The 64,817-nt window shown below is 52.4% G+C and overlaps 3 protein-coding genes across 8 annotated transcripts in view; 1 reads left to right on the plus strand and 2 right to left on the minus strand.

The window, feature by feature from the left end:
• MGRN1 (mahogunin ring finger 1) overlaps positions 1 to 3,643 on the minus strand; it is a 57,099-nt gene extending 53,456 nt beyond the window's left edge. For 5 of the 6 annotated variants that reach the window (XM_081820122.1, XM_081820126.1, XM_081820128.1 and 2 more), the window contains exon 1: positions 3,412 to 3,642. In XM_081820122.1, coding sequence (XP_081676248.1) covers positions 3,412 to 3,499 — 88 coding nt within the window. In that variant the 5' untranslated portion in view covers positions 3,500 to 3,642. Of the gene's footprint in view, positions 1 to 3,411 lie in introns of all 6 variants that reach the window. The other variant, XM_081820125.1, reaches the window with a different exon arrangement.
• A 5,738-nt stretch (positions 3,644 to 9,381) lies between these two features.
• UBALD1 (UBA like domain containing 1) lies at positions 9,382 to 14,420 on the plus strand. The gene is made up of 3 exons (XM_081820148.1): positions 9,382 to 9,623; positions 12,923 to 12,985; positions 13,331 to 14,420. The coding sequence occupies exons 1-3, from the start codon at positions 9,504 to 9,506 to the stop codon at positions 13,682 to 13,684; spliced, it is 537 nt and encodes a 178-aa protein (XP_081676274.1). The 5' UTR covers positions 9,382 to 9,503; the 3' UTR covers positions 13,685 to 14,420.
• A 6,362-nt stretch (positions 14,421 to 20,782) lies between these two features.
• On the minus strand, positions 20,783 to 58,156 carry C5H16orf96 (chromosome 5 C16orf96 homolog). Its single transcript, XM_081818884.1, has 16 exons — positions 57,321 to 58,156; positions 46,826 to 46,930; positions 45,170 to 45,250; positions 44,916 to 45,002; positions 43,539 to 44,808; positions 41,470 to 41,555; positions 41,039 to 41,149; positions 36,850 to 36,924; positions 35,797 to 35,961; positions 31,379 to 31,497; positions 30,613 to 30,675; positions 28,088 to 28,180; positions 26,957 to 27,137; positions 26,727 to 26,829; positions 21,713 to 21,793; positions 20,783 to 21,000 (listed from the first exon to the last, which is right to left on the minus strand). Exons 1-16 carry the CDS (start codon positions 57,738 to 57,740, stop codon positions 20,783 to 20,785), a joined length of 3,258 nt encoding a protein of 1,085 aa, XP_081675010.1. The 5' UTR covers positions 57,741 to 58,156.
• Between the last annotated feature and the right edge of the window lie 6,661 nt (positions 58,157 to 64,817).

Genomic DNA, 64,817 nt, shown 5'->3' on the forward strand with positions numbered 1-64,817 from the left:
GCACATGTGCTCATGCTGCAGGCTCTCTCCTCTCTCCCTCTCTCTCTCTCTGTCTCTCTCACACACACACATACAGTATACAAATGGCTAATAAGCACGTGAAAAGGTGTTCCACATCAATCAGGGAAATGCAAATCAAAACCACAATGAGATACTACCTCACACCCACAAGGATAGTTATAATGAAAAAGGCAGACAAAGGAGCACCTGGCTGACTCAGTAAGTACAGCACACGGCTCTTGATCTCAGGGTTGTGAGTTCAAGCCCCATATTGGGCGTAGAGCCTATTAAAAAAAAAAAAAGGGTAGACAATAATAAGTGTTGGCAAGGATGTGGAGCACTGGAACCCTCACACACTGCTGATGGGAATGTAAAATGAAACAGACACTATGCAAACAGTCTGGCAGTTCATCAAAAGGTCAAGCATAGAGTCACCATCTGACCCAGCAATTCCTCTCCTAGGTGTATACTAAAGAGAATTGAAAAGAGCCACACAAACGTTCAGTGTTCATAGCAACATTATTCATTATAGCCAAAAAGTGGAAACAACCCAAATGTTAACTGGTAAATAAATAAAATGTATGGTATCTGTACAATAAGGTACAGACATCTATTACAACATGGATGAATTTCAAAGAAATTGTTCCAAGTACAAGAAGCCAGACACAAGAGAGACTACATGTTGAATGATTCCTTTTATATGAAGTGTCCAGAGAGGGCACATTTTTAAAGACAGAAAGCAGGTCAGAGTAATGGGGTGGGGGTCAGGTGGGGGCACAGACTGACTGCAAATAGGCACAAGGAAACTTTGGAGGGTGCTGGAAATGTCTAAAACCTGACTGTGGTGATGGCTGCATAGTTCTATACATTTACTGAAAGTCAACAAATCATATGTTTACAATGGATGCGTTGTATGGCACACAATTTATATCTCAATAAAGCCACTTAAAAAGTAAAATGAATAAGTAAATACAATGAAAACAAAGCAAATGTTATTAAATTTGAACTAGGAACCTTTGCAGTACATGCTGAAAGTTCCACAAGCAAAAGAAAGATCTTAAAAGTTCTCAACATCAAAAAAAAGGTGTAGAGATGAGGGTGTTAACTCACCCTATATTGTGGTGATCATCTTCCCATGTGTACACATATCAAATCATTAGGGTATACATATTAAACTTGCACAACATTATATGTCAATTACGTCTCACTAAAACTGAAAGGGATTTGACAGTATTACATATGTGTTAAAAAATATTAACATCCAATCATTTTTCTCTCCTTGATATTATCAATAAAATTAACAGAGACCTGAAAAGATAACTTTCTCATCAAGTGTTTGAAGGTCCATGGGGCCATCCCTTAAAAATCATCTGGAACTCCCCTGGGGTCCCCAGTCCACCCCTGGGGAAACATAGGAAAGTACTGCTAAGGTCATTTCTCAGACTGACCCTCCTCCCTGAGCAAGGCAGCCCGAGAGACAAGGAAGGTGAGGGGACAGCTTTCAGACCGGACAGGTCCAGGAGAGCACTGCTGTGGTGCTCTAAGGTAGCCTATGACATTCATCTTGGGTGACAGACCCAATCGATTAGTTGTGGCTGACCAGGGTGTTTATTAATGGATTCTGAAACCAAGTCCAGGCTTGGTGACAAAGAGTGTCCTGAATGATTAGCAAGGTCTACCACACAGAATCTGAAAGTGGTGTTATAAAGGCCTTGTATTTGTGGTTTCGTCTAAACACCCATGTGAAGGGACATCAAGTGTGTCCTAGTCCCAGGTTATACAGGAAATGCCACATAAAACTTTGATATCTCTGCCATGCCACTGCTAGCAGCTATTAGGGTCTGAATTGGCCACCTAATTTCCTTTTTAAGCCATTACAGCAATTAATATTTTATGAAGACTTTCGGTGCCAGGCACTATTCTGAGCACTGTTCAAGGATCAACGCATTGTACAGATGAGGAAACTGTGACCCAGGGGGCAGAGCAACTTGCCTAGAGTCACTCAGCCAAAGACAGGCTGGAAGAACATCAGAGATGGAAGAGAATGAATTCAAACAACTGCTTCAATCAGATCTGGGGATGTCAGCCCACTGGCCTCCAAGTGTCCCCACACCAGGCTGGGCTGCCCTGCACTTGTGCCTGGGACACAAGCAGGCAACAGTGCGTTCTGCCCACTCTGACTGTTCCAAAAACTGTGCTCGTCTCCACCCCTCTATTTTCCCAGACACTCTCCCTCTTGGGCTTCCAAAATCAGGGCAAAGCAGTTCTCAAATTTAAGTGGACATCAGACTCACTTGAGAAATGGGTTTAAATGCAGCTTCCTAGGCCCCAGCAGGTCTGAGGCAGGGCCTGGAAAATACATGTTTAACAAGCTTCCCACTAGTGGCAGTGGGTGGTCCTGGACTACACTGGAAGGAAACCTGGCCTGGTGGGTGTCCCAAGGCCAATTGTGAGGTCTAGGAGACCACCATATCAAATCAGATTCTTCAGAAGCCAGGATCAGGAGACCCAACCTCAAAGTCCCCCTCATGTCCAAATTCTCTGTCCTTTTTCTTCTTTTCTTTCCATGGCAAATGACCCCCATGAGGAGATGGAGAGAGAGGAACCCAAGCTAAAGTTCTGGATCAGGCCACACTCTTTAGGGCCAGCAAAACAGTGGGAACAAGTCGACTGGGAGTCGGATTTGTGGTCCTGCTCCCAGAGGCACTTCCATCCAGTTCTGAGACCTTGGAAAAGTCACTTCCTCGCTGGTGTCTCAGGTCTCCCTGCCACAAAAAAAGAGACCAGAGAACCAGGTAGGTCCCCTCCAACCAGTCTCCTGTTCTCCAGCAAGGACCCCATTGATCATAATCTCCTTGGGCCCAGCGTCACTGCCCCTATCCACCCACCATTCACAGGCACCAGGAGGTCACCAGAGAGCTCAGCTTCTGTCCAGATGGCGTGGCGAGTGTTCAGGACCATTGGCCGGGTCGTCACACTAAGCCACCAAAGAAAACCAAAACTGGCGATGGTGTGATGTCAATCCCTTTGACAATGACCACTTTGTAAGCACAAGCGAAGCGCCGGGCACCGTGCTGACCCCTCGCCAGCGTCGGGGCACGAACCTCACCCCCGCCCTGCGGTTTCCTACTCAGTCTCCCCTGTGTGCGGACGAGGGAGCTGAGGCGTGCGCGGGCGAAATGACTGACCCAAGGTCACCCCGCCGGGACGGGGCAGGCAGCCCGGGGCCCCACCCACGGTCTGAGTGGAGGTCGCGCGGAGCCCCAGGCCGGGAGACGCAGGGAGGGCCAGGGGCCTAGCAGAGCCCACCGCACCCTCTGCGGGGCGCACCGCGCGGGCGCGCCCTGCCCACCCCGCGTTCCGGCCCAGGCCTCGCCCTGCTGCGCGCCCGGGGCCGCGCCTGCCGCTCACCGGACTTCGGCGGGTAGCGATAGGCCGAGTTCGCCTGGATGTCGATGTCCTCCACGCCCGCGATGCGGCGGCTCAGGATGGAGCCCATGGTGCGCGGCAAGCCGAGCCGGGCCGGGGCCGGGACGCGGGCGGCGGCGGCGTCCTCACGCGGACATGGCCCGGACCAGGCCACACGGACACTCGCCCACAGCCGCGGGCTCCTCGGCCTCCAAGGCCCAACCCCCAGCTCGGCCGGGGTCCCGACGCCACGGCGGCCCTCCGCCCCCCGGGCACGAGGCACCTCGGGAAATGCAGTCCCCTCGCCGCCGACGGCGACGGGCTGCGACGCAGGAAGCCCACCAAAGAACTACACTTCCCAAGATGCCCTTCGCCGCGGCCCAGTGAAAACGCTGACCAGGACTCCGGGACAAACCAAATGGACCTGAATCCAGAGGGGAGGAACCATCACCCACACCACAAACTGACTTTTCCTCTGCATTGCAAACACGTCACTAACATCCTAACTCTTTAGTCTCCTGATAATCTGTTCATATATAGATTCTTATAGGAACCCAGCCCCTTCCATTTACCCCCTCTCTAAAATATCTCCCTGAGCCACGATGGTTCTCCCCACTTCCCAGGGTCGATCTCCTGCCCCGTCCAGAAGAGGGCACACCTTTATCTGCCACCCGGCAATAGCTGGGATGGAACCCAAGCCGACCAGGAGTTGGGGTTCACAGGAGAAGCTAAGCGCTTCTTTTAGCCTTTTCCAGAACTCAAGGCTTCTCTTTGGCTCCACGTCCAGAACAATTACTTTGAAGACATAATTTTACAGCCCCACAGACCTCTCCCCATTTTACATATAGAGAAACTGAGGCACAAGGGATGGCTGCATATGAGGTGCTGAAGGCACGTTTAAAAAATTGGTCAGGATTAAAGGCTTGCAGGTTGCAATGTACTTTCCTGGCTTTTGATTCACATAAAATTCTGTAAGTAGGCCAAGTGGAAATTGTTTTCACCTACTCTTCAGTTGAGAAACTGGGGTTCCAAGAAGAAAGTGGCTTCCCAAGGCAAGCCTGCTCTACCAGGAAAGCAGCTGGGGAGGGCGCAGCTGGCAAACGGTCTCAAATGGTAAATGCACCACATTCCACATTAAAACGAGTCCTGCCCCTCAGGAGGCCAGAGTCCAGAACACAACCTTCTATTGTCAGGGAACCTGGGAAGCCAAAATTAATAAGAGGTGAAAGATTTATGTGCTTATGAGTAGAGTCTAGGTCTTGGAGGGGCCTGATTAAATCTCAGCTTTACAATCAAGATCCCCATTTACTGAGCACCTACTATGTGCCAGACATCGTGTTAAGACATAGTCTCTTTTTTTTTTTTTTTTAAGATTTTATTTATTTGACAGAGAGAGACACAGCGAGAGAGGGAACACAAGCAGGGGGAGTGGGAGAGGGAGAAGCAGGCTTCCCGCGGAGCAGGGAGCCCGATGTGGGGCTCGATCCCTGGACCCTGGGACCATGACCTGAGCCGAAGGCAGATGCTTAAGGACTGAGCCACCCAGGCGCCCCCTCTCATTTAATTTTCTGATGTAGCTTTTATTTTCATCCCCAATTCATGAAAAAAGGAAAGTGAAGCTAGAAGAAGTGAAGTACCCCACTTAGGCTGCAGTAGATAAACAGTAATGAAGTTACTGCCATACTCCCCTGCCACCCCAGAGGCAGAAACAACCCGATGTGCTAAGTTTCATGTCCCTTGCCACCAGATGGGCCTGAAGACACCCCCCCCCCCACCGTGTGATCTTTCTTCCCTTATCTTTATTAAGTCACATAACATTTGTGTGTATACACACATACATATACCAACACTGAATTCAATTTACTGGCCTCCCTGCTTGGGGGGGAGGCAAGGAGAGTAGGACAGACCCTGATGTTCTCATTGAAAAACAACCCTAGGAGCGTGTCCTTTCTATAGATCCTGGGCCAGGGCAGTCGTTTCCATGGGCTGGGTGTTTGATTAAACATTCCTCTTAATAGAGCTTTGGACTTGTTCTTTCTGTGCTTATCCATGCCCTGCTGGGAGGCAGGCCCTTTCTGATTTGTTACTAGTTCTACTGTCAACATCTGTGCTGATTCATTTATTTATTCAACAAATATTTACCATGCAGCTACTATGTAACACGCAATGAGCCAGGCTAGGAGCCAGGCAACTGGGATCAAATGGAAGAACCCTAGATGTGGAGCATGCAGGTTAGTGAGGAGACACACTTAAAAGGTTAACAGGTGCATAAATACAAAATGTGGTGAGTGCTATAGGAGAATAGAGGTGCAATGAAATAATAGGGGAGACTTATTGATAGGAGTGTCAGGGAAGGCTTCTCTGGAGAGGTAACATTTAAGCCAGGATTTGAAATACAAATAAGAGCAAACCAGCAGGGGAGCAAACTCTAAGGAGGTAAGCCAGTCCAGGTTCCAAGCCGGGGAAACACTATGTGCAAAGGCCCTGAGACTTCAAGGAGCTGAGCATGATCCAGGGGCTCAAAGGTCAGTGTGGTTAAATTCAAATGGGGGGGAGGGTATAGGAACAGAGGTCAAGAGTGAGGCAGTGGCCAGATCTCAAATCCTCTCAGTCAGCCAGCACTGGGTCTTTTGAAACAGACACTAGACACAGTTAATGCGTGATGAGTCCTTGAGTCCAGACTTCTTCCTGAGCCTCCTTGCCTATTCATTCTTGTGCTCCCAGAATCAGGCACTCAATGATCTATGGAGTATTTGAAAGAATGGAGGTGGAAGGGTGCCTGGCTGCCTCAGCCAGTGGAGCATGAGACTCTTGATCACAGAATTGTGGGTGTGGAGATAACATCCACACATTGGGTGTGGAGATAACATAAAATCTTGGGGAAAAAAAGGAAAAGGAAAAATGGATGGAGGTGGGAAGGAGGAGGCCAGGGCATGCTGGGGAGACTTTGGCAGGGCACCCAACTTCCCAGAACTTCAGGTAAGATGTGGGCACTGCTAGAAATACCTTTTTGTCTCCCTGTCCTATCTGCTGGTCCCAGCTGTCAGGCCCCATCTGAGCTAGCTAAGAAATCCAAAGTCCACTCTCCTGCCAGGCTGATTCTAGCTAAAAACAAGATTGTTTTTTCCTTCCCTGCTGCCCCTGGGAAAACTAGCAGGCTAGGGGTGCCATGGGGGCCAGAGGAGTAACCTTTGCTCCTGCCAGCCTCATCTGCCTCACCCCAGCCAGCCTGCTGGTTTGTAAGTACTCCTTCTGAGCTGGACAAGCCTGGGCAGGTAACTGAGTGTTGCTGGGTAAGGATAGGGAGAAGGGGGAAGGTACTTCCCTGAGCCAGAAAATCCCCTAGTGGGCCCTGCCAGGGCAGTGCCCTCTCTCACTCACCAGAAATACACCCTCATGGCCTACTGGGTGCCTGTTCTCCACTGGCTCTGAACACTGGCAAGAGCATAAGGTGGTTTGGATTCCAGCCTGTTTCTTCATCAGTAAAATGGGGCTTGGGCTCCCTAGAGTGGTCCAGACGCAGGCAAAGAGGTGAGTACTAGAAATTGTACACTGAGTGCTGGGCGCTTGCTGACCACTGCACGGGTATTAATCCCCTCAGCAGGCCTGGGATTGCCCCACACTGCTACCTCGGGTTCTACAAATGAAACAAAGCTCAAGGCTGCAGTAGCTTATCCAACATCAGTTAGTAAGCAGCAGAGTTGACTCATACCCAGGTCTGTCTGGCACCAAAACCCGCTTACCTTCCAGCATGCCTTGATGCTATCCTGGTGTAAGAGGGACAGCAATAACCACTTTCAGAGCCACCTACCTCGTGCTGGGCGCTTTACCCACATCAATTCATGCTTACCGTGCTTTGTTAAGAAGAGGAGCCATTCTTAACAAGACCAGAAATCTCCTGGCACTATCAGGGTTTGCAAAAAATGGTGGAGCCTGAGTGATCCCGTGTAGCAGAAGACACCCAAACCTGACTTCCCATGTGGACAGGTTACTTCTGCCAAAGCCGAGGCGCCCACCTGGAAGAGGACACTGAGTCTGCTACCTGCAGATAGACTAAGCCCAGGGCACTCTAGCCCTCAAAAGCCCCTTAGGGGGTCTTACCGTGCAGGGTTCCCTTCCCTCCCCAAGCATCCGGGTGCCCCTGCCCACCCCCAACCCCCACAATCCTGGGACCCTTCAGGCCCTGTCCACCAGTCTCCCATTATCCTCCCACTCGCCAAAGCCAGAACCTCTGGAAGGGTTAGGACCCAGGTAGGGCTTCTCTCCATCCCTCCAGTGTGGCATAGTTCCCTCCATCCAGTGCATTTCCTCTACTGAGGCGCTGGGTTGGTGGGAGGGCACGCCACTAGAATCAGACACATCCAAAACATCTCCTGATTCCCATTGGACCCCTCCACCACCTCTGGACCCCACACTAAGCCTAAAGCCAACAACGGATCAAATATAGGAAAACCTCCCAATGACCTTTCACCCCAAGCCCCCAGGGCCTATGTCACTTCCCAGAGGGCACTTTTCTACATTTCCACAAGCCTACATCCGTCCCTGAGATTTTTTTTTTTTTAAGATATTTATTTGACAGAGAGAGACACAGCGAGAGAGGGAACACAAGCAGGGGGTGTCGGAGAGGGAGAATCAGGCTCCCCGCTGAGCAGAGAGCCCAGTGCGGGGCTCGATCCCAGGATCCTGGGATCATGACCTGAGCCGAAGGCAGAGCTTAACGACTGAGCCACGCAGGCGTCCCCATCCTTAGGATTTTTGACACACGGTCCCAACACCCCCGCCCCCCCTCCCCAGCCAACTCTTCTGGGGTGTGCTCTCCGCAGTAATGCCGGGTCAAGGCAGGGCAAGAGAAAGGGCTCAAAGAACGGTTGCCCAACGGATGAAACTGGAGCCCAGGCAGCGCGAGGAACCGGGCCAAGGTCCCTCAGAGCAGGGGTGACCGAGGCAGACCTCTCCCCGCCTCCCCCCTCCCCGCCCCCAGGATCCCGTTCCGAGCCCGCCCTGGCCCCGCACGCCCGACCCGCGTCGTCACCCGGAAGCGGCGCGTGCGGAGCTGTAAACACAACCCGCAACTCCCTCGCTCCCGTGCTCCCCAGTCCCGCCCCCGCCCGCCACGTGACGCGCCCCCGCCGGCTCCGACCCAGCGCCCGCCCCCGCTGCAGCCTCATTGGGCGGCCAGCTTTGTTTACCTTATATGGCCAGGTCCTAACACTCTGCGGCCGCCCATTGGCGGTGGCGCGGCCTCACTCACTTGACGTCATTTGGGACAGAACGATGCAAATAAACCGGGGCATTCTGGGAATAGGAGTTCGGGGCCGCCCCGGAACTGGCTCCGCCAGGTCCTGGCGCCCGCATCCGAAGGCTGAGATTTCCGGCAGAACGTACGAGATTTTGCGTGGGAAAGTGGGAGCCCCGCGGGGAGGGGACCCCGAGGCACCAGAGCTTGCCCGCCTCGCCGGCTTGTTCGGGCGCCATGCCACCCCCAAACGTTCCTCGGGTCTACTGTGTGCCTGGCCGAGCACCAGGCCGGGAAGGGACCCGCATCACGAGTGGGCGATGTGAGCTTGTGCTCGGGGCGCTGGGGAGACCGGAAGGCTTCCTGGAGGCGGTGACTCTGCAGAACCCTAAGGGGTACATTCATTCATTCAGTGAAGGAGTATTTATTGGCGCCTACTGTGTGCCAGGCATTCGGGGCTGTGCGTCCCAGTGCTTACGATTTATGCCAAAATTTCCAGGGGCCCCCTTTCCAAGTGTGCGCCCATTCAACAGAGAGATACCAGGCACACCGGGCAAAGACGCCAGCGGCCTCCGCCTTCTGGACCCCCACGAGCCTCGGTGAGGGCCTGCAAACGCGCCCGCCCGCTTCCGCACGCAGCAGGGGCAGCGTCCGGACACACCTCCCTGCGCCCCCCAGCCGGCCGCGGCGCGGGACTACATCTCCCAGCATGCCCCCGCGGCCCCGAGCCAGGCGAGGCTCGGTGAGTCAGAGCCGCACAGTAAATATTTGTATTAGCCGGAGCCGGCTCGCTAATGGTGGACGCGTGAGGCGGAGGAGCGCGGCGGCGGGAGGCAGCGGGCAGCGCGGCGGCGGCGCCATGTCCGTGAACATGGACGAGCTCAAGCACCAGGTCATGATCAACCAGTTCGTGCTGACGGCGGGCTGTGCGGCCGACCAGGCGAAGCAGCTGCTGCAGGCGGCCCACTGGCAGTTCGAGGTGCGCGGCCGGGCCGGGGTCGGGGTCCGGGTCCCTCCCGCCAACCGCGCGTGTGCGGGACGGTGTGTACACGTGCCGGTGCGCGCTGCGCCCGGGCCGGGCCGGGGACGCGCACTCGGCCAGGTGTCCCGACGGCCGCGCGCCCCGGCGGCCGGGCCTTAGCGCGCACACGCGGCGTGCGGGTTCGGCCGGGTGTCGCGGCCGCGTCTACGCGGCCCCCGGAAACGCCGCCCGCGCGGGGTGGGGGGAAGGGGCGGCCCGCCCCCGCCGGCACCCCGAATCCCCGCCCCCCCTGCGTCCCCGGGCAGTCGGGATGCAGGGACCCCCCCTCTTTTGTTCGGGTAACGGCAGGGCGGGGCGGCGCCGCGGCCCGGACGGACAGTTGGCAGGCGGCCGGAAGGAGGACGCCCCGGGCCGGGACCGCGCGCCGCCCCCATCTCGGGAGCCGTGGGGTGGGGCGGGGAGCCCCGGGGCCAGCGAGAGCCGCCCCGCGCGAGTGGGTCTGAGGGTGTGCGTGCCCGGTGAGCAGCTCGGTGGCGCCTGTGTCCACGTACATGTGCATTTGTATTTACGCACGCGCCACGCTACGTGTGGGCATGTTGGCGTGTGTGTAAACACGCAGTCTACCCGGCGCGCGGGTGCGGGCTGTGTGTGTTCCGTGTACACACACGTCGCCGTTTTTGCAGATGGTGCCCACGCGTGTACCCACACGAGTGTACCGGTGCTGTGTTGGACCCCACACTACACCTGGGGGTGTGCATCTGTGCACCCCGCTCCAGAGGCGTGCCCAGGTGGCCGCCTCCGTGCTGGCCGGAGAATCTACCTGCACAGTGCACGGCGTGGTTTACGTGGCTCAGTAGCTTCCAGTCAGCTGGGCAGGCCTCCCTGACCCATAGGGCACTAGTGCCCACGGCTTGTGCTGCCAAGAGGCCACTTGGCTTTGCCTAGCTCAACTGCCCCAGAAATAACCCAGGGTAGTATCTAGGAAAGAGGCCAGTGTCCTTGAGCTCCACCCCTCACAGGTGTAAGGTCACAGCCCAGCCAGTGTCTGTGCCCAGCCAAGGCCCAGGGGCCTGGTTTCCTGATGGGGAGCCATCCCAGGAAAGGTGTTTGGGCCTGCTGAGGGGACAGTGAGCCAGGGGATTCCAGGGCGCAGTTTCCTGAGAATGGGATGGGGATCAGAATTCCAGCCCAAAGGTTTGGACAGCCTGGGGGAGCAGTGGCCTGTCCAGCCAGGGGGATCTTTGCTCACCAACATCTACCAGAGCTTTTAGGAGGGACCGCTGATCCTTTGTGGTTCTCACACCCCAAGATGGGAGGCTGCTCGCTCTGGGCAAGTCCCTTCCCTCCTCTGGCCTCAGTTTTCTCTGCACCTCCAGTGTGGGGGTTGACCTCTAAGAAGTGAATGGCCACTCCCTCCAACCCCCACCCCCCCACCCCCTGCAGGGCCTGCAGCCCCACCCTGCAGGAAGCTCCCTAATCAGCCTGTTTGTCTCAAAGGCTAGATGTGGCAAAACTTGTAAAACCACATTCATGGCAGTTTGCTTGAGTCCCACATCTGCATACATGGTTCCCTCCCTGCCTGGGGCTGGGTAGGCAGGTGTCTGGTGGGAAGCCTTTGCATGTCTGGACTCTCAGCCCAGCACAGAGCCCGGCACCTGCTGGACTGTCTCTCAGCCCGGGTTGGTGTCACTCCATCATGCGAATTAAAATGTAGCTTTGAGGATTGAAATGCTGGGGAAAACTCTGTCCCCAGGAGGGGCAGGAGCGGCCTGCAGACTTGGTAGCTCTGGTGAGCCCCTGGGGTAGGAGCCATATGCTCTGGGCTCCCTGAATCTGTTTCACAAGTGTAAAATGGAGGATATGGATACTAGGGAGGTTCACTTAAGGTGAAAATGGGATGTGAACCCCCAAACCGTAGGTCCTTGCATGAAAGTGAGTGAGCGGTTCCTCAGGGCTACCCTTCCCCCACTGTAACCTCCCCAGCAGGCTCACCGGCTGAGGGTTGACCCAGCCAAAGGCCGTGTTTTTGGGTCTTACCTTTGTGATTCAGGTGTTAATGAGGTCAGGCGGCTGCAGGGGGAAGGGGACCTGTGTGTTTTAAGTGGTGGTGCTTTAAGGCAGCAGAATGTTCTCACTGGAATTCTCACTCAGGTGGCCTTTGGATCTGCTGTTGGGAAGGAATGGTTTGGGTGTGTCGCCTGGGGCTCCCAGGTGGGAGGGAGTCCTGAGGAGGTACTTAACCCCAGCCCGTTCCCACACCCTGTTTGGGGACACTGGGGTAGGAAATCTCCAGCAGGAAATTCCCAGAAAAATTCATCTGAATCTAAAAAAAAAGCAAACCCCCAGGGCAAGCCCTGGGAGCCAGCTTGGTCTGGCTGTGCTGGGGGCGGGCAGGGGATTGGGCTGGGTTTGGGGGGCAGGGAACCTAAAGGGGTGGCGAAGGAGGGCAGCTGGGCCTGGGACTTGGCACATACTCCCTCACCCAGCACTTTTGCAAGAGTAGCTGGCTCCCTTATTTTCCTCAGCACCCCTCCTGCAGGCCCCTGGCCAGGACAGACCAAATGCAGCACCTCCCTCGGGCTCCTGGAGCCCCCCTCTTGCCAGTCCCCGAGGGCCTCCACATGAGTTTGTCTGGCACAGACCTGCTCTCTGCCTCCTTTCCCACCACCCTGGGTGCAGACCCCCTTCTGCCATCCTCCTGCTCTGCACCTTAAGAACATTCCAAGGGAGGCTTGGGCGAGTGGGGCAGCGAGTGCAAAACCCAGACCATCCTACGTAATTCTGGCTCTCCCAGGTGGAATGTGGATCTCAGGTTATTGCAGCAGGGGAGGGGAATCAGGAAACCACCCAGCCCAGTCTCCTTGTGGTGCAGATGGAGAAACTGAGGCCCAGATCATGGCAGGCTCCTGTGGCCAGCCAAGGAGAGGGGCAGGCGGGTCATAGACTTAACATCTGGGAGTCTTTGCTATCCCCTGGCTCACAGATGAGGAAATTGAGGCTCAGATGAGGGAGTTGCCACCCATGGAGTTGGTGACAGTCAGGCTAGAATCTCAGTCTTTCCCTGTGAGACCGGGAGAGGGTGCTGCCTGCTCTGCTCCCGAGGTCACAGTGACCACATTAGGTGTGTGCGGAGCTGGAGGCCGGCCTGCCCGGGAGTCTGTAGCGCCTCCTTGGGGGGTGATAGGCACGCTCCTTCCACTCACTTCTGCTCCGTAGCCAGGCCCAGGGCCGCACCAAGCCCGAGATTCTGGAAACAAGGGCCTGAGGGTAATTAAATCTGGGCCTTCTTTCCACAGACGGCTCTTAGCGCCTTTTTCCAGGAGACCAATATCCCCTACAGCCACCACCACCACCAGATGGTAAGTGTCCTGCGGCCCCAGGGGTGGCGAGAGGGGGTGCTCCTGGTCCAGGGCAGGGCAGCCTCGTTCCCCCGGGGAAGCTGCAGTGGCTCTCGCCGCCGCGGAGGGTCCTCCTTGGAGACTGCCCGGGGGGGGGGGGGTGGGCCGGCCCGTCTCGGCTGTGCCTTCCCTCTGTGAGCCCCGAGCTAGCGGACTGTCTCGCGGAGCCAGGACGCAGCCAGCGCAGAGGCCCAGAAGCTCTGCACAGTGGCTGAGTGTGTGTCCCCTCCTCGGAGGCAGCCGGGAGGCCAGGGGCCCTCCCACAAAGGGGTGCTCACCCCACCCTCTCTTGTTTTCCCCCCACAGATGTGCACTCCTGCCAACACCCCCGCCACGCCCCCCAACTTCCCTGATGCCCTCACCATGTTTTCCCGTCTCAAGGCTTCCGAGAGCTTTCACGGTGGTGGCAGTGGTAGCCCAATGGCCGCCACGGCCACATCCCCCCCGCCGCACTTCCCCCACGCCGCCACCGGCAGCTTCGCGGCCCCGAGCTGGCCGACTGCCGCCTCGCCCCCGGGGGGGCCACAGCACCACCAGCTGCAGCAGCCGCCCCTGTGGACTCCGGCACCTCCCTCCCCAGCGTCAGACTGGCCACCCTTGGCCCCCCAGCAGGCCACTTCAGAACCAAGGGCCCACCCTGCCATGGAGGCCGAGAGATAAGGGAGGCCCCTCCCCCCTCCCGGAGGCCAGGACCCTGTGGGGCGGGGGAGAGGATGTCTCTGTGGGCCCCCTTCACCCTCCTCTGTCTGCACCCCCCGTTCCCCGGAGCCCTGGAGGGGAGAGACTGGACCTTGGTGCCAGCACACAGGCTGCCCACACACAGACATGGATGCGCAGGCACGGGGCACCCACCTTGCATGGATTTGGTTCAGAGTTGTCTTGGTGCTGGTGGACAGAACTTCAGAGAACAAGCAGCCTTCCCCAGAGGACTTGCTCGCCCTGGCCCAGCCCAGGGGGCTGCGGAGAATCGCCACAGCAACGGAGACTTGGCTGGCTCCTGTCTTGGAGCTCCTTGGGGGCCAGCAGGCCTAGATCCCCACCCTTGGGAATGCAGAGCCTTCTCCGCATGTGTGTGTGTAGCTGTGTCTGTATTTATATGTATGTCGCTCTCCAAGAAGCAACCTAGTTTATGGGGCAGCTGGACTTTGCATGTTAGAGTGAGCCCCCAAGCCCCTTGCCCGCCACCCCTCTCCCCAGGGCCCTGCCTCTCTCCCGCCCCCTTGTCAGCCAGCCTTGCTGTTCCCTGCAGAGAAAAGAATTGTGGGAAACTCCAGGACTCTTCCCACCCATTCCTCAGCGCCTGCCTGCTGGGGCTGCCTGCATGCCTCCCCCAGAGCCCCGGGGTACCTCACACCCTTTCAATTCCCCCTTTTAACAGAAGAAAGAGTTCAAACCACCACCAGGCTCTGTGGTCTTGCCTCACATCCTGAGCTTTGCTGCCGGCTGGCTCCATGTGGAGAGGCAGGGCACCCCCAGTCCCGCCTGGCTCCACACGGTTCCTGTCTGCTGCTGTCTTTCAACCACAACATGGCTCTGGAACCTTTCTGCCCATCCAAGGCTCTTCCCATGAAGTTAGTTTCTGGCCTGTGTTCCCAGAATCCCTGCCTCCTGCCCATCCTTCCCCACTGTCAGGCTGGACTGATCCTGACCTCCAGGGCTAACAACTGCCTTCCCGTCTGCTTGAGTCTCACACAGGACCTTTCTTTGTCTTAGGGTCCCAATGGCTGGCTACAGGCTGGACTCTGCAGGCCCAACCTCCAGTAGACATGCTGAGTAGGGCAGGGCCCTCCCCCTGGGGAGGTGCACATAGCCAACCTCTGTGCAGAGCCAGTGGGGGCTTGTGACAGGAACAGGACGAGCCCAGGGCAGAGTCCAACCTGCAGCTCAAACCTTTGGTCACTAAGGAGACTGGCAACCTAGGAGCGATAGGATCCTGGGCTCCTCTGGAGCTGGGCTGGGGCAGACACCTGCTCTCACCCCAAGGGAGAAGCCAGGGGTGCCCCACTCTGCGCACCCCCACCCCCCCCACCGGCAGCTGCCCTTGCTGGGAAAGGGGCTTCCTGGGGCAGCCTCAGCCTTGTACCTCTTGTGAGGGGCTGGGTTTTGGGGAAGGAGGGAGGCCAAGGTCTCTGCCCAACCTTCAGTACAGGCGGACCTCACTCTCTAACTTAGGATCACCTGTCCGGCGCCCACCCGGCACCTTGGTCTTCTGCGGATGACACCTGGGTTGGAGAGTTTCTTCTATTTCAGGAAGTCTCCTGCTTGACTGACATCTCTACGCTCCCCGCTGGCGGTCCTGCCCTTGCTTCCAGGGATGGGGCTGGGTCTTCTGATGAGGATGTTCCTGTGTTGGGTGTTCTCCGAGCCACTACCTGGCTTCAGCTTTGTCTCCGCCCTACTGGACCCTGGACAGGCTCAGGGGACGACTCTGCTCTCTGGCTGTTACTGAAGACTGACCGCTGGGCCCCGCTCCAGCTGTTGTTTCTGTCCTGCAATCGTGTCCTCACCTTGAACCGCCCCCCCTCCCCACTTCCAGCAGCCTTCCTGGCCTTCCTCCAGGAGAACGAAGGACAGCTCTGTGAGGAGTTCTTGTGGAGAGGGGAGGGAGGGAGGGGCGGGGTAGGGTGAGGGTGAGGGTGAGGGTGTCTTGAGCCTCCTGAATCTTCACCACAGCCTTCTGGTGGGAGAAAATGCGCAGATAACTGCCACACAGCCCCCTCGAGCGGCAGGAGAGCTGCAGAGGCAAGTATGTGTTTGTGGGTTCTCCGCTCTGTAGGGGTGCGTGTGCCTGGGTTGTCCCAGTGAGCAGATGACTGGGTGGTGTGTGTGTGAGAGACGAGGAGACCGTGCACCATCGAGAATTTGCACTCCTGGAGGCAGAGGCTCAACCCCGGGCAGGCCAGCGGGGGGCCTGTAAATAAGCCAGTCTTGCTACTCAGAGTTTTGTTAGATGGAGGACCTCAAGCTCCGCGTTGAGAGGTGTCCCTACACAACATCTCTACTGAGTGCTGATCTGTTGGAGGTGAGGTGCACTTCTGTGTCTGGGGGTCGCCATGGGCTGGCCTGGAGGCCTCAGGTGGTCACATCAGGCTGGAAAGGACCTGAGGTTCCTGTAGGTCCTGGGTTTCCAGCCTGGGCACTGTGGATATTTGGAGCTGGATTACTGTCTGCCATGAGGTGTCATGTGCTCTGGGATACTGGCCAGCATCCTGGCCCCCACCCACTACATGCCAGTAGCATCCCCCAGTTGTGACAACCGGAAGTATCTGTAGACATGGCAAAATGTCCCCTAAACCCAGGTTCCCATAGTTGGCTGCAGAGCAGCGCCTCCGGGGAGCTCCGTAAAAAGACAAACCACAGACTCCTAGATCCCATGGCATCAGAGTCCCAGGGGAGAAGCCCTGACCGTATTATTTTAAACGTTCCACAGGATACTGGTTGATCAACTTCAGAATAAAAAACCATTTAATCATATACCTTGAAAGGGTGAACTTTAGAGAACGCCAACTGTATGTCAGAACTGTTACTCAACTCCCAGGTGTTTGTGAGGCAGGAGCCGGGCACTCGTGCCTCCCAGTGACCGGGAGCCACCAGACTCATGACCCCAAACTTGTAGGGCATAAGGGTCCCCTGGGTGCTTGAGGCAACTGCTCTGGAGGAGGGCCCAGGAATCTGATTTTTCATCAGTGCCCTAAGCAAGGAGGGGGCAGAGAGCAGGGCCAGAGCTGGGGCTGGGGACTCCCCTAACTTCCCAGCAAATGCAGAGGCCCTGTCAGGTGTGCTGGGAGCTCCTGGTCTGAGATGCTCAGACCAGGGGAAAGGCTGCAAAAGCAGGCCAGACAAACTTGAGGGGGAGGCAGAGCTGGGAAAAGAGAACCTGGAACCTTCCTCAACTTCCCTGAGGCTGGAAGCTCAGACGCAAGGCTGAAGGAGTTAGTAACCATCTATTACACATTAGGGTGTAAAATGGCTGGAAAGCAAAGGTGCTGGTGCATGAACGGAAGGGAAGAGACAGCCATCCTCAGCTGTCCTTGATCTCAGCGCCTCCTGGGAGCTACCCCAGCAGCACACACGGGAAACTGGCCTTGTTACTTCAAAGTGCAGCCTCTTCTGGGCATGGTCACCCCCTACCTGCCTGCCGGACTTGAGCTCAAATGACCGTTTCCAAAGTTCTGCTCTAAACACCATTTGAATCCGTGACATTGCTTGAAAGGACAATTTGAGCTCATTTCTGAAGACTGGACGTGGCAGCGTGTGGGATGAAGGTCTGGCTTCCCCAGGTGACAGGCAGTGGGTGTGTCTTTCCAGTCTGCTGTTAAAACACCGGAGCGTACTAACTTAGGGGTTTGCCAACGCCTAGTGCCCTGACATATGCTGCTGGGCTTGCATTATGTTCCATGTCTTTCTGAATGGTCTACCAACACTTTAAAATGAGAGTTTGCACGAAAAGCCTCACTTCTGGCTCACCTTGGACATTTGTAACAGCTGGCCCAGGTCCCTGCAAGGCCGCAGCTGGCTGAAGCGGACCGTCACAGTGGGGACACAGCCAGCCTGCCCCTAGTCAGCCAGGCCACTCCACTGGCCACAGACGTGTGTGTCCAGTTCCTGTCTCCAAGTCGGTCAGAATCTGGAGGGACCTTGTTTTTCACCAGGAAGAGCTTCACAAGTGAAAGGCCTGCTCCGTGGGTTGGAGGGGGGCAGCTGGTGCATGAATGTAGACTCTCAAACGCTTTCTGCGGGCAGGCAGGGCTCCCCTTCAGACAGCTTTCAAAAGAGAAGGGCTTGTTCTCCAAGATTCTCTTGGATGAAGTGGACACTCCCAGGGCCGCTAAGGATCTCCAGGGTCTTTCGAGGGCTCTCTGAGAACACATAGTGGCCGGCAGCAGAAAACCACGCTGTCCCCAAGGCCGGCCCCCAAACCCAGCAGTGGGCGGGGCCACCATGGCTCTGGAAGTCTCTGAGGGGCTTTTATAGCAGGACTCATCTGAGGACAGATGCGAGCTTTGAGTCTGGTTACTTCCCAGGGTCAGTGTTGGGGAGGCTGCCTGGGCTGGACAAAAGGAGGTCTTTTGAAGCAAGGCTATTTCCAATTCCAGCATTTGGAAGGGTCTCTGGTTGCTTAGCCACAGCTTCTGTTTGGGCAATTTATGTGTTTCAGATGCGCCTCAGAATAACTCCACTCTTACCCATTCCCAGGATGGCCAAGGCCGTGTCACCGGCACAGCCCGAGGTGCTGGGAGCCTGCTGGCCGACCTCTGCTCTTCCCAAGGCCATTTCTCCTGGGGAACAAGAGCTGCACATGCTAGTGGGGTGGTTTCCTGTGGATCCTGCTGAAGCCATGAGCCAGGCAGATCTGGGACGGTTGGTCACCTTACCCCCTGTCCAGCCTGACACTGCTGCTGTGTCACAGGCCAGGAGCCATGTCCCCCTGGCAAAGGAGGAGGTTGGACCCAGGACCTTCTGAAATTCCCACTCTGCGGACCCCATCCTGGTTCTGTCTGCTCCCCAAGCACATTTCCCTGCAGGGAGAGGGTGGGCTACCTTCCTGAGGCACCTGCCTGGGGGTCGGTGCAGCACCTCCCTCCCAGCTTCCTGCAGACCCCACCCTCTGGGGCTGGAATCTGGAGGGGCAAGGATTCTGCCTGCAACTCCCATCTGGGACCAGGCCAAAGGCCAGCTTGTTCCCCCACAACTTCTATGGGGAACAGGACTGTTGTCTTCTGACACTGCTCCTGGCTGGCTGCTGGTGGTTTTCCCCACCTTCCTAAACTCTGAGGAGCCTGTCCTAATGCAAATGGTTACACAGTCACCTACCTGGGCCTCACTCCTCAATGCCTGGGCTGCAGGAACCAACTCGATTGGTTGGATTCCCTTTGTAAAACTGAAAAATGGCTGGGAAGGCAGCTTTGAGGGGTGACTGGGGATGGATAGGAGGGTCTGAAAATTGAGCCTGGATGTGTGTGGGTGCCCAAGGGTCAGGGCTGCAGGGGACAAGCCTGACATGGGATTCTTCGCCTGAGCCCGGGCCACACCTCCCTTTCCTGCCGTGGGAGGCGGTGGAAGGAAGTTGGGGCCCTCATACCCATGTACAGCACCCAAGGAGGACAGCTACTGGCCAGGGGCTGGAGAGCTGAGGCCTCCCTGAGCAAACCTGGGCAGCTCACACCACCACCCCTGTCCTCAGAACACAGGGCTAAGGCACCTCGGGACACTTTGCCATGGTGGAAAATGTAGCAGAGGCAAGAATGTCTGCTGTTGATTCTCTACTGGGACTCAGCCATGGTGGTTCTGGCTGGTGGCTCTGGGAGGCTGACCCTGGGGTGGGGGCCTGAGTAGGGACCAGCAGGTCCACTCACCCACGTGGGGCAGACAAGGCCACCCTCTAAAGAGGGCACCAGGCCAGTCACCCTCATCCACAGTCAAAAAGTGAAAGATTTTATTCTGGGGAGAAGTTGCCAAAAATACTCATCTGTGATATGGGGGTGGGTGTGGGGTCCAGGACTGCACCAGCCAGCGCTCCCTAAGGCATCTTGAACAGGTAAGTTGCCTGGGTTAGGAAAAGCTTGGCCTCATTTAGACACAGTCCTTGGAGAAAGAAAAGAGCAGTCAGGGTCTGGGAGTGGTCACCAATGAGGAACTGGGGAAAGCGCCAGGGGACCATTAGGAAGGGGGTAGGCACGCAGTGTTCCTGAACTCTGATGGCCGCCAGGCTGGGCATCTTCCTCCATGCCAGCTCCCTGGCTCCCCCTTGGCGGACCCCTGGGCAACTCACCCCCCTCCAACTCCCTCACCCACCTGGCAGTCCCAGGGGCCTCTAGTGGATGTTACGGGGGGCGGGGGCGGGTAGAATCATGTCCCAAAACCAAGCAGAGGGAAATTTTTTAGACTTTGTGTAATGTGTAGACATGTCAGAAGTTCAAAAAGCATAGAGGACACAACCAGACAGAGCCGGGGAATGGAGAGGAAGAGGGAGAGAAGTTGACAGGGAGAAGGAGGAACAAGCTGCCTAAGGGGAAGAAATCAAGCATGCATGCCTGGTGGCAGCTGCCCACTAAATGGCCATATCAGGACATTATGACCTCCTGGTCAGCTCTTTATTCCACCAAGTGCACAGGCAGTTAGCACGGGAACCAGAAGGACATCAAACAGGCGTGCGGGATTCCAGCCCTTGGTGGGAGAGAGCAGTCCCGGAATATTCCAGGGCCGCTGCTCCAAGTTCCTCATGGATTGGCCAAAAAAGTAAATATAAACAATCAGGTTTTAAAAATATCCAATTCATAACCGTAATTACTGGTGGGAATAATCAACATGAAAAAAAAAAAAAAAAAGGATGCACACAGTAAAATTTGGTTCCCGTGAGAAAATTGGTCTTGTTAGAAACAATGGCCCCCAAAGAAAACGTCCGTGGGCAGTAGCTGTAACTGGAACTGATTCTGATAGAGTCATTTCAGCAAAATAAAAAGGAAAGTGATTGTTTTTAAAAGCATGTTAGCTGTTGTATTGAAAACTGGTCAAGGAATTATATTGGCTTAGTGAAAAATTCAATCTATAAAGCTATGTGCTCCAGGAAGTGTAGGATAAGAAGGATTGTGTTGTATTTATATGCATGAGTTAAACTAGCCCCTGGGTCAAAATGATTCCCTTATGGAGGCCCCTCCCCCACGTCCAGGGCCCCTGCACCCTCCTCAGGCCAGGCTCAGGGCCCAGTCTCTGTGGGCAGGGGGAGAGGACAGGCGGTAGGGGCGCGGGACGCAGGGCTCACGGATTGGTGGGCTCCTCGGAGGGCTGCATGCTGGCTCGGGACTCGAGGCGCAGAGCCCTTGAGTGCCGGGCGGGCCCTAGGACCTGCTGGGGGTCCCGCCCGGATGGCGTCAGTGGGGGGAGCAGTGGCAGGGGCGGCAGCGATGGAGGCCGAGCTGGTGTCGTAGGCGGGGGGCCTGAGGCAGCCGAGCGCACGCTGGCGTGGGGGTGCAGGGCTGGGAGGGGCAGGAAAGTCGGTGATGTGTCCCAGGAACATGCCCGGGGAGGGGGTAGGGGGGGAGGCTGGCCGGATGGGATCATACCCACTAAGGAGCCGAGAAGCTACCAGACTGGAAGTGGTTTCCCACGGCTCACCCAGTCCCAGGCACCCTAAACTCCCCGGGGGTGGGTGACCCCAGACAAATGACACCAGAAACGGACGCTGAACCCGACATGGACCTGGAGTCCAGGATCGGAGCGGGGGCGGGGGTTGCTGTGCCCCAGCTCCACAGTCAGCCTGGAGAGCAGGGCTAAGGACACAAGGGAGAAAGTGCTCCCGCAGATGCCTGGTGCATGGTGAGAGGACTCCGAGGAGTACCCCCAGCCTGGCTCATGGGGCCCCAGGCAGAATGAATGGGCTCCTGATCCCATCCCTGCAGCTAGCTAGACACCTGCGGACAGACATCGGGCCTCGACCCCTGGGACTGGCACCCGGGCCAGGAAGCCCCACTGAAGGGTAAACTAGGAGCCCAGGATAGCTGGAGGCCCTGGCCAGGGAGCGGGTGCTGGGTGGGGGCCACTCAAGGGGCCTTCTTGAGCCCTGACATAGAGCAGGTGAGAGACGCATGAGGTGGGGCAGGTCTCAGAGCCCCAGGCTGGGACTGGGAGGCACCAGAGACACTGCCAGAATCCCAGCTGGGCCAGGGAGTGAGGAGGGCAGGTACTCACGGGGGTAGATGGAACCATAAAAGTTACTCGGGCGTTCACGATCATACAGGTTTCGAGTTGGGGGGTGCGGAATCTTCACAGCTTCGCCAAAAAGAAAGGGGACGAGACAGGACCGGGTGAGAGCTCTTGCAGAGTCCCGCCCCCTCCCAGAGGCCCCGCCCCGTCCCGCAAAGACCCCTTCACTGTTTCCCCAGACCCGCCCCTCCACACACCTGCCGCCCAGCCCTTGCGGAAGACTCCTCCCACCTTTCCGAGTCTAGGGTTTCTCAAGGCATAGATATTCCCATTGAGGCCAGACCGCCACTGTGCCCCCGCCCCCACCTTTCCGTCCCTCATTGTGTGTGTGAATTTTTTTTTTTTGAAGTAAAAGTCACATACCACAAAATTAACCATTTATTTATTTAAAGATTTTATTTATTTGACGGAGAGAGAGAGCGCGCGCACAAGCAGGGGGTGCAGCAGAGGGAAAAGGAGAAGCAGGCTCCCCGCTGAGCAGGGAGCCTGATGCGGGGCTCCATCCCAAGACCCCGGGATCATGACCCCAGCCAAAGGCAGACTGAACCACCCAGGTGCCCCACCATTTAAAAAAAATTTTTTTTAAATTTTTTAAAGATTTTATTTATTTGAGAGAGAGAGAGAATGAGAGAGAGAGCATGAGAGGGGGGAGGGTCAGAGGAAGAAGCAGACTCCCCGCTGAGCAGGGAGCCCGATGCGGGGACTCGATTCCGGGACTCCAGGATCACGACCTGAGCCAAAGGCAGTCGCTTAACCAACTGAGCCACCCAGGTGCCCTCCATCCTTCACTTTTGAACCCAAGGCATCCCCTTCTCCATGTCCAGCCCAGAATCTCCATGACCGGCCACCCAGACCAAAGGCTGCACAAGAAGAGGTGGGACCGTGGGGGTGGGGCAGAGGCCGTGAGAGTGAAGATGCGGGTGAGAGCCCAGGCCTGCCCTTCAAGACGAGTTACAGGGGCACCGAGCTCCTTCCCATGAAGGACACCGGATTGTTCCTTCTGCCCGGACACTATGTCCTTCCCTGGGTGTCCTGACAATTCCCACTTCGAATGTCCTTTCTTTAAAGAGTCTTTTAGCTCAAGTGGTCATCCTCTCCCTCACTCCCATGTTTCATCCTACTCACTTAATTATTTATTTAGTTTATATCTTATGGTCCCTCATGGGGTAAAAACTCTAAGGGGGCAATAACTTTATTTTGTCCACATCGGGTCTCCCCAGTGGTATCTAAAGTACACCTGGAGCCAATAAGGGCTTGGGAATGACCAGCTGAGTGACCAGGGCCTTTCGGCAGCAGGGTCAGCTATACAAATTCCCTTTTAAGGAAGAACTCGCTGTTCAGCCGCAGGAGCAAAAGGAGTCAAGTCTCACCTGTTGGCACCTCAGGGGCTATTAGCAGCTCCAGCCAATGGCGGGAGCGCAGGGGTGTTTGTTCAGCTCCCCACGGGGCTGGCCTGGACCTCATCAGATCTGCTTACTATCTGAGGGTCTCTGCTTGCTCCCTCCCTTTCCTCACCCCTGTCTTTGTAACCCTCCCACCCCAAACCTCTTGCATTCCTAACTCTGTCTCAAGGTCTACATCAACTGCTCCTTGAGTATGAACTAAGAACTAGCTCCAGTGTGCTTCCTGGGTTCTGCGAAGAGCAAATGCCCAGTTGAGGCGTACTCCCTGGCCCCCGCTCTGATCACCAGTTGGCACCTGGATCCCTCCACAGGTCTGAGGCAGGACCGGCCAACCAGATGACCAGTGAGACTGTCTCACTGCTTCCCTGCCAGGTGAGGGATGTGGGCCCAGGGCACAGGTTCAAAATCGAGGCCCAGTGAGGCTTGGAAACCCAGCTCTGACCCAACAGATGCCCTGGACTCGACAGGTCAGAACCCGAACTCGACACCTGACCCGGACACCTGCTCCTCCCAGGCCCTCCTCTGCGGCTTGCCCACCTCTGCAGAAGCCAGAACCGAGGAGCTGGGAGGCTCTCAATGGGAGGGGACCCTAAGCTCTGGCAGATGAGAAAGGTTCCCCAGGCCTTCAAGGCAGGCACACAGCACAGGCAGAGGCCCAGAGGCGGGAGACAGCTGGGCTCACTGACAGACGGGAAAACAGTTTTGAAATGCTGGAGGGAGGGGCAGACAGGGGACAAGCACCCCCTTCTCCCCCACCCCCCTGCCAGATTGGCCAAGGAGCCTGAACTCGGAGGGCAGTGCCCCTGAGATGTCCCCGTCCTAAACCCTAAAACCTAGGACCCTGAATTATCCAGATGGCCCAATGTAATCGCAAGGCTCTGAAGAGAGAGGCCAGAGGGTCCGAGTCAGAGAAGGGGAGGTGAGGACGGAAGTGAGGTCGGAGCGAGGCCCCTGGCAGGTGGAAACGGGGAGGAAACAGAGTCTCCCCTAGAGCCTCAGAAGGAACCGGCCCTGCCAACAGCTTAGTTTTAGCTCTGTAAGACTCATTTCGGACATCTGACCTCCAGAACGAAGATAATAAATTTGGGTTAAGCCCCTTGGTTTGCGGGAATTAGTTACAGCAGCCATAGGAAACTCATAGGGATGGACTCTGAGCTAGGGAGGGTCCCGGTCGCAGTGTCCATTTTAGGCAGTCCACCCAGAGCTGGTGAGGAGGGCTGAGGCCTGCGCCCGCCCCTGCCACATCCTTCTCCGTCCTACCCAAGTCCTGCCTGAACTTAGCCTTCCTTCCAGGGCACTTCTCTGAAAGTCCAGCCTGCTGACCACCTGTCTCGGCGCGTCCATCCCCCTGCTGTGGGGGCACGGCTCACTAGGGACCAGCCGTTCCCCTGCCCTGGCCTGAGCTCCTGACTCAGTGCAAGCATCCGGAGGGCACAGGCTGCCCAGCTGCCCCTCAGTGTCTCCTGTGGGCCTGGCAAAGGGCTGAGTAAACAGCAGGACATGCTGGATGCTGATGTGAACAGACGAACGCATGGGGGCCAGGTTGGACCTGGGGTGGGGCTCATGCGGGCTCATTTAGGTCTAGCTTTCGAGCTTGTTTTGGATTAGAATGTTCTTTCGAGTAAATAAATGAGCGATAAGAACAATCTGGTCAAAAGATCTGGCCACAGGCAGGTTTCTGATTGATTTCTAAGCTTTGTTGTCCCCAAGCAGGACCAAGCAGTTGAGGTGTTGTGATTCAGGCCTGCTTTGCTGCATGGGTCTCAAGAATGAATGAGTCGTGGGGAGAGAAGCCCCATCCCTCTGGGTGACAGCCCAGGGGAGGTGGGTGGAGAGGGGCCCTGTCTGGTGCCTGAGCAGGAAGAAGGGCCCCTCCACCAAGGGTGCACTTCCAGCCAGCAACCCTCAGCTGCCCTTGTGCAATGCCTCAACTGTTTGTTGCCGGAAGAAGGAGGCAGCGCCAGCCTGGCAATAAGTTGGGGCTCATTAAATATTAGCCACCATTGTTATTACCCTGCCTGGTGACCCCTGAGGCTTAACCTAACAGCAGCTGCTGCCGGGGGCTGAGCCTTGTCTGGGACGAGCCATGAACGCCACATGGGCCAGATCCATGCTGGGGGAATGCATGGTTCGGATGGTGTCCTGCCCTCCTGGGTTGATGGGTGGTCCCCAAAAAGATACATCCCCCAGAACCTATAAATATAACCCTATTTGGAGAAAGGGCCTTCACAGATGTAATTAAGGATCTTGGGCTCATCCCTAGTTAAGGAGGACAAGTGTCCTTATAGGAGACAGAAGAGAAGACACAGGGGGAAGGCCATGGGAAGACGGAGGCGGAGACTGGAGGGACACAGCCACCAGCCAAGGAACGCGTGGAGCCGCCACAAGCGGGAAAAAGCAGGAAGGAACCTCCCCTAGAGCCCTGGGAGTGAGCACAGCCCTGGGACACCTTGATTTTGGACTTCTAGTCTCCTGAACCGTGAGAAATTCTGCTGTCTCAAGCTCCCCAGTTTGTGGCCATTTGTTGCAGCCGCCCCAGGACACTAATGTGGGCTCTTCTTTCTTTGTCCAGCACCCCCAATGGAACAGTCCCCTTTCCCTACGCGTCTGGTATTTCGTCCTCCAGTCAATAGGACAATGTGGGGTGAAGAAGAATACCATGGGCAGAATTTAACCCTCCAGCCACCTTGGGGCTCCAGGGTCACCCTCACCCCCTGCCATGGGGCAGTGTATGGCTCCCACCCAGGGCAAAACTGAGAATTCCTCTTCCCAGAAGGAGAAAACCCCGAAGGGTGTGCACAGAATGTACCCCTTCTGGTACTGCCGGCCCACTGCTGGAGCCAAGGACTGGGGTTCCCAGTAGGAGCCATCTGGAGCGGGAGCCTTGATGCTGCAGCAATCAGAATAACTGATTCCATGTGTCCCCTACTAACCCAACCCTCACCTACCTGGGACACTAAGACACAAGCCTCCAGGGCCTGTCCACATCTCTTCATCATTCCCAACCCCTTCCCAATCTCCACCACAGGTTGACTCACTTTCCTGAGTTCCAACTGTGCCTGGCTTCCAGCCACCACAGGATCTTTGCACCTGCTATGCCCTCCACCTGGACTGCTCTCTTTCCACCTGGCCTCTTTAGCCAGCTAACCCCTATTCCCTCATCAGAGGCCTCTTCTTGGACTGATGTCCCTCTCACAACTCTCCCATCCCCAGCCCAGCATCCCTCTTTCGTGAGGCCACTGGCACCCATCCCTAGGCCAGCATGCTTTGTCTCCAAGCCCCTCCCCTCAGGTCAGCTATTCATTGCTATTCCAAACAATGGGGCCTCATCTTCAGGTTATTTGCTCACAGTCTGGTTCTCCCACTGGTGTGGAAACCCTGGGGTGATAGCCCATCTTTCTTTGCTCCCCACCACCTCCCCAGTGCCTGGTGCAGTGCCTGGCATACAGTAGAACCCCATTTCTGCAAGTGACTGTTTGAGGACCCCCCAGTCCAGGAAGGGGCCAGCTCTGAGCCCTGCCTGCACCTCCTCATCCTCCCCAGCAAAGCCAGGACATTTAGGACACGGACTCCCAGGAAGTCCTGACACCTCTCACCTGTCATCTCCTTCTCAACGCTGGTCAAAGGCCGTGCCCCATCCTGGTTGGTCATTCGGCCCTTGTACAGGATCCCGTCCACTCCCAGAATGTCCACCTCAGCCTGTTAGATGGCCCGGACCCCAAGTCAGGGAGTGTCCTCCCCTGCATCTCTGGTACATGCAGAGGATCAGCAGACAGAGCACGGCCTCCCCGGGGTCACCCACCCCCAGGGTGTATGCCATACTCACGGTGTCATAGTCCAACACCTCGGGGTCCCCGTAGGGGTAGAGCGTTGACAAGTCATAGGAGTTGAACTTGAGGTTGGCAAAATTGCCAGGGCCATCGCCCCAGTCCTTCTGGGACCCCAGCGAATCCAGACTACTGTGCTGGTCTCCAAGGTCCCGGAGCTGCTGTAGCCGCCGGTGTTCCCTGGGGTAAGCAGGTAGGACAGCAGGCGCTGGGAGAACCCTCTGCCCCAAAGCAGCATCAGGATGGGCCCAAGGGCCCGCCCAGTGGCAAGACAAGACTGGAATTTCTTCCAGCTTGAGTTTGGGGGGTACTTTGGGCTAGCAGGTGGATACGAACAGGTGCAGTCGGGGCAGAAGGGAAAACCAAGTCTTATGCTCCCCCAGACCCAGCCACCCCTGGGGGCCCTGGTCTGGCCCGACAACAGAAGGCTTTTAACCTGTGATCTCAAGGAGTCAGGCATAGGAAGGTGGGGGTGCAGGCCCAGGCCCCCATGGCTCTCCCCTTTATGTGGCTGTGATTGTTGGTCAGCCTTCATTTCCCCACTTGGCCAGAAGTATCTCAGGCCAGGGTGCAGGAAGCACCCACAGAGCGTGGGAAGTCAGGAGGTTGAGGGTGGGGCCGGGACCCAGGGAGCCTGCCAGGTGTGCTGGGAAACTGCAGGTCAAGGCACCAACTCTGCCACTTACTAGTTGTGACCTTGGGCAGGTGGCTGAAGTTCTCTGAACCTCATTTCCTTCAACTACAAAATGTGGTGAAGATAGAATACACCTCAAAGGGAAGGCTTAAGGATTTGCCGAGGTCGGCTAGGACAAAGCACTCAGTGCAGTGAGCTGAGACCAGGGCCCTCGCTTACTTCCTCCAGCTGGAGGCGGGCACGTCCATCCTAGCTCACAGGAGTGGTGAGATTTAAATGAGAATCCTTCCCCAACGGTCTCCGCCCATAATAGATGTCCAATAAATATGCCCATTCCCTTCTGCCAGTGTCCTCTCCCAGGCCATCTGCTGCCCCAGCCACCTCCCCAAACGGCTCCCTTGCAGATGGCTGGCAATGCCCTGGGACTGGACTTGGCGTCTCTGCAGGGCTGAGGGCTCCTGAGGGCTTCTGCGGGGCACGCCCCCAGCCCACTCACCTCAACTGTTGCTGCTGCAGGTACTCATAGGTGTTGGCGCTGGCTGGCCGCAGCCTCGAAAGCAGGTGGGCTTTGCGGATGGTGATGAGTGGCCTGTTGGAGGACAAGAGTTCAGGGGGAGGTGCAAGTGGCCAGCAGACAGCCCCAGCCTCCCTCCTCCTCCAGGAAGTCCACCCTTAAACCCATTCCTGTCTTTGGAGACGTCCACAGCACAGCCCGCTGCGTTCAGGGCCCTAAAGAGCCCCAGTGATCTTTGACAGTCACAAAGAACAACTGTTCTGATTATAAAACTAAAAGCCAGAACAGGTGAATCCTAGAAACAGAACACAGATCGGAGGTTGCCAGGGGCTGGGGGAGCGGATGGGGAGTGGCCCCAAATGGGGCTGGGGTTTCCTTCTGGATAGTTGGTGAAAATGCTCTGGTGCCAGAAGGAGTGGTGGTTGCACAATATTGTTGAGGCACTAAATGCCCCTGACCTGCCCAATTTTAAATGGTTGATTTGTGTTGTGTATTTTACCTCCACAAAATATATATATATATACCAGCTCTCTGAGCAGAGGGAACTATTGTACACGTTGATCTCAGAGGTGGTTATAAAGGTGTATACACGTGTACAAATTCATCAGGTTGCACCGTAAACATTTACATACTTTACCATTTTAACCACAATAAAATGTTAAAGTAATATATACTGTCAGCATTTTAAAAAGGACAGAGCACAAATAAACACAAAAAGCTCTATAACCATGTGACAAATATTTTGATATGGGTCCTTCCAGTAATTTTCTGTGTTTATGTATTTTTTTTTAAAGATTTTATCTATTTGACAGAGAGAGAGAGACAGAGAGAGAGGGAACACAAGCAGGGGGAGTGGGAGAGGGAGAAGCAGGCTTCCTGCTGAGCAGGATGGGGCTTGATCCCAGGACCCTGAGATCATGACCTGAGCCGAAGGCAGACGCTTAACGACTGAGCCACCCAGGTGCCCCTGTATTTTTTTTTTTTTTTTAACAAAAATAGGATCATGGGCAACCCCTTTGGGCCCCCTCCCTCCTTGGGAGCTTTATACTATCACTGCTATCACTCAATAAAACTTGCTAAAAAACAAAACAAAACAAAAATAGGATCACACACAAACTACTTGATTTTCTCATTTAAGTTATTATGAACCTTTTTCCAGGCCACTAAATAATTCTTCCACGACTGTGCCATCCAATATGGCAACTACTGGACACCGGCGGCTATTTAAATTTATGGTTAAATTTAAATAAATTTAAATAAAATGCAAAATTCCATTTTCAGCCGCATTAGCCCTATGTGGCTGTTGGCTACTGCGTTGGACGGTGTAGCTGCAACCATTTCCACATCTCAGAAGGTTCCATTATACCTCCTTCTACAACATGACTTATATCAGCTGATGTAAATGTACATAACTCATTCACCGCTTCACATTGTTTCCTTTCCTACTTTTTAAAATATTATAAATAACGCTGCAACTAGGGATCTGTGGGTTTAACCAAAAAATCTGGATATAGGCTCAAAGCCCCTCCATGAGCATGGACTGATCATGTAGGGTGGTGAGCTTCGTGGGTCACGGGGGCCAGGCTAGCGTGGGCACTGCAAGATTCGGGCTCTTAAACCCTATGAGAGTGTTTTTTGGTGGTTCTTCAAAGAGTTAATCGTCAAGGGACCACATGACCCAGCACTCCCACCACCTCCAGGTTTATACCCAAAATACGGAAAGCGGGTGTTCCAGCCAATCTATGTACATGCATGTTCACAGCAGCACTAATCGCAAGAGCTAAAAGATGAATCAATCCAAATGTTCATCAGCGTGTAAGTGGATAAACAAAATGTGGGCGGCTTATATAATGTGATACAATTCAGCCATAAAAAATGGAATGAGGCACTGACACCTGCCAGTGTGGATGAACCTTAAGAACATGATGCTCAGTGAAAGAAGCCAGAACCAGGTCACAGGTCGTATGACTTCATTCATAGGGAGTGTCCAGAATAGGCAAATCCACAGAGATGGAAAGTTAGTGGTTGTCGGGGGTGGGGGAGACTGCTAATGAGTCTGGGGTTTCCTTTTAGGGAGATGAAAATGCTTTGGAATTAGAGGTGATGGTTGCAGATCATCGTGAATGTGCACCCAATGACACTGAACTGTTCACTTTAAAATGGTGTGTGTGTGTGAATTTCACCTAAATAAATAAAAAGTATTAGACTCTAAAAATACATGCAAGGAAGTCCCACAAAGTTCAGCTTTTCCCCAGTTTCCTTCTATCCTTTTGCTTTTGGAGTTGATCTTGAGCATGGGACACAGCAGGCGCCAGGCAGGGCTGGTGAAGGAGGGGATGCCAAGTGCCCCTGCCCGGGACCGGGAGCAAATGAAATCAAGTGTACGGAATAATGTATACGGACGGACGGACAGATAAATGATGGACTTAGAACCTCCCCAGGCGGGTAGGTGGGGGGAATCCAAACAGACCGGGTGGGCGTGGGCGCCCCCTGGCGGCGGTACTCACGGGCCCGTCATCAGCTCCACTGGCCGGTCGCAGGAGATGCATTTCACCCGCTCAAACAGTTTCCTGGAAGACAGCCAGCCGTCAGCTGGTGCACCGTGGGGGAAGGTCTGTCTGTTCCTCAGGGTCAGGACCTCCCTCCACACCCTACTCCCCCGCTGACCTGGCCCAGCTCAGCTCAAGTCGGCTCTGCTGGCCCCTGCTGATCCCTATCCTGTGGCTGCCTGGGGCACAGGTAGGGGATAGTGTGTGTAGTTAATGTTCCTGCCCCCAACACAATGGAGGTCTTTAAAACCAGGGGCCTCTGGAAAGCTACCCTACACAGGGGATATTTGGAAGGATGAGGGGTCATCTGAGGACAGGAGACCTCCTTCCGCACCCCAACATTGAGTCCCTCTGCCTGGGGCTCTATCTGGATGGGGTGGGGGACATGGCAAGAGGGCTCCAGTCCCAGATCCCCAGGCTCTCTGTGAGGCCTTGCATGGCCCCTACCCTCTGTGAGCCTTGGTTTCATTTGTGGCAAGAGGGCTTTGGAGCAGATGGGTTCCTGGAGCCCCTCGACAGCCAAGGCCAGAGCCCCTCGGTGCCCTCAGCTCCATCCCACCTTCACCCTCCTCCCCGAAGCCAGGAAGTCCCACCCCTTTCCCCTGGGTCCACAGGTCTGGAACCCTTCTTCCCAGAATCCGCTGGGATTCCCCTCTGGTTTCCTCTCTGGAGAGAGGGTCTCCCCAGCCTCTGGGAGCTGCACCCCTACCCAGGAGGGGCTCACTTCCTAAAGCCAGCAGCACTGTCAGGGTCAAATCGGAGGCCTTCAATCAGGAGCTTCCTGAGTACTTTCCAGATCTCATCCATGTCTTTCTTCAGACCATTCAAATCACTGTGGACCAGCTGCAAACAGCCGAAGGGAAAAGAGCATTTAGTCAACTAATTCACCCCCCCGCCCCCCCACCCCCCTACCCCCACACTGCTTCACTCCAGAAAAGGAGTTGCAGCAAAGTTACACAGAGTGTAACAAGATTAAACCGAAACAGTGAGGGGGTCAAGGAAAAGGAAAATGACAAAAAGGAACCTTAGGTTAAGGTTCATCTCCTAATGGATGCTGTTATAAGTGGCGAAGTGAGCTCCAAACCCCCAGGTGTAGGCAACCCACTAATCCAGTTTTTGTCTATGGATTTGCCTGTTCTGGACATTTCATATAAATGGAATCACACAATCCATGGCCTTCGGTGTCTGGTTTCTCTCACTCAGCATCATGTCTGCAAGGGTCACCCAGGTGGCAGCATGAATCTGAGCTTCATTTCTTCTTATGGTTTGAATAATATTCCACCACAGTTTGTGGATGGATAGACCACAATTTGTTTATCCATCCATCTGTTGATGGACATTTGGGTTGCTTCCACTTTTTGGCTATTATGAGTAATGCTGCTATGAACATTTGTGTACAAGTTTTTGTGTGGACCCATTTTCATTTCTCTTGGGTACACACCTGGGCCTGGAAGTGCTGAGTTGTATGGTGACCCTATGTTTATCTTTTTTTTTTTTTTTTTAAAAGATTTTATTTATTTATCTGAGAGAGAATGAGAGAGAGCACATGAGAGGGAGGAGGGTCAGAGGGAGAAGCAGACTCCCTGCCGAGCAGGGAGCCCGACGCGGGACTCGATCCCGGGACTCCAGGATCATGACCTGAGCCGAAGGCAGTTGCTTAACCAACTGAGCCACCCAGGCGCCCAGACCCTATGTTTATCTTTTTGAGAAACTGCCAGACTGGTTTTCACAGTGGGACTCGTGAATTTTTAAATCTAGCATGTGACTCTTGATCTTGGGGTCATGAGTGCAAACCCCATGTTGGGCGTAGTTTACATGTTCCTTTTTTTTTTTTTTTAAGATTTTATTTATTTATTTGACAGAGAGAAACACAGAGAGAGCAGGAACACAAGCAGGGGGAATGGGAGAGGGAGAAGCAGGCCTCCCGCAGAGCAGGGAGCCCAACACGGGGCTCGATCCCAGGACCCCAGGATCATGACCTGAGCCAAAGGCAGATGCGTAACGACTGAGCCACCCAGGCGCCCCTGTTGGGTGTAGTTTAAAGTGTTCCTTCCAGTGCCCACAGTTTGGTCTCTAAACACCACTCCCCACTAACAGGAACCGAGACTCTGTAGAGAAATGACTGAATCAGGTCTGAGGAAGGGAATGTTGAAGATGAGCCTGGAACATTTTGTCCTTTAAGGAACCAAGGCCGCTTTCTGAGACAGAGGGTCAAGTCAAAGGGCTCAGAAGCCAGCTCACAGGCCAAAGATGAGAACACGTAAGTGACAAAAGTAATAGTAACTTAACTGATTGAGCGAATTGAATACATTAAAACCCATGATTCACAGTGACATTCACAAAAAGAAATTTAAAAAAAAAAAAAAAAAACCCCAGAAACCTCCATTTGCCACCATATATTGGAGGTATCTTTAGCAGTGATATCATTCCTGAACACCGGTAATTAAGGAAATAGCTCATCATTGTTCTTGTCTTTCCTGCAAGAACCATATTTCAGGGTAATTGGCTCAAGCTGATGAGGGAGAGCTCTTCTTTATGGATTTCCAGCTAGTAAATGGAGAAGCAGTGCTAAGATTAGAGAACTCACCATTTTGCAACCATGAAATAACCAGTTCAGGAAACAATTCTCAATTTATGAGGAAGCCACTAGAAGAATGGCCAATGAGGCAATAGACATTTCCAGGGTGCCAAAGGGTCACCCCCAAATCACTTGCTGCTTATAAGGCGGGAATGTACCTTTACAGTGATGACATCAGCCTAGCATCGCTGGGCTCTGATGAATCTGCTTCACCACTGAAGGGACCACCGGCCAGCATGACCTACCTGCCGACCCAAGGTGACAAAGTGCACAGCACCCCAAGAAGACTCTTTCCCCCAGCTTTCTATTTTGAAAACTTTTAAATCTACAGAAAAGTTGCAAGAATAGTCCAAAGGACACTTGGACATCCATTTAATCAACTTTTAACATTTTACCACATTTTCTTTATCTGTACATATGTGTATCCGTTCATTTTCTGAATCATTTCAGAGTGAATTGCAGACATGATATATCACCCCTACCTATAAAAAGTTAAACAGAGGATTACCATATGACCCAGCAATTCCACTCCTGGCTATCTACCCAAAAGAACTAACAACAGGCATTCAAACAAAAATGTGTACATGTATGTTCACAGCACCATTATTCATAATAGTCATAGGTGGAAACAACCCAAGTGTCCATCAACAGATGAATGAATAAACAGAATGTGGTCTCTCTTGTCGATGGAATTAGTATTCAGCTGTAAAAAAGAATGGAGATCTGATCCATAAATGAACCTTGAAAATATGATGCTAAGTGCCAGAAGCCAATCACAAAAGGTCACAGTTTGTATGATTCCATTTATATGAAATGTCTAGAATAGGCAAACCCACAGAGACAGAAAGAAGGCCAGTGGTTCCCAGGGGCTGGGGGGGTGCTGCCTAAATGGGTATGGGCTTCTTTTTGGGGAGATGATAGTGTCTTACCACCGGACAGAGGTAGTGCTTACACAACACTGTAAATGTACAAAATGCCACCGATTTAGTCTTTTTAAAATGGTTAACGGTTAACCAGCTGGGTGTGGAGCCTGCTTGAGATTCTCTCTCCCTCCCCCACCTCCCCATGTGTTCTCTTTCTCTAAAACAGAAAGACCATGATACCTCACTCATAAATACCGTAGTACTCATGAGGACATTTTCTTTTTCTTTTTTTTTTTTTTTAAGCTTTATTTATTTATTTTTGAGATGGGGAGGGGCAGAGGGAGAGAGAGAATCTCAAGCTGACCCTGCGCTGAGCATGGAGCCCGACGTGGGGCTCGATCTCACGACCCTGAGATCACAACCTGAGCTGAAACCAAGAGTCAGAGCCTCCACCAACTGTGCTTCCCCACGCCCCCCCACCGTGAGGACATTTTCTTACGTGACCGCAACGCCCTCAGGACACTGAACACACGAACAGGAATTCCTGACTTTGCACCAATTCCCAGCCCATGTGTAGAGTTGGCGCAACTGAACCAGGACCACAAGCCAGGTCTCCTCATGAGCTGCGTTTGGTTGTTTTGTCTCTGGAGACACTTGTAATCTAGAACAGTGTCTGTCTCCACTCTTTTCCCCACCCCATCATTGAATTATTGAAGAAAAGTAGGTCAGTTTTCTGTAGATGACTGGACTCACTCAGGCTGCGATTCCGCACTGATCTGTGTGACTTTTATGAGGAACGTGTGTCCCTGAGAGAAACACGTCCGTATCTGTTTTGCTTGTCGTTACATCCACTGTAGGTGCCTACTGTGCAGTTGATGAACGAACAAATCCTCGTTTTGTGGAGGAGGAAGCTGAGGCTCAGGGAGGTCATACCACTTGGGGCCCATGGCCACTCAGGGGGAGCTGGGACTTGCACCCAGGGCTGCTGGACTCTGAACCCAAACTTCAGGAGCTGCACAGCACTGTAATTGTTGGTTTGACTGTTGCTGTCTCTCTACTGGACAGTCCTGATCAAGGCAGGGGCTGGGACTCATTATCAACATTTCTCCAGAGTCTGGCTTATCACAGGTGGTCAGTAAATGACAGAAGAAGAAATAAATGATCAGCAGATCTCCCCCGCCCCCCACCGCCACCCTGCCATGCCCCTTTGCTGGGCCAGGCAGGAGAGTTATGGTAGTCAGCCTCCAAGGTGCTCCTGGCCCACACCTCTTGGTCCTCACACCCTCTCACACGGAGTAGGGCTCACTTGTGGAACCATAGGATGCTTCGGAAATGATGCAGTGTGGCTGTCCTAGAAGACAATACACAGCTCCCGTAGGGCTCTCCTGGGTCACTCGCTCTGGGGAAGTAGGCTACCATGTTGTGATGCCACTCAGGCAGACTTGAGGAGAAGTCTGAGTGGCAAGGAAGTACAGTGTCTTGCTGACAGCCACAGGAGGGTGCCATCTTGGAAATGGCACTTTAGTGGTCTGAAGCCCTGGATGGCCTCTTGACTGCAGCCTCACGGGAGAATCTGAGTCCCTCAGCTAAGCTGCTCCCCAATTCCTGGCCCTCAGCAACTCTGAGCACTTGTCGTTTCAAGGTGTCACATTTCAGGGCTACTTGTTACGCAGCAGGTGACGGCTGCTATGGGGTACTCACCTTGGTGCTCAGGTCCTTGCTCAGCTGCTCCAGAGCTTTCTTCCAGTCATCCTCATGGGTCACGACCCTGAAGAGCATGCCCTGAATCATCTCGTTCAGCTCTGTCACCACTGTCTCCAGGTCGGCCCGGCTCGCCTTGCTTGCCAGGGTGCTCCTGTCGGCTTTCTAGAGACACAGGGGACTCAGGGAGCCAGGGATGCTGGGGTGGGAGCAGGAGGAAGTTGGGGGATCCAACCACTCTGGTCTGTGTTTTTTAGTCCGGGACCCTGAATGCCCGGCCTTGGTTTAAATTCAACCTTGGGGTCTAACTGGCTCAAACATGACTGTCATGTCTAAGCCAAGGTCTTCCTGTGGATGGAGAAGCTGGTGCATGATTTTTAAGTTCACATAATAAATTGTCATTAATCCTGAGTCACTGAAAATAGGAGTTGACAGGACAACTTTGGGGAAGGTTCCCTAGCCTTTCTATATGAGAAAGATGGAAGGAAACTGTGGGAGGTTCTCTGCCTGGTTTTTGTCTTGGCTGGATGACTCCATTCCCCTGGGTGGGAGAGCTGGGCTCAGGATGCACAGGCGGGAGGAGAGAGGAAACTGCTCACTCATCTCTTTCTTTCTTTCTTTCCTTTTTTTTTTTTTTAAAGATTTTATTTGTTTATTTGAGAGAGCGAGAATGAGAGAGAGTACATGAGAGGGGGGAGGGTCAGAGGGAGAAGCAGGCTCCTCGCTGAGCAGGGAGCCCGATGCGGGACTCGATCCCGGGACTCCAGGATCATGACCTGAGCCGAAGGCAGTCGCTTAACCAACTGAGCCACCCAGGCGCCCCACCCCTTTTTTTTTTAAGATTTTCTTTGAGAGAGAGAGAAAGAGAGAGAGAGAGACTGTGCATGAGTGCAAGCATGAGCTCAAACATGAGGGGGGAAGGGGCAGAGGGAGAAGCAGACTCCCTACTGAGCAGGGAGCCTGATGCGGGGCTCGATCCCAGAACCCTGGGATCATGACCTGAGCTGAAGGCAGATGTTTAACCGACTGAGCCACCCAGGCGCCCCCACTCACCTCTTTCAACTCCTGCTCCATCACACTTTTGTCCACCTTGTGCATTTCAAGGTTTTTAATTTGAGTATGGACAATCTAAGAACAGAAGAAAATGGCATGTTCCCCATCCCTGGATACCTTGGAAATAACGTCTTCCTCCCATGTCCACACCTGCCACGCTGCTGGAAAGGGACAATGGGGCCAGGTGGCTAGCAGGTAGGGTGGGCACGTCCAAAGGTGTGGATTCCAGATGCCCAGACCAGAAGGGAAGGAACGTGAGCCTTGGGACAAGATGTCCCCTCAGAGGTGGCATCGTAGGAACTTGGTGGCACGGGGGGAGAGGAGCAGACTTGAGGAAGGAAAATGTAAACGAGTGCTAACACTTTGGTTCCCTGGAAGTTTGAGGCAAGTTCAGCTCTTATCTGTAATGGGGTCCCGGTGAGAACTGGAGTCTATTTATCCACCAAGCACTTACATGGCGCACATGCTGTGCCCCAGTGTTGGGGGGAAACTCTCATATCCTACCCCCTCACTCCACGAAGAACCAGCTCCATCCGTTAACTCTGCCCGCTCTCCACTTTCCAGACCCTCCCTGTGACAGCAGCAGCGGCTAACCTGCTTGGGAAGAGCCTCAGAGCCTCACACCTTCTGAGCCATGTCCCCAGAGCCTTGTCCGCAGCCACATTTTCTCCAAAGCTGGAAATAGGCTTCTGCTGCTTCCTTCATGTCTGGTTTCCCTCTCACCGTTAGAAACAGAGCCCCCAAACTTTGAGCTGGCACCTGGCAGCCGGAATCATGAATTCATTTCACACCCTCCTTTATAGCTCAGTATGACCACTGGGGTGTAAATGGAAGTGGGCAGGAAGTAGGTAGGAAAAATAAGAAATATTTAATGAAGTATGTCCTCTCCACTGCCAGCTTGAAGGCAGAGTTAATGACTGGAGCGCCAGTAGCCATCTTGTTCCTTGAGGTGAGCTTGGGAATGGAAGTCATACACCATGGAGTTCTATACCAGCTCTGGACCAACCACCTCTGAGTTTCTTGACTGTGAATGGGAAATACACTTACACCTGGTTTAAGTCAGTTATTTGTGGGCGGGGGGAGAGATTAGGTTATCTGAAGTTGAACCTAATTCTAATAAATGCCAAGTTCCATTACATCCACCTTGCCTGAAGATGGGTCCCCAAGGTCTAGAATGGGAAGTGGAGGTGTGGAAGGAAGGCCCTGTTTGGGCCTCAAGTCAGGTTGCTTCCTCCAACCCCACATCAGCAGAGAGCCCTGACCTTTTGGAGTCATCAGGCCCAATATTAATACTTACATCTCCACTTGGCTCTTTCTAGTTAAAATCTAGAAATAAAGAGGAGTGATTAGGCTTAGATCTTCTAACTTCTACTGTTAGGGTCACCGGTGTACTGGGTTGATTAACATCTTCCCCAAAATCCATGCCTTCCCAGAACCTGTGAACGTGGCCTTATTTGGAAATAGGGTCTTTGCAGATGTATTAGTTAAGATGAGGTCATACTGGAATCCATCGACTGATGTCCTTATAAGGAGATGAAGACAGACACACAGAGGGAATAGGGAAACAAGAGATTGGACGGATGTGGCCACAAGCCAAGGAATGCCTGGAGCCACCAGAAATTGGAAGAGGCAAGAATCCTCCCCCAGAGCCTTCCGTCAGAGCAAGGTCCTGCCAACACTTGGATTTTGGGCTTTTAGCCTCCAGAACGTGATGGAACAGGTGCCTAGTGTTTTCGATCATTTCTTACGGTAGCCCCAGGAAGCAAATACACCCAGTCAGTTGGGAGAACCGGGATTCAAACCCAGGCCTATCTAACCCACAGCCAGGGCTCTGAACCCTAACACCAGGCTGCCTCCCGGCCGGGTGAACCTAACTGGCTTCTTTGCCTGGATCGGTTTCCTGCTCTTTCAGGGGGCACTAATCCCATGCCTCTCCCACAGCCTGGAGAGACAAGAAGTGGCATCTTCTGGCTAATTCTGGCAGAGTCAGCACTCCGTACCCACTGGCCACCTTATCCGTGTCCTCCCGCACCAAGCCCAAACTCTGAATATCACCGTTTGTTCCAGGAATGGTTTTGAAATGTAGCCTCTGGCTTATGGAAGACACTTGTCCCCTTGCAAAATGCAAATCACGTTTTCCGTAAGGTCCATAAGAAAGAGTTTGGCCCCCACTTATTTTCTGGCTGGGTTCTCGGTGGGAAACTCTCAGAGAAGCACGCCAAGGGGACGGAAACATTTCCGTCTTGACTGGATGGTGGGGGCATGGCTACACAAACAGGCGGACGTGGACTGAGCTCTTAGACTTAAGACTCGGGCATTTTGGGGCACCTGGGTGGCTCAGTTGGTTAAGCGACTGCCTTCGGCTCAGGTCATGATCCTGGAGTCCCAGAATCGAGTCCCGCATCGGGCTCCCTGCTCGGCAGGGAGTCTGCTTCTCCCTCTGACCCTCCTCCCTCTCATGCTCTCTGTCTCTCATTCTCTCTCTAAAATAAATAAATAAAATCTTTAAAAAAAAATAAAAAAGACTCGGGCATTTTACTGTGTATAAATTACACTCCAGTTAAAAATAAACAAATGCACCACTGACCCCTCCCCCCGAAGGGCCTGGAGGGTGTCTGTCTTGCTGACTGCAGCATCACCAGCCACTAGCAGGGTGCCTGGTGCAAAGTGGATGCTGGTAGCAGGGGCTGAATGACTCAGTGAATGAATAAGAGGATTTCTTGTGCCACCTGCTGTGTTCCTGATGTTTCTCGCAGACATCCAGGGAGAGCGTCACATCTCCAGATGTTGCAAGAGAACCACGGCGGATGGGTCTGCCCTCCCTCGTTTCCTCGGGAAGGGCTCCACAGGGCTGCTGATTTCTTATCGCCTGTATTCATTTAGGAAATATTTAACGAAACATGGGTTGTATATGGAACCCTGCTCCAGGTCCTTCCAGGGTTAACTTTTATAAGCAACGGATTCCTGTTGGCACAGGGGCAGGCAGCACAAAGGCTGACTTGTTCTGTTTGGCACTGTTTGGTCAGGCCTTGTCCTCTGCAGTTTCCCTCGACAAGCGACAGCTACTCGGAGGCAGACAGTGAGCGACTCCTTCCCCCGGCATAGGGCGGGCCAGAGCGCCGGGCACACATGCAGCTGCCCTAGCGCTGGCTCCTGTCTCCATCGGGGGAGGCACCCTGCAGGGCACGGCAGCCCAGCCTCTCCACAGGGCAGGTGACAGGGAGGGCCTGGAGCTGGCCAGAGACAAGGGAGTTCCCAATCTCGGCATTCACAAAAGTCTGCGCCGGCAAGCCTGCGGCCCCTCTGGCCACACACAGCACCCTCACCCTCGCTCAGGCTACGACTGGTTCCCCTTTCAGAAGTTCTTTCCGCACCAAAGGCGCCCTGTGTGTGTCGTAGCCTGATTCCTCTGTGTCATGGTCTTGGGAGGGGGAGATAAGCCTTCGCCTTGCGCCTCCTACATCCTCGTGCATCCCACCAATAGCCCCCTGACTTGGAATCGGAAGCCCCCATGGAAACCATCTCCAGTGGTTTTGTCTCTTATACTCTGAGGGAAGGTCACCTCCTCCTGCTAGGAATGACTCTGAGTCCTCCTCCAAAGGTCGGGGACACCTCTGAGACAAGGCACGGACTGGACAGGTCCTGAGGACCATCAGGTCAGGGTCATCAGGCCAGCTGAGTCAGACCCTCCAGGCCCATGGGAGTGGGTGTTGGGCCGAGTGAGCCCCAGCTAGGCGCTCTGTGTCTACACAATTGTGGGGTCAGCAAATCTGCCGTTCCAGAAAGACACCCCCCACCTCGCCCCATGCCCCAGTGCTGAGAATTCACCAACAATCTGGCTTAGGGGAAACGTTAGGAACCTAACAGTTGATGCAAGAAATCCTCTTATTCATTCACTGATTCCTTCAGCACATTTTGAGCATTTGCTATGCGCCAGGCACCCTTCTGGGGTGGCTGACCCAGCGGTCTGTAACACAGACATTGCTCAGGCCCTCGTTTCTACGTTTGGGGGTGCAAGTGGGGGTGGTGGGATTTGTCTGTTTCCACTGAGGTATAATTCACACAAAGTAAAATGCCAGTGCAGCGGCCCTGGTTTCCCCACCATTGCTGTATCCGTGAGACCTTCAGGGAGGGTCCGAATGTCCAAGCGAGGAGCCCTCCCTGCAGCTGCCCACCCAAGCCCCCAGACCTTCAAGTCATCCAAGCGAATCTGCAGCTTCTCCACTGCCCTGTCCAGCACGATGTGGTGATTCTTTATCTTCTCTATCTGGTGACCCCAAACTCTCTTGAGTTCCTCCTCCTAAAAGGGGGAGACACGGACACAAAGGCCTCTGCTTCTAAGGTCACCATGGCTGGAGAAGGGGCATGAAGAGCATACCAGGCCAGCGCGTCTCCAGCCTGCCACCTCGGTGGCCCCCAAAGACCCTTGCCACTGGAACCACACAGGCACAACCCACTGGGACCCCTGCACCTGCCAGGTCTGCCTCCTCGGCCCCACTGACTCCCCCAGGCTGCCTTTCAGCTATGGGACAGACAAACGCTGTCCTGGGTCAGGGACTCTGCCATCAGCCCGCCTCAAGCCGCCCGTCCCCTGAAGCTCTTTCTGCCTGGGGCACTCGCCTTTATCCTGGATCTCTGGAGGCTCCCGATCTTTTCCTGCAGTACGTCCACTGTCGTCCCAAGCTTGGAGGAGGCTCCCATATTAGCTGAAAGCAAAGGAGGGGGTGGCTGTCTGGGGCAGGGATGGGGAAAGAGGCTTCATCTAGAGCTCCACCTGCTTCTGAAAGGAGTCGTTGGAAGTAGTACTGTCCAAAGCAAGAGAATGTGAGCCTGGGGGCCTCTGAGGTCATTTAAAATTTTCTAGGAGCCACATTCTTTAAACAAATCAAAAAAGGAGGGGGCCCTGGGTGCCTCTGTCAGTTAAGTGTCCGTCTCTTGATATGGTTTAGGTCATGATCTCAGGGTTGTGAATTTGAGCCCCCCGTCTTGAGCCCCCCATCAGGCTCCATGCTCAGCGAGGAGTCTGCTGGAGACTCTCTCTCTCCCTCTCCCTCTGCCCCTACCCCCACTTGTGCTCTCTCTCTAAAATAAATAAATCTTTGAAAATAAAAAAAAGGAACAGGTAAAATTAATTTTGATATTTTATTTAACCCAATATATTCAAAATAGTATCATTTCAATATGGGATAAAAAGAAGTGAGATATCTTATGTTCATGTTTTCATATTGTTTTTAATATCTGATGTGCGCTTCACACTTAGAGCACATTTGTGCTGGACCTCGCCCCATGTCACATGCCCGATAGCCACGTGTGCCTCCTGGTTATCATATTAGACAGCACAGGCCTAGGGAGGCCTCTCTGGAATTTACTCCCCTCTCAGTAAAGACCCTGAGTTGGGGCACCTGGCTGGCTCAGTTGGTAGAGCATATGACTCTTGATCTTGGGGTCGTGAGTTTGAGCCCTGTGTTGGGAACAGAGGTAACTCCAAAAAAAAAAAAAAAAAGGTCCTGAGCAAAACTACAAAGCACCTTATTTATGAGAGTATATGAAGTGCATTATCTCACCACAAGATAGAAAGGGGGATTTAACAAAGAAGGAGGGGATAAAAAAAAGTACCCTATATCAAGTTCCCGACAAGAGGTTAAAAACTAACATACAGGACACACCTAGGAAGGGAGGAGAAATCTGAGCCAAGATAGGTTTACAAACTATCTTGAGTTTTCTTAACAAAAATGGCAGCTGGTCAGAAGTAGAATTTGGGCTATTATGGCTTTACCTTTTAAATTTAAATCTATTACTATCGTATTCTCAGCTGCACACCCGTATTCACTGAGAGCAGCCTAGTTTATTTAGCTGGCTGAAGTTCCACGTCTTCTTTCCAAGATTTGTAGAACAGCACTGCCAATTAAGGGTAATGCCACCTATAGACTTGAAGTAATTCAACTACTGAGCTTGGCAGGGAGCAAAAAAAAAAAAAAAGCAAGATAACGATTCAAACAACGTAGGGCAATGGGCCTCACAGTGGGTCCCCTCGGCCAGCAGCAGAATCAGCTGCTGGAATGAGTGAGACATGCAAATTCTTGGGCTCTGCCCAGACCAACCACATCAGAAGCTCCAGGGGTGGGGCGCAGCCCCCTGGGGATGCTGAGGGGAGCACAAGGTTGAAAACTACTCAACTAGGCTATTCTGCCCTCCACTCCCCTCAGCGAGCATTTTGCCCGTCAAAGGCATAAAATCGGAGCATAAATCTATCGTTTCAGCTGCCACCCAGAAAGCTTCTGTGGTCTTTATGGATACGTATGTTTGTCCGGCAGTAGCTCCTAACCCCACACGGACCACATCATCTGGGGTCTGTTCAGTGGGTCATTCTGGTGGGATCCAGACTTATTGAAACATTGTACAGTAGGGCTGTGTTGTATGGACTGTGGAAGGGGAGTTTTCCAGAGTCATTGTGACATGCGATTTTCCTTCTTCAGGGCCAGCGTTAGACCCTAACCACCCCTCTCCCCTATGAGAAGACCTCATGGTACATTCGTGGTGAAAGAACAGACTAGTAAGAGGCAGATGCTGAAGCCAAAGGAATGAACGGCTAATGGTTAATACAGCTTTTGTTGGGGGAGCTCAATGAAGGAGACGAGGGACTTCTCGAAGGCTGCAGGGAGGGAGGGCCTGAACCAGGCCAGGCCTACCTAGGTAATTCAAGCGCTGTTGAAGGGTGGATGACAGCTGGGCAAACTCTTCTTTCAGGGAGTCGTGTCTAATGGGCATCTGGGCTATGCGGCCCATGGAGTACCTGACGGCCGTCTTCTTGTCTTCAGGGGTCACAGCCTTTTGGGCGGCCAGCATGACCTGGGACAGGGTCCTTTCAGGAGAGAGGCTGGTAGCAGGGTACAGCGGAGAGAGGTCCTCACCCAACACCTTCAAGTCCTCCACCTCTGTGTCCTCAGTGAAAGCCGAGGCCCCGCGGGAAGAGCCCGCACCCAGGCTGTCTGCGAATGCCCCTAAGGGCCCGGATGCAGCCACGGACGTTGCTATGGTGGCCAACTTGGTGGCAGGGGCGTCCCTGACAGCCTTGGCGACAACCTCGGCTCTCTGGGCCGCTGAGGTGGCAGCTGTTGTGTAGGAGGCCGCGGCGGCGGCCGCGATGGCCGCAGTGGTCTTCAGGCGCTGAAGGGCAGACTGGGGAGTCTTAGCGGGTGCTTCTTTGGGGACCCCAGCCCTGGGGGCCCCAGCCCCGGGGGCCCTGTCCTGAGGGGCTGGCACGTCCTGGGATACATAGTCTTCCTCAATTTCTGAGACAGCTGGGAGCAGGTGCACCTCTGCCTGGCCAGACTGTGACTGCAGCGGACGGGGCCACGCTGAGCTAAACTCCCTGGCTGGCGGTGGGGACCTGAAGTCCTGGGACTGTGCAGTCTCCAAGAAGCCTGAGCCCCAGAAGGGCCACGTGCTAGCCCTGGACAAGCCTCTGGGGGAAGGCCAGCGTTCTCTCGGCATAGGCTGAAGCCCTGGGGCAGGTGCACGCCCGGGGGCAGGGCCAGGTCCAAGGGCAGGCCAAGGTCCAGGGCCAGGCCCAGGTATGAATGGAGGCCAAGGTGGTAGTGTGAACCCTGGTGTCAGACTGGGCCCCGGCACAGGCCCCGGAGCAGGCATGGCCTCGGGCTGTGGCCCCGGTGTGGGCATAGACCCGGGCTCAAGCCCCGGAGCCTGCCCTGGCCCCTGGGCCCCAGTGAGTAGAACAGCTTGGTCATATTCCTCCTCCTGTAGCTGCCTGGGGGTCTCATAATGCCAGATAGTCTCCAGTAACCTGGGGCTCTGGATAGCCTCTGAGATCTGGACATGACCAACAGCTTCACGGTACTCGGTGGTCTGAGGAAGACCAGTATCTGGGAGCTGCTCCACCAACTGCCACAGGTCCGAATCCTCAATCTGTGTTGGACCAGCTCCTCTTGCAGAAGTTCCCTGCAGAAAAGGGGCGAGGCTGCCCAGGGCTGCTCCAGGCCAGCTCAGCGGTCACCCTGCCTTCCCCGACCCTCCACTGCTGCCCCTCCTTTTCCTCCTTCACTCACGGGGTTGAACATGGCCTCATGGAGGCTGCTCCAGAGCACCACGTCCTCAGCTTTGGGGATGGTGAGGATTTTGCTCTGGAGAGTAACCTGGGGGGCAGGAGAGGAGGTTGAGAATGAGGGGTGATGCCTCCGGGTGGCTCCTTTGTCCACACTTGCCTTTCTAGATTGTGTTCTCTTCCTTACTCTTCCCTGCCCGCAGCACCCCCGCCTGGAGGTCAGGGGAGTGGGAAGGGAAGGGAAGCGGAGGCTCTTACCACTTCCCGCTGCAGTGCACTCATCATCCTGCTCTGTCCTTTCAGATCTTCGAACAAAGTATCCATTCTTTCTGGCTGCATCTGTCAAATAAGCCGAGTCCATGGGCCAGGGGTGCAGGTTCTGGTCCTGGCCCTGCTTGCCCCACAGCTCAAAGACAAGGACTCAGCTCTAAGTGACTGAGTTGGAGAAGGAAGAACAGATTCCAAAGCAAGTGTTTGGGAAAGGGGTGGAAGAGGGTTTCCTGGGAAAATAAGTTTGGAAAATGCTGGGCTTAAAAAGTATTCAATGGGCTTCTACAGTGCAGGACTTCTCAGAGCCTTTAGTGGGCAAAAAAAAAGTACATTAAGAATCTCCAAGAGGGGGGGCGCCTGGGTGGCTCAGTCGTTAAGCGTCTGCCTTCGGCTCAGGTCATGATCCCCGGGTCCTGGGATCGAGCCCCGCATCGGGCTCCCTGCTCGGCGGGAAGCCTGCTTCTCCCTCTCCCACTCCCCCTGCTTGTGTTCCTGCTCTCGCTATCTCTCTCTGTCAAAAAAAAAAAAAAAAAAAAAGAATCTCCAAGAGGGGGCGCCTGGGTGGCTCAGTCGGTTGAGCGACTGCCTTCGGCTCAGGTCATGATCCCAGGGTCCTGGGATCGAGTCCCACATAGGGCTCCCTGCTCTGCGGGGAGCCTGCTTCTCCCTCTCCCACTCCCCCTGCTTGTGTTCCCTCTCTCGCTGTGTCTTTCTCTGTCAAATAAATAAATAAAATCTTTAAAAAAAAAAAGAATCTCCAAGAGGTAGGCTGAGGAGGCACTGTTTTCTCCAACAGATTTGTTGAAGGAATCTTTTCAGTGTTTTTTTTTTTTTTTTCTTTGTAGTGTTTTGTGATGCCCTTTCTTAGACGGGAGCTACCCAGACCAAGTTCTCACAGTTGCCATGACAATCAAATGTGTACACTGACCTGTGAATTGGGGATAATACACCAAACCATGCTATCCGGGGACAAGTTGTAAAACCTCAGCCACAATACCAGCCTGCCGGTGTGGAGGCCTGGCCTCTGAGCCCAGCTCTGACTCACCAGCTGTGACCTCAGGCTTCAGGGATTCTGTGTCCTTACACATCATGGTAAGGAGTGAGTATGTACCTGGGTTGATGTCCTTGTGACTCTCAAGGGCGAGAGCCTGTATGCCTGTGCTAGGTTTGTTCCACATTTCAGTGTGGACAGAGCTTTACAGAATAGGAAAAGGTGTTCTCTTTCTGCTAAGTTGTTGGTATGCAAGCCTGGAGTCTTAGGGAGTACCTGCCTGAGAATGAAGCCAACCCACAGAAAAACATCACTGACAGAGAGATGTTGATGGAGTGTGAGCACTTAGATCTGGTTGTACCTGAAGGCAACTGTGGACTTTTTAGTAAATGAGACATTAAATTCTCTTCTTTTGCCTAAGCCATGATGAAGTAGGTTTCTGTTACCTACAAATGATGTCATAACCCAGAAGTGTGGGAGCCATGGAGAGTTTAGTGGGATGGGCCAAGTGGCTGGGCAATGTCTAACCCCTTCTCCTGCTCTCATAGCTGTGTTCTTTGACTAAGAATAGGCTCCTTAGATGTACCCTGTCACCCCAACCACTTGAGGTCCAAGCAGCATGGCCAGCCTAGAAGATGCTGGAGAGGGTCTACCTTGTCAACTATGTCCTTCAGTCTGTCCACATCCTTTCTGAGAGTTTCAATGGTGTTCCTGAGTGCATAAATGTCAGTAAGCAAATCCTGCAGAGTCTTCATGGACTAAAGGGGAAGAAGAGGGGAAAATGTAAAGTTTGGTGTGGTTGGGGGAAAAGGTATATAAAATGCAGAAACTCTCTGTTGTTGGCCATGATCCAAGAAGTCCTCTTAGCTCTACCAAGGCCTGGGCTGGAACATGCTCAGAGGCCAGCAAATGACACCAAAGTCAATGCTGAGATCTCAGGTGGCCTGGGTGGGAAGGAGACAACTCTTCATTTGAATGCATTCATTAACCAGGAGTCTCATTATAAAACATGTCAGGACTTTCAGTGGGAGTAACTGGAACATCAGCAAGGCAGTTATGATCAGAGTTACATTTTTATTTATTTACTTATATATTTTTTAAAGATTTTATTTATTTATTAGAGAGAGAGAGAGCACGAGAGGAGCAAGGATCAGAAGGAGAGGGAGAAGCAGACTCCCTGCGGAGCAGAAAACCTGACATGGGGCTTGATCCTGGGACTCTGGGATCGTGACCCGAGCCAAAGGCAGACGTTTAACTGACTGAGCCACCCAGGCACCCCCAGAGTTACATTTTTATTTATTTTTATTTTTATTTTTTTTTAAAGATTTTATTTATTTATATGAGAGAGAGAGAGAATGAGAGACAGAGAGCATGAGAGGGAGGAGGGTCAGAGGGAGAAGCAGACTCCCTGCCAAACAGGGAGCCCGATGCGGGACTCGATCCTGGGACTCCAGGATCATGACCTGAGCCGAAGGCAGTCGCTTAACCAACTGAGCCACCCAGGCGCCCCAGAGTTACATTTTTAAAGGGTCCCTCTGGCTGCATGTGTAGATTGGCCCTGGGAGGGGGAGGGTGGAGGCCAGAGGACCAGTGAGGAAACCTCCAGACAAGAGCTAATGAGCTGATGGCTCATAGCTCAGCTCCACCACTGACTGGGATTGTAATTACATCTTCCTAGGTTTTAGATTCTGTAATCATAAAATGAGTATAAAAAATGTAATGATGAGGGACGCCTGGGTGGCTCAGTCGGTTAAGCACCTGCTTTCGACTTGGGTCATGATCCCAGAGTGTTGGGATCGAATCCCACATTGGGCTCCTTGCTCAGCAGGAAGCCTGTTTCTCCCTGTGCCTGCTGCTTCCCCCTGCTTGTGCTCTCTCTCTCAAATAAATAAATAAAATCTTTTAAAAATGTGATGATGAAAAAAAAATATGATGATGTATATGAAGGGTCCAGTGCATAGGTAGGCATTCAACTAACAAAAACAACAAACGGCAAAATGGCAAAAGTCCTTCTTATCAGTAATTACATTACATGTAAATGGATTAAACTTTCAGTTAAAAGGCAGACATTGGCAAAATGGATAAGAAAACATGATCCAACCTCATGCTGTCTACAAGAGACACAATGTATAGTCTAAGATACAAATAGGTGAAAAACAAAAAGATAGTAAAAGATATACCATGCAAGCAGTAATCAGAAGGGAACTGGAGGGGTGCCTGGGTGGCTCAGTGGGTTAAGCGTCTGCCTCTGGCTCAGGTCATGATCTTGGGGTCCTGGGGCAGGCCCCATGTGGGGCTCCCTGCTCAGCGAGGAGTCTGCTTCTCTCTCTCTCCCACTGCCCCTGCTTATGCTCTCTCTCTCAGTCACACTCTCTCTCTCAAATAAATAAAATTAAAAAAAAAAAGTGAACTGGAATGGCTATACTACTAATATTGGATAAAATAGACTCTAAGACAAAAATTGTTGCTAGAGACACAGGGGACCATTTATAATGATAAGATGGTCAATCCCTCAGGAAGATATAATAATTATAAACATAATGCACCTAACAATGTAGCCCCAAAATATATGAAGCAAAAATGGACATAACTGAAAGAAGAAATAGGCAATTCAAAAGAATAGTTGGAGACTTCAATACCCCATTTTCAATAATGAATAAAACAACTAGATAGAATATCAGCAAGAAAATAGATTTGCACATTTTTTTTTTTTTAGATTTTATTTATTTGAGAGAAAGAGAGAGCATGAGCAGGGGGAGGGGCAGAGGGAGAAGCAGAAGCAGACTCCCTGCTGATCAGGGAGCCCAATCTAGGGCCCAATCCCAGGACCCCAAGATCATGACCAGAGCCAAAGTCAGATACTTAACCAGCTGAGCCACCCAGGCACCCCTAGATTTGCACAACATTATAAACCAACTAGACATAACAGACACCTACAGAACACTCCATTCAACAATGTCAGAATACACATTCTTATCAAGCACACACAGAACATTCTATAGGACAGACGGTATGCTAGTCATTAAAACAAGTCCCAATATGTTTTAAAAGGACTGAAATCACACAAAATGTGTACTCTGACCACAATGGATTTAAAGAAAAAATCAGGGCTCCTGGGTGGCTCAGTCGTTAGGCGTCTGCCTTTGGCTCAGGTCATGGTCCCAGGGTCCTGGGATCGAGTCCCATGTCAGGCTCCCTGCTCGGCAGGAAGCCTGCTTCGCCCTCTCCCACTACCCCTGCTTGTGTTCCTGCTCTTGCTATCTCTCTCTCTGTCAAATAAATAAATAAAATCTTAAAAAAATAAAGAAAAAATCAATAACAGAGGAAACTATTGGAAACTGACAAAGAAATTGAAATTAAACAACACTCTCCTGAATAACCAATGGGTCAAAGAAGAGATCACCAAGGAGATTTAAAAAAAAACAACAAACTACTTTGAGATGAATTAAAATGAAAACATAACACACCAGAACTTATAGGATGCAGCTAAAGCTAACCTTAAGATACTGGGAAAAAGCAGAGCAAACTAAACCTGAAGCAAGCAGAAAAACTAGAGCAATAAAGAGTAAAATGGAAACTAATGAAATAGAGAACAGAAAAATAAGACAGGAAATCAATGAAGCTACAAGCTGGTTCTTTGAAAACATCAACCAAGTTAGCAGATCTTTAGTGAGACTGACCAAGAAATAAAGAGAAGAATCAGAAATACAGGAGGGAACATTACTATTGACCCTACAGAAATAAAAGGACTTATGAAGGAATGCTATGAACAACAGTAGGCCAACAAATTAGTTAAGCTGGATGAAATGGACAAATTCCTAGAAAGACATAAACTACCAAAACTGATTCAAGAAGAAATAGAAAATCTGAATAGACCTAAGACAAGTGAAGACATTGAAATAGTAATAATAATAATAATAATAATAAAATACCACAAAGAGAGGCCCAGGCACAGATGGCTTCACCAATGACTTCTATCAGACATTTATTTATTTTAATTTTAATTTTATTTTTAGAAAGATTTTATTTATTTGCCAGAGAGAGAGAGAGCACATGAGAGAGAGAGAGAGAGAGAGAGAGAGAGAGAATAAGCAGAGGGAGAAGCAGGCTCCCTGCTGAGCAAGGAGTCTGATGCAGGACTCGATCCCAGGACTCTGGGATCATGACCTGAGCCGAAGGCAGACACTTAACCGACTGAGCCACCCAGCCATCCCTACAATTTTATTTTATTTTTTTTAAGATTTTATTTATTTATTTGACAGAGACAGTGAGAGAGGGAACACAAGCAGGGGGAGTGGGAGAGGGGGAACCAGGCTTCCCGTGGAGCAGCGAGCCTGATGCAGGGCTTGATCCCAGGACCCTGGGATCATGACCTGAGCCGAAGGCAGATGCTTAACGACTGAGCCACGCAGGCGCCCCTAAAATTTTATTTTTAAGTAATCTCCACATCCAATGTGGGACTCGAACTTACAACCCCAAGATCAAGAGTCACCTGTTCTACCAACTGAGCCAGCCAGGTGCCCCTTCTATCAAAAATTTAAAGGAGAATTAATACTAATTCTTCACAGGCTTTTCCAAAAAATAGAAGAATTCCAAACTTATTCTATGAGGCCAGTATTACCCTGATACCAAAATCAGACAAAGACATCACAAGAAAACTAGAATATAGATGTAAAAATCCTCAAAATATCAGCAAACTAAATCCAGCAACAAATAGGACAACCCAGTTAAAATGGGCAAAAATCTGAATAGGCATTTCTCCAAAGATAATATTCAAATGGCCAATGAGCACATGAGAAGATGCTCAACATTATGTCATCAGGGAAACACAAATCAAAACCACAATGAGATACCACTTCATACCCATGAGGATGGTTAGAATCAAAAGCCAGAGGGCGCCTGGGTGGCTCAGTTGGTTAAGCAACTGCCTTCGGCTCAGGTCATGATCCTGGAGTCCTGGGATCGAGTCCCACATCGGGCTCCCTGCTCAGTGGGGAGTCTGCTTCTCCCTCTGATCCTCCCCCTCTCATGCTGTCTGTCTCCCATTCTCTCTCTCAGATAAATAAATAAAATCTTAAAAAAAAAAAAAAGAATCAAAAGCCAGAAAATAATGTGTTGGTGAGGATGTGGAGAAATTGGAACCTTCCACACATGGCTGGTGGGTATGCAAAATGGTGTGGCCATTTTAGGAAACAGTGTGGCAGTTCCTCAGAAGACTGAACATAGAGTTACCAAATGACCCAGCAAGTCTACTCCTAGGTATATATCCAGGAGAAATGAAAACAAGGGTCCACAAACTTGTATATGAATATTTATAGCAGCATTATTCATAATAGCCAAAAGTGGGAATGATCCAAATGTCAATCAACTGGCAGATGGATAAGCAAAACATGATATATTCATAATATGGAGTATTATTCAGCCATAAAAAGGAATGAAGTACTGATTGCAGAAAGATGAACCTCAGAAATATGATGCTAAGTAAAATAATCCAAACAGGGATGCCTGGGTGGCTCAGTTGGTTGAGCATCTGCCTTCGGCTCAGGTCATGATCCTGGGGTCCTAGGATGGAGCCCGGCGTTGGGGTCCCTGCTCAGTGGGGAGTCTGCTTCTCCCTCTCCTTCTCCCTCTGCCCTCCCCCATCCTGCTCGTGCTCGAGCTCTCTCAAAACATCCTAACACAAAAGACAACATATTGCAGGACTCCATTTATATGAAGCATCTAGAATAAACAAATCTATAGAGACAGAAAGCAGGTTAGTGGTTGCTTAGGGCTGGGGGTGAGTTGGAGTGGGGACTGAGGAAATAGAGTGGTGATAAAGGGTATGGGGTTTCTTTTGGGGGTGGTGAAAATATTCTAAAATTGACTGTGGTGATGGTTATACAATTCTGTGAATAGATTAGAAACACTGAATTGTCCACTCCTTCAATGTATGAATTGTACGGTATGTGAACTATATTCCAGTAAAGCTGATTGATCAATCAATCAATCAATAAATAGCACCCTGTGCTATGTATTTCTTGGGTTGGAAGACTGATTTCCCAAATTGATCTACAGACTAAGCTTAATCCCTATGAAGATGCCAGTGTGCTCTTTTTCATAGAAATTGACAGCTTGATCCTAAAATCCATATGTTAATGCAAGGGACTCAGAATAGCCAAACAATCTTGAAAAAGAAGAACAAAGCTGGAAGACTCACACTTCCTGATTTCAAAACTTTCTGCAAAGCTAGGTAATTGAGACAGTGCGGTAGTGCCATAAGGAAAGATACATAGATCAATGGAAGGAAATTGGGAGTCCAGAAAGAAACACTCACGTCGGGGCTCCTGGGTAGCTCAGTCGTTAAGTGACTGCCTTCGGCTCAGGTCATGATCCCAGGGTCCTGGGATGGAGCCCAGCATCGGGCTCCCTGCTCCGCGGGAAGCCTGCTTCTCCCTCTCCCACTCCCCCTGCTTGTGTGACCTCTCTCACTGTCTCTCTCTGTCAAATAAATAAATAAAATCTTAAAAAAAAAAAAAAAGAAAGAAAGAAAGAACCACTCACGTCTACAGTCAGTTGGTTTTCAGTAAGAGTGCCAAAACAAATCAATAGGGAAAGAACTGTCTTCAACAAATGGTACTGAACAGCTGGAAATCCACATGAATGCAGCTGGACTCCTACCTCACACCATATACAAAAACTAAGTGAAAGTGGCTCCTAGACCTAGATGTAAGAGATAAACCATAAACCATTTACTCCTGTGTTGTAGAAGAAAACATAGGAGTAAATCTTCGTGACCTTGGTCAGGCAGTGGTTTCTTAGATATGCCACCAAAAGCATAAGCGACACCGCACCAAAAAAGGTGACAAAATAAAGAGAGGCATACGCTGTACTTCAGCAAAATTTAAAACTTTGCATATCAAAGGACACTGTCAATAGAGTGAAAAGACAATTCAGAATGATAGAAAACATTTACAAGGGACGCCTGGGTGGCTCAGTCGTTAAGCGTCTGCCTTCGGCTCAGGTCCTGATCCCAGGATCCTGGGATTGAGCCCCGCATCGGGCTCCAGCCTGCTTCTCCCTCTGTCTGCCGCTCTCCCTGCTGTGCTCTCTCTCTCTCCCTCTCTGACAAATAAATAAATAAAATCTTAAAAAATTTACAAATCACACACATGGCATCATATATCCAGAATACATAAGTAACTTTTTTTTAACATTTATTTATTTTAGAGAGAGAGAAAGTGTGCACACGTGCGTGTCTGAGCAGGGGGAAGGCAGAGGGAGAGAGAGAATCCTCAAGCAGACTCCCCGCTGAGCATGGAGCCCCACTCGGGACTCAATCCCAGGACCTGAGCTCATGACCTGAGCCAAAACCAAGAGCCAGCCATTCAACCGACTGAGCCACCCAGGCGCCCATATATAAAGAACTCTTAAAACTCAACAATAGAATGACAACCCAATTACAACTAGGAAAATAATCTGAACAGATATTTCTCCAAAGAAAAGACACAAATGGCTGGTAGGCACACGAAAAGATGCTCAACACAGTTAATCACCAGGGAAATGCAAATCAAAACCATAATAAGGTACACTTCATACCCACGAGGGTGGCTAGAATCAAAGAGGTAGAAACTAAGAAGCGTTGGTGAGGAGGCAGAGAAATTGGAGCCCTCACCCACCGCTAGTGGGAAAGCAAAATGGTGCAGCTACTTTGGGAAACAGCCTGGCAGTTCCTCAAACCTGAAACACAGAGTGATCATGTGATCCAGCAATTCCACCATGAGGTATATGCCCAAGAAAAATGAAAACATACGTCCACAGGAAAATGTGTACCCCACTGTTCACAGGGGCCACTACTCCTAACAGCCTACTGTTTGTGGGGGAAACAGCCAAATGTTCACCAACTGATAAACAAAAGTAATCTATCCATTCTGTGGAATAGCATTTGGCAATGATAAGAGTCAAGTACTGATACATGGGACAGCATGGATAAACCTTGAAGACATCATGGTAAGTGCAAAAGTGGGGCTCAAGGAGGAGCAGGAAGAAGAATGATAGCTAATGGTTAAGGGTTTTTTGGGACGCTGTTGAAAATGTCCTAAAATTGATTTTAATAGTTGCAGAACTCTGTGAATATACTAAAATCCCTGAGCTGTACACTTTTTTTTTTGAACTGTACACTTTTTAAATTTTTTTAAATAGGCTCCATGCCCAATGTGGGGCTTGAACTTATGACCCTGAGATCAAGAGTCACCCACTCTACAGACTAAGTCAGCCAGGCGTCCCTGAACCATACTCTTTAAATGGATGAATATTCTGGTATACACACAAATATATGTATGAATATATTTCAACAAAGCTGTAAAAAAATAGCATCCTTGTTTTAGAAAAAATTGGGGTAAGTCCAACACAATCTATTGGATGGCTATTTGGGAGTTGTTAATTTTGTCAGGAGTGGGGGCGCTGGGTGGCTCAGTTGGTTAAGTGTCTGCCTTGGGCTCAGTTCATGATCCCAGCATCCTGGGATTGAGCCCCTCCTCGGGCTCCCTGCTCAGCGGGGAGCCTACTTCTCCCTCTCCCTCTGCCACTCCCCCTGCTTATGCTCTTTTGCTCGCTCTCTCTCAAATAAATAAAATCAATCAATCAAACTCTGGTTCTGGGCAGGGCCTGCGAGCCTGCAATTCTGGGAGAGCTCCGCAGGTGGGGCCGGTGCTCCAGCAGGCTCGGGAAGCCTTGGGTCGGAGCCTCCTGAGGGGTCTTCGGGGACAAGTACATACTGCGAGCAAGGGGAGCCCAGTTTTCCTCGCTCAGCAGTTCTCAACAGGGGCGAGTTGGCCCCCAACAAGCATTTGGCCAAGTCTGCAGACAGTTTTGGTTGTCACCACCAGGGGTCGCTCCTGGCACCCGGACGGTGGAGGCCAGGGATGCTGCCCAACATCCCCCAGTGCACGACACAGTCGTCACCGCAGAGAATTATCGGTGAGGGTGAGGGACGCTGCAATCTCAGCGTCTAGTAAGGACTTGTGGCAGTGCCCGAGCTCCAGATCTGGCAGTGTGCTAACCATGCCTGTGGAGCCCCGCCAACCTTTCAAGAGCCCCCTTGTTGTCAGCCCTCGTTTTCTGGGCACCATTCACCCCGTCTGGGGTGGGTGCTAGGGCTGGCAGGCTAGTCTTTCCCCACTTTGGGCCCTCACACCTTTACAAACACCTGTTTGATCAATCAGGTGTTTGTAAAGGACGCCAGCCCTAGAGGAAGGGGGTCAGCGGCAGGTGAGGTGACCTGGACATCGACATGACATTTGGTCTGCCAGCCTGACCTGCTGGTTGGTGCAGACACTTAGCTAAGCAGCTTGCACCATCCCAGAGCCAGCTACCATGGCAACCCCCTCGAAGAGGAGGGGCTGGGAGGCAGTCATTGTGGTAACTCCCCACAACCTCAGCCAGGCCTGGAGTTGGGGGGGCACATTCTCTAATCCTAGGTGTGCAAACAGTCCTCTGAGGGCTGCACACCCATGTCCGAGCCTGTCTGCCAGCCTCCTTCACAAGCCGGCTGGGTCACTCTGGGTACTGTGCATTCCAGAAGTCTCCACGCATCAAGGCAGGCGGGGGCGGCGGGGGGGAAGGCTGCTCGGACACTGTGTCCACGTTTCTAGCCTCCAAGGCCTCCATAACCTGAACTGGGCCACCCACGCAGCATTCTTTATCTCTAGCAACAATTCCCGTCTTCAAGTCTGTCTTGTCTGACATGAGCTGCGTGGCCACTCTAGCTCTCTGCTGATTGCGGCGTGCATGGCGTATCTTTTTTTCTATCCTTTTACTTTCAACCGATTGGTCTTTGAATCTAGAATGTCTCTTGTCGAGGGTATAGTGAGATCATGCCTTTTTTCTTTTAATCCAATCTGCCAATATCTGCTGTGTGTGTGGTAACACGAAGAATTCAGTGGCATTCGGTACATTCACAAGGTTGGCAACTGCCACCACTATCTAGTTTCCGAACATTTTCAATACTCTGAGGAGAAACCCTGTACCCATCAGCAGTCACTCCCGCTGCCCCCACCTCCTAGCCCCTGGCAAATGCCAACCTACTTTCTTTCGCTACGGATTTGCCTGTTCTCGGTGTTTCATAGAAACAGAAGCATGCGGTATGTAGTCCTGTGTGTCTGGCTTCTTCACTGAGCACCTGATTTAACATTGGTCCATGTTGCCTCACCTCTCAGCCCACCTTGGCCAGACCGCACCCTCTCCCTGTCCCTCAGGGCTCTGGTGCCTGACTTTGCTGAGGTCCCAGTCATCCCAGTTTCCCTGCTCAGTTCAAGTCTCTGGATAATACTAACAGTGGCCACTGATTGGATGCCCAGAATACCTGGAGCTCTGTGCTGAGCACTTCCCACGCATTATCTTGTTTAGTATTATCTTTAGGCAATCCTGGGAGGGGGAAACCATGATCATCGCCCGACCATTCCAGTGGGTAAGTGACAGCATGCTCAGCACTCTACATTCCTATGCCTTTCACCGACCCTCTTGGCCCAGGTTTGCACCACCTCCCCATTTTCTGACAGTGTGTGACCCTGAGTGGGTTAACCTTTCAGTGCTTCAATTCCTCACCTGTAAGCTGGGGATCGTAATCACACCTGTCTCACAGAGGTGCTATGAAGATCAAAGGAGCTAACAGATATAAGCCTCTGGCTCACTTGGAGCATGGTGAGCGCTCCTTCTAGCGGTTTCCCTGGGGAGGGAGCCAAACAGAGCCTCGAGGGTGAAGGGGACAGTGAGGAGATGAGGGAACCAGGGAATGGCAGACTTTGGTCTGTGTTTCCAAACTCTCTTCATCACTGCAAAAGGAGACCTCATAACCACTAGGCTATCCTTCCCTACCCCTCTCCTCCTCCCCCAGCCCCTGGCAACCACCAGTCTGCTTTCTGTCTCTATGGATTTGCCTGTTTCATACAAATGGAATCATACCATATGTGGCCTTTTGTGTCTGGCTTCTTTCCTCAACACTTGACAAAGGATACAAGCTTGGAGCTTTGGCTCTGCCTTACTCCAAAGCCCCATTCCTGCCCCTGTGTTTGGGGAGAGCCCATCACAAGGGGCATAAGGGAATAGAGGGTAAGATGCCTGGGAGGAGAGCAAGGAGGGCAGGAAGCTTCGGGAGGCCAGGTGGTTTACCTTTGCCGTGGCTTCTTCGTTGCCCTCCACCATCTTCCGGAGCTTTATCAGGTGCCACAGGTCCTGGGCGGGCTGGCCCCTGCCCTGGCTGCCCTCCAGCAGCTGGGAAGTGGAGGGCAGGTCCTGCAGCACGGCCAGCTGGCTCTCCATCTTGTCGATGCGGCTCACCACGTGGTCAAAGACATTGCTGAGCCTCTTCATGGGGCTGAGGACGGGCTGGGCGTCTGCTTCCCGGGGCATGAACACAACTGGTGAGGTCTGGAGAAAGTCCTCGTCTCCTGAGAGGACCTTCTTGAGCTCAGCCATGTGGATGTGCTCCAGGATGCCCTGAAGCAGGAGGTGCAGGGCCTTGAAGTTCACCACCCCGCACTGCGGGATGGCGATGTTGACCAGCTCGGAGAACGTGAGTGAGAAACTCATCCCGCAGGTAGGCTCGGTGTGGCTGGGCTTCTGGGCGTCCTCGGGGACAAGTGGTGGCTTTCAGGGAACCCACAAGCTGTGTGGACAGATCCGCAGAGGTCCAGGGAAGCAGCAGGTCATGGGAGAAAATGGCCTCTGTCCGGGCCGGAGTTCAGATGAGAGCTTCTGGTTGCTAGGACACCAGAGAACGTGGGCGAGTGGGCGTGCTTCTGAGACCCCGGAGTGGGGCAGGGTGGGTGCTCAATTAGAAGGTGCTGGGTGTTTGAACAGATGGACGGTCAGCCTTTCAGTTCAAGCCCTTCAGTTATGGAAGACCGATGACCCCTTCCAAGAAGCATGCAGCGAAGGTGATGGGGAAGTAGCTCGCTTCTTGGAAGCCTCTAGAATCAGGACAGGAGAGAGTTCTTGGAGTTAGGAAAGCCTGGGTTTTGAGAAAAGAGGATGCAGAGAAAAGAGACCAGCTTCGTGCTTCAAATGCCCTGCAGGTGTTCGGGTTTCTGGCGGGGGTGGGGCTGGTGGTAAAAAGGGTAAGAGGCAGCTGGCTTCCCACAGGTCTGAACCCTGCATGGCCCTGCCCACCCAGGGGCACCAATGAGGACGCCCGTGCCAAACCCTGCTCTGCTTCCCCCTAGGGCCAGGGCTCGCTAACACGTCAGTGCCCCGAGGACGTATCTGTGAGCCAGCTGCCACAGGACCTGGAAACCACATGGGGCCCTATGTGGTCAGGCCCCACTTGTGTCAATTCTTGGACAAGAAAACGGCAGCCTGCTCGTCCTGGTCTCCGACGGAAGTCTGCAGCGAAGGTCCTTGGCTTAACCCCTGGAGCCCCGACTCCTGGCCCACCCCACCGTTCTGGGCATGATACACACTGCTTATATACAGTGCGTGGCAGGAGTCCTGCTCGGGGGTGTCGTTGGCTAAGGGGCAATCTCCCCCAGCTTCCCCATAGAAAGTGGAGCACCTGTCCACTCTGGGTTTATGGAGATGGGTGCATGACTCTTTATCAACAGCTGTGTGACCTTGGCAAATGACTTAACCTCTCTGAGTCTCAGCTTCCCTGCTGGCTAAATTGGAAATAAGACCTTCCATGTGAGGTTGCCTCCGGGAGGGCAGTGCGTGTGTGTGCGTGTGCGTGTGTGTACATAGAAATAATACATGTGAAGGGCCAGGCCACTATGACTCAAAATAATTCCTTTCCCCCAGAACTGACCTGATATCCCACTCCTGCCAATGATCGTGGCCATCAGAGAAAGAGCCCAGGAGGCTCGTTATGAATTCAATGGAAGTGTATTTTCAGGGATGTTGTTTGCTAATTACATGTTCTTTTTTTTTTTTTTTTTAAGATTTTATTTATTTACTTGACAGAGAGAGACAGTGAGAGAGGGAACACAAGCAGGGGGAGTGGGAGAAGGAGAAGCAGGCTTCCCGCTGAGCAGGAAGCCCAATGCTAGGCTCGATCCCAGGATCCTGGGATCATGACCTGAGCCGAAGACAGATGCCCAACAATTGAGCCACCCAGGCGCCCCTAATTACATGTTCTTGACCTCACATCAGCAAATGCTTCTGCTGAGGCCATTACTAGTCTATCCACAAAAGCTAGTTCTTCAGGAACAGTGGGCACTCATGTCGGACTCTCCATGCTACCGTGGCCAGTAATCTCCAGACACACCAGCCTGCTTTGAAAGAATTGCTTAATTACATTAAAGGAATTTGTCCACCTCAAGAGGCAATAATAATAATAATAATAATAATAATAAATAAAATGACAACAACAACAACAAGAAAACACACAAAGACCCACTCCTCCCCAGTTCAGTCTGGGTCCCACTTGGATACTCCTTTTTTTGTTGTTGTTTTTGGTAACAGCTTTATTGAGATATAATTCCCATACCATACAATCCACCCATTTAAAGTATACAATCCAGTAACTTGTAGTATGTCACAGAGTTTTGCAGCCCTCACTGCAATCAACGTCAGCCCATCACCCTAACCAGAAACGCGGTGCCCATTAGCACGCACTCCCCACCCTCCAGTGCCTGGCATTCATTAACCTACATTCTGTCTGCAGATTTGCCTATTCTGGACATTTGTATAAATGAAATCATATCATGTGTGGCCTTTTGTAACTGGTTTCTTTCACCGAGCCTCATGGTTTCAAGGTTCATCCACATTGTGGCAGGTATCAATACTTTGTAGTACATTGTAGCAGGTGTCATTCCTTTTCACGGTTGAATCATATTCCACCGTATGGATGGACCAGTTTTTAATCTGTCCATCCTCGGATGGATATTTGGGCCAATTCTACCTCTTCACTATTGTGGATAATGCTGCTACGAATGATACTGTACAAGTCTTCAGTTACTTGGTGTCGATGGCTTAGGGGCCGAGCCGCTGGGTCAGACGGTGAGTCTGTGTTAACACTTTGAGGAACTGCCAGACTGTTCCACAGTGGCTACAGTATTTTACCTTCCCACCCCCAGCTGTGGGGGTTACGATTTCTCTCCATCATCATCAACACTTGTGATTGCCCGTCTTTGTCATTACAGCTGGTGGTGGGTGTTGGATTCTCCTTGCTATGTAGCTATCAGACATCAGGCTTATAGCCCCCTGCCATACACTCATTTATCCTGGGCAATCAGGATGGTTGTTTGAGATTTTCAGATGTTTAAAATGACCACCCCTCCAGTGAGTCACATTTCCCTGAAAAGAACACCCAGAAACCTTGGAAAAGATGCAAGCAGGCTACCCGGGGGAGCACCCAGAGGGACGGCCACTCTCTCTTCAAGCACACTCCACCAGGGGTAACTTGGATGGATGACCTTTCCCCTCCCAAACTTGTCTCTGACCCTAGCAGATGTCATAAACGACACAACCGCCATCCCAGCGAACCAGGTGGAGTGTACCTTCACGAGCGGATCATGAAGCCCTGAGTTTCTTGTTGTCAACCCAGGGTGAGTTGATGCTCAGACAGACATTCTTGCTGCACCTATGTAAATGCTACATGGGTGGGTCAAGTGGAATGCGATGGGTCAAGTAGAACAGTTTGTGACTAGGCTTTAAAAAGAAAAAGCCACCGGGCTCTCTAGGGAAAGCCAGCTGGACTCTGGGGCAGGTTTTCACAGCCTGGGTTTGGCAATCGAGGCCGCCGTCTTCAGGATCTGGAACCAGAGCCAGGAGCCAGGTTTGTTTCTGATAATGACCTGTGTGGCAGGCGGCTGATGCATTCTGTGCAGCAACGGTCCGGTGACCGGTGAGAGGCCGGACCATCTCACTCTGCAGGACGGCGGGAGGGAGGGTGTAACCCGAGCCCAGCTTCGGTGACGTTCTCTGAACCAGCTCCTGACCAGCAACAGTTGGCCATGGCAAAGCTCTGGATACTGGAGACCAAGCTTCTGAGGGCCAACTGTGGATGCCTCTGGCTACACGGGGAGTGGAGGGAGAGAAAAGGAGCCCCTGAATGGGGAACTGGCCTGGAGCTATGGGCCCTGGGGCTGCTGGGAGGGCCTTGGTATGCTCCACTGGACACCAACAACCTCACAGAACACCAGCCCCCGACGGGGCGGCTCTGCCCCCATGATGGGCCGACCCAAAACAAGACCAGCTGCAATCACGTCTGAACTCAAAAACAAGAACATTGTCCAGACCACAAACATGACTAGACAGCCCCCCATCCTGGCTAATATGAGTGACCGTGGCTTCTTGACCCACAGAGCATTAGTGCTCCATCATTCCTCTTGCCTTCTAGATGAGACTGCTTGAGAGACCTGATCACAGAATTACCTCTGCTTCCCAACCGCGCCAATCCAAAACACTCCCCCATTACCTAACACGGACCCCAATTCTGTAAGCTCTTCTAACTTAACCCCCCACCAACATGCCTGTGGGTTCCTCAATTCAAGTGCTGCCCTGACATCTTTGGGCCTCTGGGGGCTTCTGAGTCCCCTGTACTCATCATATGTGACCCCTCCCACCCCCCCACCCCAACAGCTGCCACCATCGTTGGAAAAAGCTCCCCACCCAGCCAGTTCTTCTGCCAGCCAGACCAGCCACACTCCACCCTGTCCTCAGTTTGGGAGGGCTTCGGTTTTCCTGCCAGCTTGCAAGCCAATCACATCCTCCTGCAGAAACCAGGAGGCACCCCATCCCATTATTATAAACGGCAGCCCACAGCTCTTGCTGGTTCACTCTGTTGCTGACTGCAAGCCCAAGTGGCCCCACATGGTGAGTGGTGTCCTCCTTCCCCCCCCAGCCGTGAGTCCATGTGACTAATAACTGCTGTCCATCTCACCTGGCCAGCACCAGGTGTCATACTATTGAGGGCGGGGGTCCCTCCCATACCACCACGTGCCAACAAGTCAATGAGCCCAGCTTTGCTCAACATAGTGGGTTCTTGGCTGCAGGGGCGGATCCTGCAAACTTAACGAAAAACCTTGCAGTGGGCAGAGCTTTGTGGATTTTGGAACTGCAGGCGAGGGATTGAGGAGCTGTATTATTGCAGAACTCTGAGCAAGACTTTCCTCAGCGGGCAAGGGACCATCAGGGGAAATGAGTAGCTTAGCACAGAAACAAGGATGTAGAGAGGAGCACGGGGCCAGACCAGGGGCTCCCCACTGGCCTTATGAAGAAGTGTGAGTGCCAGAATTTGAAGCAATTCTGGTCACTGGGGTTAAGTGGGTATGGGTGTAATGGGGTATGGGGTATGGGTAAGTGGGTGTAATGGTTCTTTGTCATTTGGGGGGGATGCCCAGCATCCAAACCATCCCTGTATTGGGGGAGGAAGCTTCCACTTGAGGAGTCCTGGTGGGAGGCGGAGAGCTGCTGACTAGCTCCCCAGATCACTCTGAAGTGAGGGCAGGGGCACGTTTTGGTCACTCCCGGGGCCCAGGGTGTGTGTGTTCCTCCGGGCTCGAAGAGAGTGAAGCTACTAAATCAGCGCAAGTTGCAATCGTTCAGAGAGCTGGAAATGCACCGCAAAGAGCCCCATCTGGTCTCAGGCCTTCGAGATAAGGCTGCAAGCTGACCACAGAGATACTGATCTGTTCCCCCGCACCCGGCACTGGGCCTGGCCCTTCGTTCTTTTCTTCAACCAATATTTACTGGGCACCTACTATGTGCCAGAGGATGCTCTTAATTCTGGAGGAGACCACAGCGAGCAGGTCTGAGGAGGTCTCTGACCTCACAGAGCTTGCTGCCTAGCGGGGAAATGTTATTTTACAACAAAGAAATAAACTAACGTCAGGTAGAGATAGGAGTTAGAAACATAATGAAACACAACAAAATGACAGTGAGGGCTGGGCACTAATTTAATCGGGCTGGTGGGGTAGCCAGGCTCCAACACCGCCCCCCTCCGGCCCAGCAAAGACACCTTATGTGGCCCCTCCCACATGACACCAACAACCCTGTAAGTATACACCAGTGTACACTGGGTACAATGTATACGTGTATACCACCAATCCACATCCACGGACACACTGGCCTTCACTCACTTCACATTACAGAATGGCAAGATTTGGGAAAGTTGTGTGTGTTGCAGGTGATTTGATGCCACTAAATCAAAACAGTTGTGATAAAACGCAATAAATAAATAAATAAAGCCAATGCGTTAGACTTGAGAGGATTCGTAAACTTTAAAGATCACGTCATTTTAGGTCTGGAAATAAAACACTTGTTACAAAAACAAACGAGCCGAAGACCGGACCATTTGAGTAGAAGAGGATACAACGCGACTTCACAGGCTGTGCCTTGCTCCCCAGGAAGCGCCCCTGCCCTTCGGTCACCAGGCAGCACCTACGATTTGGCACAGCTGAGTTCTGAGGGCAGAACCCCCGATAAGACAATTTCAGGACAGGGGCGCCTGGGTGGCTCAGTCGTAAAGCGTCTGCCTTCGGCTCAGGTCATGATCCCAGGGTTCTGGGATCAAGCCCCGCGTCGGGCTCCCTGCTCAGCCGGGAGCCTGCTTCTCCCTCTCCCCCTGCTTGTGTTCCCTCTCTAGCTGTCTCTCTCTCTCTGTTAAATAAATAAAATCCTTAAAAAAAAAAAAAAGAAGACAATTTCAGGACAAACTTGTCACCAGACATTCTTTGGATGGCTGGTTGGAGCCAGAAGCCAATTAACATGACTGGAAATGACCATTAGCATTTTTTTCCCTCCCAAATAAATTGACGTCAACTATTAAATCCGTTTTGTAAAGTGCTATTCATCCACTTTGCCCAGACAAGCCATTCTTCATGCTGCATAAATAGCTAAGAAGGATAACCAGGTCACCTTTCCTCTCTAGCTCTAGGAAGAACCAGGCGCCAGGGGGAGGATCGAGGGTGAAGGATCAGAGTTTGCGGTAAATGTGTGCCGTTTCTCGCTGCCTAGTATCCGGACATTCTCCTTACTGGGGGAGAGGGAGGGGCGGGGGTGATCTCATGACAGGTGCAGCAACCTGCCCCTTGCTCAGAAGCTGTCAATCCCATCAGATCTCCCCACCCGACCCACCTCAGTCTCATTTGTGGTTAGGTGTGAAAAATCAAGAAGGCAACTGCTGTTCCTGGTTCTGAAATTCAGGACCAATATATATATATATTTTTGCAATATTTTATTTTATTTTATTTTTTTAACCATTTTTAACATTTTATTCTATTCTTTACTCTTTTTTTTATTCTTATGTTAATCCCCATACATTACATCATTAGTTTTAGATGTAGTGTTCCATGATTCATTGTGCATAACACCCACTGCTCCATGCAGAATGTGCCCTCCTCAATACCCATCACCAGGCTAACCCATCCTCCCACCCCCTCCCCTCTAGAACCCTCACTTTGCTTTTCAGAGTCCATCGTCTCTCGTGGTTCGTCTACCCCTCCGATTTCCCCCCCTTCATTCTTCCCCTCCTGCTACCTTCTTCTTTTTTTTTTTTTCTTAACATATATTGCATTATTTGTTTCAGAGTACAGATCTGAGATTCAACAGTCTTGCACAATTCACAGTGCTTACCAGAGCACATACCCTCCCCAGTGTCTATCACCCAGTCACCCCATCCCTCCCACCCTACCCCCCACTCCAGCAACCCTCAGTTTGTTTCCTGCAATT

This window comes from Leptonychotes weddellii, chromosome 5 (assembly GCF_054177405.1).
Source record: "Leptonychotes weddellii isolate Sample4059 chromosome 5, ASM5417740v2, whole genome shotgun sequence".
NCBI classification, from domain to species: domain Eukaryota; kingdom Metazoa; phylum Chordata; class Mammalia; order Carnivora; family Phocidae; genus Leptonychotes; species Leptonychotes weddellii.

Coding starts and splice junctions, on each gene's coding strand:
- UBALD1 (XM_081820148.1), top strand. CDS start 9,504: ATGTCCGTGAACATGGACGAGCTCAAGCACCAGGTCATGATCAACCAG. Junction 9,624..12,922: donor CGGCCCACTGGCAGTTCGAG/GTGCGCGGCCGG, acceptor TTCTTTCCACAG/ACGGCTCTTAGCGCCTTTTT. Junction 12,986..13,330: donor GCCACCACCACCACCAGATG/GTAAGTGTCCTG, acceptor TTCCCCCCACAG/ATGTGCACTCCTGCCAACAC.
- C5H16orf96 (XM_081818884.1), bottom strand. CDS start 57,740: ATGAGTTTCTCACTCACGTTCTCCGAGCTGGTCAACATCGCCATCCCG. Junction 36,925..41,038: donor TTCGCTTGGATGACTTGAAG/GTCTGGGGGCTT, acceptor TTCTGTTCTTAG/ATTGTCCATACTCAAATTAA. Junction 31,498..35,796: donor GCAAGGACCTGAGCACCAAG/GTGAGTACCCCA, acceptor GGCTGTTTGCAG/CTGGTCCACAGTGATTTGAA.